Genomic DNA, 71,455 nt, shown 5'->3' with positions numbered 1-71,455 from the left:
CAATGTTCTTCATGCCACCATGACTTTTTAAGGAGGTCACTGCAGAAAGGCATGTTGGGAAAACTCAAAATCCCTATAGTCTGAGCCTGAACAGAAAGACAGGGCTCCTGTGGAATTTGGGGAAGATAATCTTGAATGTGGGGGACTGAAGCTACACTGCATGCTTTCACCAGATTGCTGATGACTGAGCATAAAGTTAGATGACAGCTATTACAGTGATGGATGCAACTGATAGCTAGATAGACAGATTAGATGTTTTGCTTCTGCCTGTTTTTGAGAAGGGTAGTTTGTCTTATTTCTGCCCCCATAACACAGTAAAATATTCCTTTCAAGAAGGTACATTTCTCGCTGGTGTCCCCCAAAGCCATGGTGATGTTTTAGGACATGTTTGATTATACATATTAAAGATGCAGCAGATGTTAAGAAAATGATCAATGGGTATGAGCCACAAAAAACTTTCATCTGGATCTGGATATACTCTGAAAAACAAGAGTCTTCAAATCCAGGGGGTTCGCTCAGACCCATTTCTACCTATAAAAGAGATTTAAAAAAAAAAAAAAAAAAGGCAAACAATGAAACATTTCTTGCGGCCTCCTGAAGTGACTGCAGCTCTTCTTTCCTTTAATATGTCTGAAGAACTTGTGTTAATCACGAAATCCAGCATGCTATGGTATGAATCCAACCTGGAGACAAAGGAGAAAGAAAACGTGTAAATGGACAGAACATACAAGCAGAGTTTTGCCAGGCCATATATAAATATAAGTATATACCTCATTTGTGGAAAACGTCCCATTTATTTAGAACCATGGGCTTCTACAGCCTCATTTTAAAGGTGATTAAGACTAAATAGCGAGTATGGAGGTCTCCTGAGACAAGGCATCAGTAGACAATGATTCCCTTACCTCTCTCTTGATTGGCAGCACAGCACAGAGAGTCTGTGTTTGTTCCCCTCTCTGACCTAGCTGATGGACTGCAGCCTCGTACCACATGTTTTTCAGTGACCTGCACCAGCCCAAGGAATGCCTGCCCAGTACAGGACACATCAGTACGGGTGAGTCAGAGGCCATCAAACAGTCAAGCTCTGTTGTTCCTGCATCGATCATCCAAGACAGAGAGCTGTCTCACCCACACTGTTATTTTTGCTGCCTCCAGCCTTTGTTGCTCCAGATGCAATGCGTCTGGCGGGCTCAAATGTCAGAAATGAATGGGAACAATGGGTAGGACCATCACCACCTCTTCCAGTTGAACCTCATACCTGACCAGCGAAGGCTGAAGAAGAAAGAGAGGGAGCACATAAGTCAGAGACCAAATTGGGGCGGGGTCTCTCCTCCATAGCCTCTTCCAGGTCTTCTTGCTTCCCCTCCATTGCCTTATAATACCACAATGCTCTCAGTCAACCTGGTAGGGCAGGAACAGCCTGTAAGGCTACACCTGGGACTGGAAAAGTTTTGGATTTATGTGTAGGAAGAATGGTGTGTGTTTGGAGCTGAAGGTCCAAGGTTCTAACCCCAGTGGCTGGTGTATGCTGTTTGCAGAGTAATCGTGTCCATTTTCTGCAGTGTTTGCATTTGTTGCAAACGGTTAAGTGTATTGCCCAAGCTCTCACAACATATCAACAGCAGAGATAGGACTAGAACGCACCTACTTTAACTGCCAACCTGTGCCCACACCATGGGCCCATGCTGCCAGCTGTTTAGCTAATCTATCGTCTTACATAGATCTTTTCAGACCACCTACTACCAGAGTACCTAGGTGCCAGGCATGTTTAATTAAGTCCCAGAACACAGACCACACACTGGCTGCCTGTACTTCCAACTATGCAGCAGGCTTGTGCAGAAGCTCTGGACTAGTTGTGTTTAGTGAGAAGAGATGAGAATAGGAATGATCGCGTGAAATCTCTGTGGCGCCAGTTCTGCAACTGAGAGGATGGATTTGACTATATGGGGCTTTACATATTTACAGTGGGTTCACCTCAAGCAAGGGGCAGCATTTAGTTCCAGGCCCAAAAGCAGCCTAGGAACCTGATTGTTTCTTGGAGAGCCCTTGGATTACCGCCTGACCTGCCAGAGGCTGCTTCCTCTTTTCTAACTCATGTAATTACATGGCCCCAAACTCTCAGTCTTTAATGTATTTAGCCTCACACCACCCTGTGCTGTAGGGTGGTGCTGTTACGCCCATTAAGGCAGTGAGACTAGGGTCTTTTCTAGACGGCGAGTTAGTGCCCAATGAACTGGGATGTCATCTACAGCACACTAGCCTGCCACACACTGACTGTCATGTGGCCCTAGAGGTTCCATAGTGTGTGTTGACCTGCTCACTCAACGTGCACTAAGCAACTTAGTGTGCTGTAGATTGACAGTCACGCTTGCCACACGCTAACTCACCCCATCTAGACCCGCCCCAAGTGACTTTTCCAAGGTTACACAGTGAGGCTGTGAGAGAACAGGAACTCGAACCCAGGTCTCCTGCATTCCAGGCTAGTGCCCTAACCACTGACCAGTCCTTCCTCCTCTGTACCTCTCAGTTGTGCTGGCTGGAGCGTTGGGAAGTAGAGACATGGCACGTTGTGGGGCACTAGCCACCTGGAAGGGGAGTGGCGGCCTCACAGAGGTGGCTCTCTCCCTCAGCTGCTACCTGCAATATGGGTAGCTGCCATAGACGAGGTAGGGGGTCGCCCTACACTAGCTAATGTTCCCTTACTGCCCTGCATGGTCACATCACCAGGGTCACATCCTGCCAGGGGTGAAAGTAACTTAAGGGACTTACCGGTATGCTGGGCCCAGGGTCCTGAGAAGCGGAGGAGGGGGTGTCCCTCAGGTGGAAGGGGCGGGCCCTCAGGCAGAGGGGGCGGGCCCTTTAAATCCCCATGTCCTTTAAATCACTGCCACTACCCTAGGGCTCCGGCAGTGACTTAAAGGGCCCGGGGCTTCAGCTTTGGTAGTGCCGGCTGGGTGCCCCGGGCCCTTTAAATCTCTGCCAGAGCCCTGGGGCTCCCACCACTGCCACTACCCCAGGGCACCAGCAGCGGGGCTCTGGCAGCGATTAAAAGGGCCCAGCGCTCCAGCTGCAGTACCAGTGGCCGGGAACCCCGGGACCTTTAAATCACCACTGGAGTCCCATGGGAGCTGTAGCGGTGGCGGCAGTCGGGAGCCCCAGGGCTCTGGCGGTGATTTAAAGGGCCCAGGGAGCCTAGTGCCCTTTGAAATTGCCCACCTGGGGAAGCTGCCCCCTACCGGTACGGCCGGCTGTGTACCAGCTCTTACCAGTATGCCGTACCGGCTTACTTTCACCTGTGCATCCTGCCTATGAATCTGCAAAGAACTGGTGACGTTTAATGCTGGATCTATGATTTTGTTGTTGGTTAAAGGAACGGCTGTCATTAGCATTTGATTCTGGATGTTCTGCTCCAGTCAGTGAAGCAATGAACTACTGGTTGCAGAAACAATAGTTTAGTAGAAAGTAGGGCAGATGCTGGAAGAGAAGCTGCCAGTGATTTGGCTTATTCAGGAGTGTCAAATTGCAGAAAGACACATCTGTTGTGCAAACTCCTTTTATGGCTGGATGTTAATTGTAAGCAGTTTTACAGCAATTCTAAAAGGGCTAGGAAGTTAGTTGTGTACATAATATTAGACAGCAACCTTGATAAAAAATGTTACTTGAGTAGAGAAAACTCTTGTGTTGCCTTTAACGATGAAGAACTGGAACCTCATTGGTCCCCTGGAATCCTGCTTCAGGGCGCAAGAGCCAAGTTGTGTAACAAAGTAAAGGCAGTTTTGCAGCAGTTTTTATTATATTCATGCCCTCATGTGTAATTGTGCTTCTGCACAATCCATTTTCAGTCATTCGGTTCTGCGTGTCCTGGCTGTGAATGATGTGGACAGTGAAGTCAAGTTGGAGCACACAAGCAGTTTTCCATTCCATCGCAGTTACAGATTGTACAATGACACAGGGGGCATTTATATCTGACCCTACTGCTGATGCGCACTTAGGTCAGATTTGCACTTAGGTCAGATTTGCAAAACTGTTAGGCATGAAAATACCTGTGCAAAATGCTTGCCTAAATTTAGACTCACAATCACTGCTACAGTACATGGAAATAAGGTAATGGAGCACATAACTAGCTGTGTTATTCTTCTTAGTAAGGCACTGAGCACTTGCATCTAACACCTACATTATTTTGATTGCAACATTCTGTAGCCCAGCAAGGAGAGCCTGCTATATCCTGGGAAAATCCGCCACATTCTTTTCTGCCCCATGCAGTCCAGAATCCTGACTTTGATCTCTGCAGACGCCCCCACCTTCCTTCCACCACAATGACAGCTTCTCCCCAGACCAGCCATTCTTGCAGCAATGGCATGTCAATTTGCTCACAGAACTTCTGAGAAAATCTGGTCCTGAAGAGTTACTCCTTCACCTCCAAAAGACCATTTTATTGTCCTTCAAAATTGTTTGCTTAACTTTCTCTCAACCTCCCCACCCCTGCCCCTGAATGTTGGAGGCGCTGATAAAATGGGACCTAGCCCTTGCTTGATTGCTCCAAGTAACTTGGATCTGCAACATTTTCACGTGTGTCTGTAAGTCTTGGTTTCTAGCATACGTGCTGGCACTAGGGGTGCTGCCACACACCGTGGTTTGAAGTGGTTTCTATCATATCCAGGGTTTACAATTTGGTTCAATGGCTCTCAGCACCCCCACTCTACAAATTGTTCCAGCACCCCTGCCTAAGTGAAAGAGCCAGAGCTCGGGTGCTGCAGTGTGACCAGTTTCATCATCCGATGGCATAGGAAAGAAAACAACCCCCCCGGGCTTTTCTGCAAACAAGATGGCCCCCATCTACACTAGCAAATCAGCCCAGTGTATTGATGATTGTTACGTGGGGCTGCGTCGGCATCCCAGCTGTTCAGCTCAGCCTGCGGGGTTGGGGTCAAAGTGGGTTATAAAACTGTACTCTCGGCTGCCCCACATGGGCCAACCATGAACATGTTAGACTGCATCCGGGCCAGCCCCTGGTGAACAACCGTTCTGCTACGCACTAGTTTGTCTAGCACAGACAGAGCTGCGTCAGGGAAACTGCAGTCAGCGTTTAGGAGCCTGAACTGAGCGAGCTGAAGGTCAGCTGGTGAGGTTATGGAATGTGTGGTTAGTTAAAGACATTTCCTCTGAACATGGTGTCAGTAGGGGGTCCGAAGCCTGGGGAGACAGCCTTGCCTGGTGCAGCTCCATCCTGCTGGTGGTCCCCTCCCTGCTGCACAAGCAGCCCTTTGAAGGCAGACAGGTTGTGTGACTGAATCCCCTGCACACAGACTGTGGGTTTCACACACGCACCTTTCATAGAGGGGCATTTTTTAAAAGTGGGATTTTTCCAGCCCCCCCTCCCGCCAACAAAGTCAAAACCCTTCTGTCAAAAGCAAGGCTCGGTGGGACGTTTGTGAGAAGGGCCTGTGGTAGGATTCCAGACAGCAGGGGGCATATTGGGGGGGAAGCCAATCAAAGCTTTGATTGGACTCAGATAAATACTCCCAAATTCAGCTGCTTATTCCAACGAGCTGAACCCCTGGAGTCTGCTGAAAAGCCACAGTCTCCAGAGAGATTTCCAGCTTGCCTTCCTTTGGTCCCAGCCAGCCTCAGCATGGGGTTTGGGGGCCTGTAGCCCCCCCCAGGTGGACCCTGCAAGCTCAGGGAGGCATGAACAATGGTAAATAGTAGCGGGAGGAAGGGCCTCGCCAAACTTGAGCTGGGCCTCGTAAAAAAAAATCAATGACGTTTAGTTTTGACTGGGTGCCACTTACATGCAGGGGGCTGGGAGCTACTTGTGTCAAAGCCAAGAAAACCCTAACGGAGTTTTCCTGAGTACGTATGAGCTGCACAGGCATCCGCACAGCATCTACTAAACTCCCAAAGTCCTGTGCCAGCAAAAACTGGGCACAGCCTAAGAATCTGGGATATATTATTGAGGGGCAGGCTATTCTGTGGTTGTTCAAAAGACCCAGTCAGGATTTGGGGGTTGGATAATAATAATACCTAGTTCTTATACAGCAGTTTTGTCCCTTGATTTCAAACTGCTTTACAAATGAGGGCAGTATCAGTATCCCCATTTTGCAGATGGGGAAAGTAAGGTGGTGAAGTGACTTGTCCAAGGTCACCCAGCAGGCCAGTGGTAGAGCTGGCAATAGAATGCAGGTCTCCTGTGTCCTGCTCCAGTGTACTATCCACTAGGCCATATTATCTGCCCGTGGAACTGAATTTTGGTGGTGGTGGTTTTCTCATCTCTTCTGCTCAGCCTCTACCTTACTCAGTTGATAGTGCCCGATCTCTATTCTCCGCCCAGCCTGTGGGGCAAGAAATGCTCTCTCCCTCTCTTGTATATAAACATCGCTTTCCCTTTTGGTGCGAATTCTCCCACACCTCAGCAATCAAGTGCATGTCCCACGGGCTCTGCAGGGCTGTTTTCTGTCAGCGTGGAGTTCAGATGAAAAATCGTGACATTTACTGTGCCAAGAGCTCCTTGCCGGGACTCTTGAAAGAAACCATTTCTGCAGCAAAAAGAAACCTGAGCGCATTCTCCTCCAGCCGCCTTCACACACCATGTTATTATCAGCCTGTCAGACTAGAAAGGGCATTTAGACTAATGTTGCTTTAACAGCTTTGCAAATGGATGGAAGGTTCCTACTGCTGAAGCCTTGCAGCTTTCCCAGGGGCAGGAGAGGACCTGGCCTGTCTCCTCACCCCTCCAGTGGCAAAGAACAGATCCGAGTTGGAGCGATCCCTTCTCCAAAGACCTGGATCAGGCTGCGTTTCAAAAATGCTCTTAAGTGCTGCTGACACGCAGTTAGTGGGCCGAGGAATGAAGTGAAAGAAGTGGCTGAGGCCTGGCTTCAATCCCTACAGGAGCCCGTGGATGCCAGCAAGATAATAAGAGGGGATGTTAAACATTACGGTTTTCACAGGGATATTTATCTGACGCAGACAGAGGCAGCCAGAAATTCGCCAGGCGGGGTGGGGAGCGGGGAGCTCAATTTAGCCTCCATTAAAGTTCTTTTTATTCATTGATGCTTCAGCTAAAGCAACAACTGACTTTCTCTGTGGGGGACAGTTTCCATGCTGGCAACAGGACGCTGCACAGGGCCCCAGGGCATGTAGCCCTCACTTTGGGCTGCACTCAGGGGGCCCCTGCATGAGTGCATGGGACCCTGCACACCCTTTGGTGCTTGGGCTCCTTGAGCACAAACTTGAAGGACTCAGAGAAAATGTCTGCATAGCTACACATGGCATGGCCAGGCAACCCCCAACCCTCCATCAGGTACTGGGCGGGAGAAGGCATGCTGCACCTCCGAAAAGTACGTGTACCCTCCCCTCCCTTCCAATCCAGCCAGGCATTCTGCCTGTCCCTGCACTCCATAGGTAGAAAGCTACTGTTGTTGGGGTAGGACAACTTGATGCACACACGTGCACACACACTGGCATCGGTGGCTCTAGAAGCCCCAATGTGACCCTGTCTCAAGAGATGTCTGCAGAGCACAAGTACAGTGCAGTGCGGGGAACAAGAGTGAGAATACATTATTGGAGACTAGAGGCCAGGCGGTGACATTGCCCCAGCTCAGCACTGTTGTACCCAAGGGCCATTGCAAGTGAACTGGGCTCCAGCAGTCACCCAGCTCTACCACATCACTTGCCGGTGCATCGTCATCATGTGTGTCAGAGCTGGGAAAGAGGCTGACCAGGGCTGCAAGGGAGACTGGAAAGGGATGTTCTTTGGCTAGGACACAGTCTGGTTAGTTTCAATCCACTGGAAAACAAGTACACTGGCCGGAATGGCTCTAGAGCTGCAGATAGGGTGTTGGTGGGGTGGACAGGGATATAAAGATACATGAGCAGCTGGGTATATAGACAGAACATACAGGCAGCAGATCACACAGAGAAACAGGCAGCAAAGGAAAGGGAAAGGAAACAGAGAAGACACAAAAACCCTAGAGATGGGCTCAAGCTGTGAAATTTGGATCCAAATTCCCATAAAGTTCAAGGGGGGCTTGTATCTGGTCTTCTGGGTCCAACCATCTCTAAAAAGATAACTTTGGGGCTGGGGAGATGCAATAGAGAACTGGAAATCAGAGAAACAGAAGAAGGAACCTTTGCAATGAGCCAGATTCAATTGAATTGAACCCAGAAGCTACACTGCAATGTGTCCCACATCCTAGAATGGGGCAGGCAATGGGTCTCGGGCCTGTGAAAATTTGTGAGGTTTCATCCCTAGTCAAGACAAAAGGTCAAAATCTCAGAATAATTTTCAAACCAAAAATCTGGAAAAAAGTATTGGTTTGGATCTACTGAAACACATTATTTCAATTTTGACCAATTTTAATTTCTAAGAAATTATTTTAATTAGCTTAAATTTCTAAACAAAAGGAATTCTGAACTGGAAAACCAGATTTTTTCTTTTTGAAAAAAAAAAAAATCAAATATTTTTTCCTCCAAGTTGAGACATTTGTCAGCTCCCGCCCTCCCTCACAGGAAGTTTGGGTTTTGACAAGTATGCATTTTTCAATGGAAAATATTTTGGTAAAAATTTTCAACTAGCACCAACCCACTCCCCACTTGACATAACGCACCCCTTCTAAAACCCTCTGTTCATGCAGTTCCCTTGTGTCCTCCCATAACAGGGCATAGTAGGGCCCCCTCTGCTCCTGCCTCTGCTCTGCTCCAAAAACCACTCAGAGACCTTCACGCTCAGCAATCACCAGTGCAGTTCATTTACAGTGCACAATTCCACCACCTTCTCACCACATATAGTTGGGGGTTTCAGCCTTGGGGGCATCTCAGTCCCACAGCCAGGAAGGAAGAGCTACCACTCTCCTACCACTCTCTGACTTCCCCCTTGGTTTCCTTTCTCTGAGGCTTTTATGTAGCCCCAGGCTAATTGGGATGGCAGATGTTTCCCCTTTCTGAATCAGGTGCAGGCTTCTCTAACCAGCTCCACTTTACCTCCCTTAATTGGAGCTGGTGTGACAGAGGGCTGGGCAAGAACTGCTGAGCCAGCCCTCTGTCACACACCCCCAACCGCCTTCTGCAGGGGACCCATCAATGGGCACATTGAGTCATGGCCCATGGCTTGTGGAGCGGACAGTCGGAGCAGCACAGAGTCATGTGCAGGGGAGAACAAACTAGCTGCAGGATGGTTTAGCAGCTGGGAGGGATAGTGGCGGGAAGCAGCAGAGGGATGTCCAGGGGTTGTGGTTCATATTGGATGCATATAGTCTATAGAGGTGATTGTGCCCACTCCCAGTATTCCAAGAGGGAAGTGAGATATTGTTTGATTCTGCCGTGCTTGTCATACGCTTGCACATTGAAATCAATGTGACTAGTTATGGGGGGGAGTGTTACTCAGTGTGAATAAGGATGGCAGACTCTGACCCACTTTGATTTATTCCGCTGTGATTTTAGAATCTCATATCCAGCCCTTTTCCCTGTAAATCTTTGCTGTTCTCTCCGCAAGTGACTGAGAGTAGGATCTGATTGCCATTAGCCAGGCAGCAAGTCTGACTTTGGAAGAAGGCGGAGGGGAAGTAAAGTGAAATGGACAGAGGCCAAGAGACTTACATTTAAACGTGTAACAGACAATTTACAAGCCATTGTGTTGGTGTGTGGTGATGAGACAGGGCTGCTTCAAAAGAAGCCAGTTTTAAATGGATCTAGCCCTGAGCCAAAAGCATAAACACTGGGAGGAAGTTTGGCTAAAGTTAAATCATGTTTTATTTAAAAATCTCTCTCCCCCCCATTGTAAGATGGAAACTCTGCATCTGAAAAGTGAAACTAAGATTGGAAACAGTCTGCAGTCATTAAGCATATGCTCACTTCTCTCTCTCCCCCACCCCCCGGCTTCTCAAGTAAAATATCAACTGGCTCCACTGTCAGGGACAGGAAACATTAGTAATAAGTTCATAGATTTACATTTTCCCCAGGGAAATACAGGAATATCAGAGATCAAAAGTTGGAGAAAGGAGTTATTTTTGTACAGAGTGATTTGCAACCAGCATTCATTGGGGGAGCAAATAAATTACAGGACCTTCACTTTGGGGCTTTTAAGTTCTTTTTCTTTAATGCTGCTCCTTTTAACTACTGTAGAGGGTCTGTCAGGACTTACATAGAACAGGAGAGAATTCCCTGTCTGATAAAACAGTCCTGTTCCAAAGTGAACATTGAATGGCAACGGCTCTAATTAGTTGCCATTCACAAATGTCGTGTAACTGATCCCTTTGACATGTCTCCCCTTTAGTAATAGGACTGACAATGAATTAGTAAGTGAGCATTAGGCCTTGTCTATACCAATAGGGCTTTGCCGGTATAGCGAGGCCACGTCTACACTAGGCACACCAGTATAATATACCAGCAAAGCACTCCTAGCGTGGAGGCAGCTATATCAGCAAATCTGCACTTTGTATCGATATAGGTTATGTCTGCACTACAGAGTCTAGGATGTTGGTGCCATTTTGGCATAGCCCCCAGTGTAGACACCGCATACACCAACAGGAGGCATTCTTCTGCCAGCGTCGGATCACCACCTCCCCCATTTTCTATTGGCATAGCTGCGTCTACACTGGGGTTATGCCATCATAGCTATGTCGCCGAGGGGTGTGGTTTTGTCATACCCCTGACCAACAGAGCCAGGCCAGTATACATTTTAAGAGTAGCCCGAGCCATAATGAAAACACCCCCTCACATGAATCAAACTATATTGGTAAAAGCTACACTGCTTTGCCAGTATAGTTGCGTCTACACTAGAGGCTTCTGCTGGCACAGCTGTGTCAGTCAGGGATCACAGCTCTTCACACCTGACTGACATAGCTATGCTGGCAGAAATCTGTAGTGTAGATCTGGCCCTACTGGCGATGCAGCTAAAACCATTTCCCCATGTGAAAGAAGCTACACTGGCAAAAGGGCTTCTTTTGCTGTGTCTATAGCAAAGTTGCTTAGTGGTATGCTTTTTTCCCCACACTCCTACCTGACATAGCTATGCTGGGACGACCAAGCCTTAGCAAGTTGTAAATAACACTGGACCTGGAAAAGTTGGAGCGTATCTACCCACAAAATCATAGAATCATAGAATCTCAGGGTTGGAAGGGACCTCAGGAGGTCATCTAGTCCAACCGCCTGCTCAAAGCAGGACCAAACCCAACTAAATCATCCCAGCCAGGGCTTTGTCAAGCCTGACCTTAAAAACCTCTAAGGAAGGAGATTCCACCACCTCCCTAGGTAACCCATTCCAGTTCTTCACCACCCTACTAGTGAAAAAGTTTTTCCTAATGTCCAACCTAAACCTCCCCCTCTGCAACTTGAGACTCCTTGTTCTGTCATCTTCTACCACTGAGAACAGTCTAGATCCATCCTCTTTGGAACCCCCTTTCAGGTAGTTGAAAGCAGCTATCAAATCCCCCCTCATTCTTCTCTTCTGCAGACTAAACAATCCCAGTTCCCTCAGCCTCTCCTCATAAGTCATGTGCTCCAGCCCCCTAATCATTTTTGTTGCCCTCCGCTGGACTCTCTCCAATTTATCCACATCCTTCTTGTAGTGTGGGGCCCAAAACTGGACACAGTACTCCAAATGAGGCCTCACCAGTGCTGAATAGAGGGGAATGATCACATCCCTCGATCTGCTGGAAATGCCCCTACTTATACAACCCAAAATGCCATTAGCCTTCTTGGCAACAAGGGCACACTGTTGACTCATATTCAGCTTTTCATCCACCGTAACCCCTAGGTCCTTTTCTGCAGAACTGCTGCCCAGCCATTCGGTCCCTAGTCTGTAGCAGTGCATGGGATTCTTCCGTCCTAAGTGCAGGACTCTGCACTTGTCCTTGTTGAACCTCATCATATTTCTTTTGGCCCACTCCTCTAATTTGTCTAGGTTCCTCTGTATCCTATCCCTACCCTCCAGCGTATCAACCACTCCTCCCAGTTTAGTGTCATCTGCAAACTTGCTAAGGGTGCAGTCCACACCATCCTCCAGATCGTTAATGAAGATATTGAATAAAACCGACCCTTGGGGCACTCCACTTGATACCGGCTGCCAACTAGACATGGAACCATTGATCACTACCCGTTGAGCCCGACCATCTAGCCAGTTTTCTATACACCTTACCGTCCATTTATCCAGCCCATACTTCTTTAACGTGCTGGCAAGAATACTGTGGGAGACTGTATCAAAAGCTTTGCTAAAGTCCAGAAATAGCACATCCACTGCTTTCCCCTCATCCACAGAGCCGGTTATCTCATCATAGAAGGCAATTAGGTTAGTCAGGCATGACTTGCCCTTGGTGAATCCATGCTGACTGTTCCTGATCACTTTCCCCTCCTTTAAGTGGTTCAGAATTGATTCCTTGAGGACCTGTTCCATGATTTTTCCAGGGACTGAGGTGAGACTGACTGGCCTGTAGTTCCCTGGATCTTCCTTCTTCCCTTTTTTAAAGATGGGCACTACATTAGCCTTTTTCCAGTCATCCGGGACCTCCCCCGATCGCCATGATTTTTCAAAGATAATGGCCAATGGCTCTGCAATCTCATCAGCCAACTCCTTTATAGTTATAGTTATAGTGCTATAACTAGACCAGTGCAGTTAAAGCAGCACAACTCCCCTTGTCTGGGTATAAAGGTGCTTTTTAGTAGTATAACTATTCCCATAAGATAGAGGACTCTATTATACCACTGTAAGGCACCTTTCTACCAGCCTAACTGCATCTAACTAGGAGTTGTACCACTATAGCTATTTCAGTACAATAAATAAAGCACATCCTGCAATAGCTATACCGCTTTAAAAAGTATGTGTAGACCAGGCTTTAGAGAACGTCCTGCTGGGCAAAATGGGTGTGTGTTTCAATCTTGTTAGTTCAGTCGAGTTAGCTTAACCCAAATGAAAAGCCCCGTTTTAGAGGCTCATCCACACATGGAGCTATTCCAGGCTGACTCCTCTGCTTTACAGTCACACCCTACCTTAACCCGAAACAATTTTAGGCAAACATACGGTAAAATAAATTGCAGCAGCGCTGCTGTAGTGCTTCAGTGTAGACACTACCTGTGCTGATGGGAGGGGTTCTCCTGCTGGTGTATGTAAGCCACCTCCCCGAGAGGTGGTAGCTAGGGCATTGGAAGAATTCTGTCAACCTACAACTGTCTATATGGAGGGGTTAGGTCACCCCGAGCCATGTAGCTATACCAATATAAGTTCCTGGTGTCGACCAGCCCTCAGTCTAGGGGCTTTCCCTGGCCAGCTAACCTGGTTTCAAACAGGTTAGGGCTAGTCTATATCTGAAAATTAATTTGGATTAGGGTAGGGTGTGAATTTAAAGTGCAGTAGCTATTCTGGAATAACTCCATATGTGGAAATGTTTACTCTGGAATAAGAGCATCCACACATGGAGTTAATCAGGAACAGTTAGAGTATAGACAGGCCAAGCCTTCATTCTAACAAGCATTGAAATGGCTTTTTCATCATTTTAAGCTAATTCAAACAAGTTAATATGATTGAAGCACATTCCCTTTTCTATCAGCATAAAAGGCCAGTAAATGACAGGTTAAAATTCTTTCCATTTTAATAATCTGGGGTGACATTTGTCATGCACGGCATGCAAAGGAATTTTGTTCTTTTTAAAGTGTTGTTAACTTGACAGTGACCCTTTAAAGCAGGGACTGAGTGACATTATTTATGTGACAGGCCATCATTTCAGGGAATGCTGCTGGGAGGACAACGAGAGATATAGAGACTGATGGGAAAGAATGGGAAATATCGCCTTTGAACAAGTAACTCCATCAATGTATTGGCTGCAGCTCAACTGAAAAGGAATTTCAGGGAGAGGCAGAGAGCACTAGACAGAGAAACAGACATTGCAGTAGGTACTGCAGTCAGGCCCCATTTGCAGGGAGATGGTTTTAAGTGTTCATGCACATTAAAGCAATGCACATAAGGAATGTTAACCAAACAGCTGAACGTCCCAGGACCCGCTGCCCAGACCCGCGCTGTGTTTTCTGTTACTCTGACCCCCGGCCCAGACCCAGCACTGCATTCTCTGTTACCCTGAAGCTCCAAGAACCAGTGCACAGGGCCGGCATTGCATTCTCTATTAGCCTGAAACAACCTGGGCCAATGGTCAGAGTCAGCCGCACATTCCCTGTTGCTCTGATGTCATTGGTAGCACTTCCCAGACCAGCACTGCATTCTCTATTACTCTCAGTACCATGGAGCTGCTGCTCAGAAGTAAAGCTCCAATCCCTGTTCAGTGCAATGCCAGTGCTGATTTTTGGCACCTGTTTTAGGCTTGTCCTGCAGCCCCAATTTTAAGAACAACCGCAGTTTTGAGGCCCTCTCTGCACAGGATTAATGGTTGTGTGGAACCCGTTAGCAGTAGCGCGCGTTCGGCGTGTTCACAGGAGACCAGTTCTTCTAAGAAAGATGGACTGAGTTCCCTTTTACCCCTCCAAATAATACAGGCAAATGGATCCTCAGGGCCTAGTGCAGCCTAGAATGAAATATCCAGGCCAGTTTGTGATGGCTTGGAGCCAGCTCCAGTTGTGGTAAAGACGCTGGAAACTTTGACCACGCATTTGTCTTGTGTCATCGATTAAACGTGAGCCACTTGCTGGCCGGTCAGGATAATGAATGACGGTTTTAAGTACAACTGGAAAAACAATAAAATACTCTATTAGGATGACACAGCTGTGCACAATGAACATTAAACAACTTCACAGCTAGCAGAGCTGCCGCAGCAACACTTCAACCTGGCGTTTGATCGATTTCTGTTTGGAATACGCCTTGCGAAAGAACTCTCCATCTACCCAAGACAAGAAGGGCTGGGAACCTCTTTCCCTCTCTTAAAAATACATTCCCATAAAAGAATCCCTTAAGGTTCATTAATGTCACAGGCAGAGGAGAAGAAGAGAGTTGGATGGCCTTGAAATCCATGTCGGAAGCACTCCAGAGAAAACTAAATGCTGCTAGGATGAACTACAGGCTCAAGAGGATCAGTCGGGCTGGAATAGTATTTATTTTCCAGTCTATTTTAAACACTGGACTGTTTCAGATAAGAGTTGCCTGGGGTGGCAGACAGGATCGTGGGACTGGTGTGCAGGAACTCGTGCCAGATTCATTTCTGGGGAGTATTTCCTCTCTGCCTTGATAAATCTGACTTGTCTGCTGTACCAGGTTACTTCCTTTGGAGTTCTCGCTCCTTATTATTACTTATTAAAATTGCCTGGCCCTGGAAATAGAACTAGGGCTTCATGCAACATCCTGTGCTAACAATTCATCTTTCTTGTTATCTTGACGCTGACAATTCCCACCAGGGCCAGAGGGGGCGGGTGGAAAAGTGTCTTGAGAAGAAACAGAAATGGTTGTCCTTATTGTGAAGCTGGAGAAACTGAACGTGAAAAGAGAGAGGGGTGGGAGATAAGTCACACACACACACAAAATACCTCATCTCCCCTCCCCCCCAGTAAAAACCAGGAAAGGGAAGAAAATGTGAAGAAATGAGGTCAGCAGCACCAAGGAACAAACATCTTTACTCACCCAGCTGGCATCGTTGGTCTGTGGCTGGCATATGTGCACAAAGGAGGAAGAGAGCCCCCCAGATGACCTGACCTTTGTAAACTCACCCAGTTTGCACAGATCTTATCAAGGAAATCACTCTCAGGTTACATCGCTGTTCAGCTGGGGGCTTTTAACTTCCCGGACTTTGTACAAGGTGATTTCAGACCGCAATCCTGCATATTCCATATGCCCTTCTAAATATGACAGAGCAGATGAGGCCTGTCTCAGGGTCACTGGCCTCAGCTCTTTGAAAGCTAGCAGCATATCTTTTTATGGGAGGAGGAGAGAAAGGCAGTGTTTCACTGACCGGGGGCCATCAGGCTGGGAAAACCTTGCAGAAATCGGGCTGCTGGCAAGTTACGGGCTTACTTCTGAGTGTGTGTTAAAAATAGTAATCATGCTGGGAATTCCATGTCTGATATGCAAAGGAAACGGTTCTCCTTTTCTCCCCATTCTGGCCATGCAGGGTGTAATTTTGTATATTGGGGCACAGTAAACAGAAGTGCTCCAAGCCCTCACGCTGGTTTACCCTCAACTCCTAACCCACTGCCTAGACTGGATCTGTATTTACATGCTACCCCCTCATCTGCTCTATTCAAAACACACGAGGAAAGGTCACTAGCAGTTGCAATGTGCGACTCCCCCAGCCACGGGCTGTTATTGTCAATGCAGTTGGACTTGTATGTAAAAAAAATCCACTTTTACCTAGAACTTCACAGTCACCACCATACCAAATGTCATGAACATGTAGGATTTCATGATGGCATCAGGGAGAGACCTCAGCTCCTCCTGCTCCAAAGGCATAAGTCCCTCTCACTTGAATGAAAGGAGAATCATCTTTAACTCTCAGCAGTACAGGGCCTAGGACACAGTTTCAGCAATTCTGATTTCATCCAGCAGAGGGCAGTGGTGTACATGCACACAAGCCAGATCATTCCTTTAGTTAGAGGTGGGCCAAAAGCAGAACTTACAATCTGAACCCATTTCAGGGTTGGGGTGGGGGTCACATTGAAAAGCCCAGCTCCAAACCCATTACAGTTTTGGGTCCAGGTTGGGACTTTGGAGGGGGGACTATTGTCCAGTTCAAGTCTGACTGAAAACAGCTGATCATGCAAGATTTCCACCCACTCAAGAGACTTTGGTGTTAAATCTGATCCAAACTGTAGCCGCCTTGAATACAAACCCTGAATTTCCACCTGCACCTAATCCAGTTCCAAACAGCCCCTCCCCTCATTGTAACAATCACCTCCATGAGGCCGCTGCTGAAGGATTCGCATGCCAAAACGCCCCTGCGTCCTGAGGGCCCTGGACCACACTAACATAGAGCAATGCTTCCTGTTCATGTACAGACCCACGCTCTGAAGATTGCTCTCCCCTTCCCATGTGGGCTTAATCAGAACGCATCTGCTTCCCATTGCAGCCCTTCAGAACAGGTTTCCTCTTGTAGCCTCCTGCTAGGGTGCTAATTTTATATACACAGGCTGAGTCTCTCTCCAGATCTATTTGTCAATATGTGTAGCATGGTGTATAAAATACATCTGCATCCAGTGCATCAGGGCCACTGAGGGGAGGGGGCTGGAGAGAGGGGTGGCAGGAGAGAAGATAGAGACTGAGAAGGGAAGAGAAAGTGGAGGAGAGAAAAGCAAGAGCGGGAGATACTCTCCTATTTCACACGAAGGGTTTGTAAGAAGCTGGAAGCGCCTCCTGCAGACGGTTTGTCCTGGACCAGGAGCTTGGACAAATGCCAGAGACTATTTTCAGAAACCTTGCTCATGGTAACGCCCAAACCTCAACGTAACACTAACCCGTTATTGATGACAAATTCATTTTAACCAATAATAATCACTGGGGACTTTGCAAGAAGAAGCAACCTCCCTTCCACACAGGCACTGCACTTCATTCCCAGCCCCAGCTGGGCCGTTCAAATAAAAGGTCTTGGCCCAGCTTACAGATGTAGCTAGTGATTTTAGGTGCCCAGTGAAAGACACTATAGGGCGGGGGGGGGCTGATTTGCAGAAAGTGCAGAGACTCTGCAAATCAGGGATCTGAAGTTGTGCTCCCTAAACTGAGAGCTTTGGAAAACTGTCCGTGTGACCATTATTTGTTTCTTTCTAATCATAACATTCCTTTCCAAAGCCAGTCATTGTTACTTATTTGTATTACCGTAACGCCTGGGGGGCCACGCCGGGATCTCCCTCAGCACTTTGAGGCAGCTTTTCTTTAACAAGTATTTTAACAACATTTTTGACCAGTCGGGTCCTTACGACAAATCCACTTGGGCTACATTTGGGGGAGTCCATCTGAAACATTCCTTGGTTGGCAGCAGCAGTCTCCCCAAGTAACAAAGATGCTCCCCTTCCTGCATGCGTCCTAGCCACTTGTCTTCTTAGGCTGTAAGGCCCAAAGCCTTAAAGGTATTTGGGTGCTCAGTGGAGCAGGGACCTAGGCACCCTGCATCATGTGATCCCAACTCTCAGAGCTGTGCTAATACCAGTATAAATTTATAACCATATCAGACTCTGGTGGGGCTTGTATTCCTACCATCTCGCTGTAGCCCCCTTTTTGGTGCTATAGCTAACGTCCTTTTGCCGGCGGGGGGGGGGGGGAGGCTGCTCCACATATCTATGCAAGTGACTTCCATGTGAGTCTGGTATTGGGGCTAATACCTGGCTCTAAGCGTCTAGTGTGCTGGGGTCTATTCCTGCCGCTGCTGTTGACTCACTGTATGACCCTAGACCAGTCGTTTACCTTTTCTGGGCCTCGTGTTTCCCATGTGTACAAGTTAGCAGTGACATCCCCCACAGCAGGGGTGTGAGGCGCCATCTACAAAAGCCCTCTGAGACCCTGTGGGGCATGATGCTCGGGAAGGGCGATGGGTTAGGAGTAGGGTTACTCTCTGCAATACAAATACGGCACTGAAGCACAAGAATATATCAAATGAGAACTGCTAGCAGGATTTTCACCAATAAAACATCACACACACACGCATCTGCTAACCATTCCTGCCCACTTCAAAAGCGAGCTGGAAAGGGGCCATGCACTGCATGGAGTCAGTCAGTCGAGTAGGGGCCATGTCACTCACGGCTAAGCCCTTCTTGGCATTGATAGTAGATATCCCGCTCAGCTCAGGGGCGGCAGAGCTGGGGGATCGGGGCAATGCAGCTAGCGTCCCCACAACAGAAATATTGTAGGGGCTGAACTCTGTTTCCACCCCTGCAATATTTCCTGTGTATTTGGGGAGGATGCAAGGCGGGGCAGCCCAGGCCCCACTTCTCCAGCTCAGCCTCCCAGTGCCGGGGAAAAGGGGCACCTGGAGGTGGGGACTGGCCAGAGAACAGGTGGCTGGGTGGAGCTGCATCTTTTCAGGGTCGGGGAAGGGCTGTTTCTGCTCCAGGGCAGGAACTGCTGCCAGATGTGTAAAAGCAGCAGCCAGGGCAGGGGGCTGGGTAAGTCTGATTTGTCCTGCGTACCCCAAGTTTCACCTCACTTAAAACTACTTGCTTACAAAATCAGACACAAAAATACAAAAGTGACACAGCACACTATGACTGAAAAATTGCTTTCTTTCTCATTGCTACCATATAATTATAAAATAAATCAATTGGAATATAAATATTGTACTTACATTTCAGTGTATGGTATATAGAGCAGTATAAACACGTCACTGGCTGTATGAAATTTTAGTTTGTACTGACTTCACTAGCGTTTTTTATGTAGCCTGTTGTAAAACTAGGCAAGTATCTAGGTGAGTTGAAGGATCCTGTGGAAGACCTCTGTGTATCCCTAGGGGTACACATACCCCTGGCTGAGAACCTCTGCCCTAATGCAGATATACACCAAGCGCAGCACTGCAGACTGTTTCACAGCGTGGTCTGGAAGCACTGCACTCAGGTTACACCAAGGAAAAGTGCATGCTGTGTCAAGAGAGAGCAGAGCTGGGCCTTTCATTAGCAAAGCCAGGCTGCAGGAACAGCTCAGATGAAGCAATAATGCCAAACTGTCGAGGAGATCAGTGTACATCAAGTGCAGGGAAAGCAAATGAGGATCCAACATAAATATCTGTTTCCTTCCTGTTGTAGAAATTGTTCTGCCTGACAAAGATCTCTTCTGTGTGTGTGCTTTCCCAACAGAACAGCCTCAAAGACTCCAACCCAACGCTCCGATACTGCCACCGCCTACACATGCTCTTAGATTTAAACCTGTGAGTAGTGCCACTGAAGTCAGTGGAACTACTGAGATGCTTCAAGTTAAGCATGTGATAAGTATTTGCAGGCTCAGGGTCTAACAGGGCTTTGATGATAATGGCAACAGAGCTGTGCTGTACACCAGCTAGGGGTCTGGACCACAAATATCAACGATGGGCAAGGATGGAAGCATTGATTTATCTGAAGCAAACTCCACCTTCCAATCCAATTTCTTTGCTGCTACCCATTCTCTCTCTGCTGTAAGGGCAATCATCCTATTCCACATCATACTCTGTAAAGCAGTGTCATTGCCAAGGGCAAGGTCATTTAACTCATCTCCACTAGCGCATTTTACACCATCCACAATGTCTTTTGTGGCCTGCTGCTAGTGCAAAAAGTTATGGTGATAACAGGCACCCGTGTCTAACTCCATTCACAATATCAGACACTCACCCGGGCCTGTATCCAAGCTTACTGCACGTCTACTCCCATCATAGAAACTCCTTATTATGTTGATCAGCTTGTCTGGCATCCCATAGCAACTACCAATATTCCAGCAATAGCATTTTTAGTGATCTGTTGAAGAGTGAATACCTGTTCACACCATGACCTACCTGAACAGATCTCACCCTATTCTTTTCATAATATTTCATCCCATCCACACCCTTCTTCATTCTATTCAGCATAATGGTAGTCAAGACTTTGCCCAGGATTTATAGCAGTACAATACCCCTGCAGGTTTTTTGGCAATGCCACAGTGGTACTATCTTTCCAGGCTCGTGGCACTTGTTCTTTCCACTTGTTCAACTGGGATGAAAGCAAATGCAGAGGAAACCAGGATTATGAAAGTAGGAAAATGAATAACAGATGCAAAGTATATGTGGATGGAAAAGAAATCAAACAGGTGGAAGAGTTCAGCTGTCTGGGAAGTGTGATGACATTTGAAGGTGGTTGTGATAAGGGTATGCAGATGAGATTAGGAGGAAAAGCAAACACTACTTTTGGAAGGATGAACAACATCTGGTCAAACAGAGGTCTCCGCACCAAATTAAAGGCCAGATTCTACTCTGTGATTGTACTGAACATTCTACTATATGGAGCGGAGACTTGGCTAATGACAGTGGCTAACTGTAAGAGACTGGAGGCTTCCCATCATAGATGGTTGAGGAAGATACTACACAGTTCATAGAAAGACAAAATAACAAATGGAAGAGTAAGGGAGTGGAAGAGCAGAACATTAGAAAATATCATCAAAGAAAGAAACCTCAGATGGTTGGGACATACACACCATGTGGAAGATGGAAGACAAGCTAAGCAAACACTGAAATGGGAACCTGAAGGAGGAAAGAGAAAGCCAGGAAGGCCAAGGAAGAATTGTCAGAAGACAGTGACAGAGGATATAAAGTGCACTGGCATTATCTGGGAAGAAGTATCACAACTAGCAAGCGTCCATAATCAGTGGAGGATGTTCATAATGCCCGATGTGTCACGGCTAAGCTCTAAGGTAAGGGTAACAGCAACTATCCCAGTGCTCCCCTAAGGGTATGTCTGTACTTAAAGCTGGGGGTGTGATTCTCAGCTTGAGCAGACATACTCACACTAGCTTTGATGGAGCTAGGGCAGTAAAAATAAAGAGTAGCTGTGGCAGTGCAAGCAGCAGGAAGGGCTGGTCGCCTTGAGTATGTAGCTAGCATCTCTGATGGGCATGCACTTGGGGAAGCTAGTCCCTCCCACCATTCACACAGCTGCAGCTACATTAGCACAGGTACTGTATGTCTCCTCAAGCTGGAATTTACACGTTCAGCTCCAAGTGTAGACATACCCTTAGTTTAGGATTGTACAGAATTGGGACTCAAATAGGACAATTTTCATTTCCTTTTCTGGTAAACTGAAAACTGACTGATGAGCTTTTGGAAAAACAAATCAAAAAATGAAAGTGGGGAGTTAAGATCCCGATGGGTCCCATTTTCTTGCACCCCAAATATTTGGGTAGTCAGGAGGATGGTTACAGACGGGCTCTATTTGTGCCTTATCTCTAGGAAACATGTACCTGACAAGTTTGCTGTCTCTTGCATTTGCTAAGTGTACAAACTTCAAGATGCTGTTTGCAGATATAAAAATAACTATGGGAGGGCTGGAAGGGGAAAGAAAGTCTGTTGGTTTGCTTCATAAATTGAATTGGCTCTTGCTTTCGTAATGCATGGGCCAAACCAACTTTAATAAAATCTGGATGGGATTAAAAGACTAATCTGTGTCTTCGCAACCAGGCTGCAAATATTAGCTGGCCAAGAGTTTTCCCCAGACATTGAAGGCTACAAAAAGAGCAGTGAGGGAGATTTCTGTTTTTCCAAAGTACCGGCCTAGCCCTAGGACCCAGACAAACACCTCCCTATCTCCCTCCATGGAGGAGTTGGAGATAAGGAGGTGACTGTGATGTGGTGGGGATAATCCCCTCCCAACAGCAAGAAGCATTGCTGACAGCAGACTATCGTCATAAGAGAATACTTCAGTATGGTTAAGCAAAACCTTGGAACACTTTGATCTGCACTGTGGCTCCTTGAATTAAAACAGATCCAGGCTAGGCAGGGCTGCCTGTTACAGGGTTAGCTGTCGTCTTGCCTGATATCCCAGCTGAGCATGTTAAACAGGACCCCCCCAGCACAAGCAGAGCTATGGGGCTTATTACAATGTTCACTTCACTACCTACTTCCAGACGGGTGCAAGAGAGGACTTCAAAATAATGTAACTAAAAGCATGCCCTTCAGTCAGAATAAACAGTTATGGAAATGAGTCTGAGCTGAAAGGGGGAGAGTTTGGGGGGTTGGATTTCAAACTCCCCAAAGTTGGTTGGGGGGGATTGGATCCAGAGCTTTGACTCAGGCCCATCTTTACACAAAGCTTTGTATAGATCTTTCCATCCGAGGATACCAAAGTGCTTTAGAAACGTTAAATCTCACACAGCAGGAGAGGGGCCAAGGCTAGAATCTTGAACCCAACTCCCCTCTGAACTGTGGCGTCTTTGGACAGGACAGAAGGATTCAGTTTGAATCGCCAGATCTGAATCGCCCCTATGGTTTTGGATCCCAATCTGGAAGGCGACCGTTTTCTGGTTCCAGTTCAGACGGAGCCAGATCATTTGGGGAAAAGTCCTATGGGATGTACCAGAAAATGGGGACCACCATAACTTTTGAATCACCCTGTAGCCTTCTATCCATGGTAGAGGCCTCTGCCTGATGGTTTAGAGAACCCCGGGGAAAGGATCTCCTTCTGCATAATTTCAGTCATTTCTATAGAGCCGTGCTAGTGTCATCCCTGTTGAATGACATAAGATTTTCCTGTAAATCCAGCGGGCAGATCTAGCTGAGGGACTTGTGTCTCCTTGGAACTCCCTCTCCAGTCTGGCAGAGAGCAGATGTGTCATTCAAGGATTATTGCACCTGGGCCTTTTAGTCTGCCTCAGCCAAGCACTTCTCACAGGCATAGGTGCTGGAATGAGGGGTGCTAGTGCTACCACACCCCCTGACTTGAAGAGGTTTCCATTACATAGAGGGTTGACAGTTTGGTTCAATGTCTCTCCGAGCCCCCACTATACACATTGGTTCAGCACCCCTGCATGCTGGTGGTCCTCATGAACTCCACCTAAGTCAGAAAGAAGTTGCCACTGCAGAATTTCACAACGAAGGAAGAGAGAGAGTTAAAACGGTGGGAATCAAATGTGTCTGGTTATTTCTAAGAAGTTGAAGAATGGGATCAAATTCAGAACATAAATGACCAGCTCAGAGGTTACATTTGGCAAGTAAGCAGATCATTACTGATTATTTAATTATTTATTTATTTTGATTTCTCTGGTGCCCGTCCAGAGGTCCAGGCCCCTCACCACAATTAACACACACAGATAATTAAAGCATTACTTTGAACTACTTGAAAATGAGTCAAAGCACTGGGGCCAGAGATCTCTGCCTCTCTATTTCTGGGTATGCTCAGAGTGATGGTAGCACAGGGAGAATTCACCCTTTACATGCTACAGCTGCACTGCTGTAGAGCTGCAGCTGCACCAGTGCAGCGCTTCATTATAGCCACTTACTACAGCTATGAGAGGAGTTCTCCTGGCGACGTAGTCAATCCACATCCCCAAGAGGCGGCAGCTAGATCAGTGGAAGAATTCTTCCATTGACCTAGCTGGGTCAACATAACTTGAATGTAGACCTGGCTTCAGGACTAGACTCCAGTCTATTTCTTTTTTCTTTAAAATTTAACGAGCTTTAGCCTCAAAGATATCCTGTAGCACTGAGTTCCACAGGTTAAAAATGTACTCTAGTTTCTTTTCTCCACTGGAAATCAGCTACCTTTTCAATACTGTTGAATGTACTCAGTTAAAGTGCATACATGTGTGTGAATATAAATACTGCACTGAAGCCTTGAAGTAAAGAGGAGTGAGCTTTCAACATGTTTTCCAGTGAGAAAGTAACCCTCATTGCAGGGAGACTCTGCTCTGGATAGCTTGGAGCCAAGACCGTTTAAACTCCAGGGTGTTTTTTATCAACACAGCCTCAGATTTGAACACTTTGAATGAGAGCATCTTTGTGCGGTGAGCTTGACTTGAATGTTGAATCTGGTCCCTATTTATTTGTCTTCTTTGCTGCTGGATCTTTTTCAGAATAGTTTTCTGCAATTACTTTAACTTTTCCCAGCTCAGATTTGGCCTGAAACTTGTTTTCCAAGAGATAAACTGCAGAGATACCATTTGGCCTGAAGAGAAGTTAATTGGCCAGCAGAACAGATAGTGGGAAGATGAACCTGAAGAGAGAGACATAATTCTCATCATGAAAAAAAAACCAGGGGCCATGGAAATAGACAGATGCAAATAGAGATCTTGCCAGAAAGGCTGTGAATTTAGGAATAGGCTGACAGCCTTGGGCAAACTTCCTCAACAATGTCCTCTGCCAGCATGCCTCAGTCCTGACCTGGGGGCAAGCAGGGAGTTCAGTCTCTATAGCACATTCAGTGCTTGGCCTCTCTGTTGAGCCCATCAGCCGGTGCCAATTGCAAGTGGGTTTTGTGATGTGGACACTTGTCCATGGGGCACTGCACGGGAGCCACCCGAACAATTATACATTGGCCAACAGCAGACCACAGACAATGATAACTTTTGGTCACTACTGAGCTGTGTTTGAAGCAGTGGAGTCAGCTCCTACCTTGCCCCCTCTCTTGTGGGGGTTTGTGTTTCGGGGCTTGGGTGGGGCTCATTGACACTAATTTCACACAGCCCACCCCCACCCCCCCGTCTGCTGCCAGTGCTGATGCTCAGGGTCATAGTCACTCTCCGAGTTACAGCTTCGCAGATTGTAAACACCCAGTCAAAGGGAAGGAAGGTCGGTGTCGCTGCAGTAGTTATCTCTGCGCTGCATCCTAACCGAAACGCCAGCAGAGGAGGCCAAGATTCTCTCAGCCAGATGCTGCCAAAGCCAAACGCCTGGTACTTGGCTCAGTGCACTTGACCTGAAATGTACATTTCCAGCCACATCATTCCAGTGGCACTGATTCACTGGCCCGATGTCAGATAAATTCTTGGGGTTATATTGGACTCGGCTCTGACTCATGAGGCCAGACTCGGAGCATTTTAAAGCAAGCCCTTTTTCATCTGGGAAACGTTGTCTGTTCTGCTGCCTGGTCTCTCCCCCCTCCCCATGGGAACTTCCAAAGCCCGGTCTGTGCACTAATCTTTCCCAACATCATTATTGAAATTCCCTGCTAAAATAACCTTTCCCTTCCACTGTCTTAAAATTCCACAGCATGAAATCTGCCTTTCAGGCTCCTGACTGGCATCCGGCACTGAGAACACATCCAGCCCCAGCTTTGCGCAGTGCAGGAGTTCTTCTATAGGATATGGCCCAGGCTGGCCAAAGGCCTTGTTTTGTTGGCATATGGAAATCATCTCTGGGATTCTTCTGACAATCACAGCTACAGGCTGTAGCCTTGTCTTCCTCCTCCTCCAGCTCAGTTAACAAATAACTGGATTTGCCTGTCCTGTTACTTCCTCTCCTTCTGATGTGCCTCAGCTTTTGTCGCCATTAAGCTACTGCTGTGAGGTTGTAAGGTGACTACACTACAGGTCCAGCTCAAAGCACTTTTTATATCGGGTATTCTTTCAGCACTAAACTCCCATCTTGCATGTGACTGGCTACCATGGGGCTCAGGCTGCCATGTCCTGTGAGGAGGGCTGGCTCCAGGCACCAGCAAACCAAGCAGGTGCTTGGGGCAGCACATTTTCAGGGGCGACATTCCAGCCAGCCTTTTTTTTTTTTTTTTTTTGCACTTGTGGCGGCAAAAGCCTAGAGCCGGCCCTGGCGGCAGCAGCGTGTCCTGCATGGGGGGCGCCCTGGGGCCGCTGCGGTTCACGTTGGGGAGCAGCGCCTGCACCTTATGGCCAGGCGGGCTCCGAGCTCAGGACACTCGGGCTGGGGGACACCCCACAGGGTGCACGGAGCCGCCTGCAGGTGCCACAGGGTGGCCACCCCCCAGTGCCACAGCTGGGGCTTGGCGAAGCGGCCCGAGCCGCCCAGGGACTGTGGCAGGGCGGCCAGGAGCAGCAGCAGCAGTGGGGCCATAGTGGGGACTGGTGCTCAGGGTGCTGCTGTGTGGGGCCCGCGTCCTGATCTCCGGGGCTCCGCTCCCTCTGGGGCTGCCCTGCTCCAGCTCCTCAGCCCTCTGCTGGGCGGTCCCCTGGCTCTGCCATCCCGGGTCCTGGCCGGTCCTGGAGGCGGGAGCCCCGGCTGGACTGACCCTGGGCTGAAGCATGGCCCGGGAGCCCCACTGCTTATCCCGACTCTGCCAGCATCGGACCGGCTGGAGGCGAGGGGGGAACTGGGTGGAGTCAGCACTAGTGGGGGGAAGCCCAGGGCTGGGGCAGCAGGGGGTGAGGGTGGGGTGGGGAGAGCCCAGGGGTGGGGGCAGCTGGGGGGGTGCGGGTGAGATGGGGGGAAGAGCCCAGAGTTTGGGCAGCAGGGGTGCGGGTGGGGAGAGCCCAGGGTTGGGGCAGCAGGGGTGCAGGTGGGGTGGGGAGAGCCCAGGGTTGGGGGCGGCAGCGGGTGCGGGTGGGGGGGAGAGCCCAGGGTTGGGGGCAGCAGGGGGTGCGGGTGAGGTGGGGAGAGCCCAGGGGTTGGGGCAGAACGGGGTGCGGGTGGGGTGGGGGGAGAGCCCAGGGCTGGGGTGGCAGGAGGTGCGGGTGGGGAAGGAGGGAGAGCCCAGTGCTGGGGTGGCAGGAGGTGCGGGTGAGGTGGGGAGAGCCCAGGGGTTGGGGCAGCAGGGGTGCAGGTGGGGTGGGGGGAGAGCCCAGGGGTTGGGGCAGCAGGGGGTGCGGGTGGGGTGGGGGGAGAGCCCAGGGGTTGGGATAGCAGGGGGTGCAGGTGGGGTGGGGAGAGAGCCCAGGGCTGGGGAAGCAGGAGGGTGCGGGGGGAGCCCAGGGCTGGGATGGGGGGCAGCCAAACATTTTTTTTGCTTGGGCGGCAAAAACCTAGAGCCGGCCCTGCCTGTGAGAGCTGGGAAGAGCTGCCATTGGAGGCGCTAAGTGGAGCCATGAATGAGCCCATCAATCATCCCAACTGAATTGGAAGCAAGTGTTTATTCTAGCCCCAAGGCCTATTTATATCATCCCCTGTATCTTTCCTTAGGAGCCAAGAGTGGGGAAAAACAAAACAAACAAAACAAAACAAAACAAAACAAAGCAACCTGGGGCCTATCCAGCATGTGAGGAAACTAAACCTGAACTCCCTTCCCTGGCCTACAAACACCTCACCCCTGGACATGCTGTACACACCTTCCCACCCCCGCCCACTGACATACTGCACCCATGTTCCCACCCCCGCCCACTGACATTCTGCACCCACCTTCCCACCCCCGCCCCCTGACATGCTGTACACACCTTCCCCCTGACATACTGCACCCATGTTCCCACCCCCACCCCCTGACATGCTGCACCCACGTTCCCACCCCCACCACTGACATGCCGCACCCATGTTCCCACCCCCCCGACATGCTCTACCCATGTTCCCACCCCCGCCCCCGACAAGCTTTACACGTTGCCACAGACATGTAGCAGAGCCATGAATAATTATAGCTAAATTATAGTGTATAGCATAAGGCATGTGATCCTCTCCTTAACCTGCTCTATGTGTGTATGAATGTGTGCATGAATATGTGTATGTCCATGTGTGTGAGCATGTTTATATGTGTGTGTGTGTGCGCATCTCAGCTCCTATCAGCCCCTCTCCAAATCTCTGTTAGGCATGGTCTACACTAGAAAATTAAGCTGGCTTATCTACGTCGCTCAGAGATGTGAAAATCCTCACCCCTGAATGGTATAAGTAAGCTGACCTAGCCACCAGTGTAGACAGCACTAGGTCGACAGAAGAATTCTTCTGTCGACCTAGCTCCACCTCTTGGCAAGGTTAATTATGCCAATGGGAGAACCCCTCCCATCAGCGTAGGTAGTGTCTACACTGAAGCGCCACATGTGCAGTTGTGCTGCTGTAGCATATAAAGTGTGGACAAACCCTTACTCTTTGGATGGAATGCTGTTGCTTTTGGAGCACTCAGGGAAAAACTTTCTCCATTTGCTTCCCTGCATTTATACCCTCCCACATGCTCTCCACCTTCCATTATTTATGGGACAGCTATTTCCTTTTGTGGAGAGGTAGCCAGTATTGTGCAACTCCACTATTTACTTGAATAAAAACAGCGTATTGTGGGGTTTGGGGTTTTTTTTAAAGCACATAAGAGAACAGATTCCTGCTGCGTTCACATGGGTTTTCATGGCAGTAAAACGATGGAATGGAAGCCTCAGAGTGCAAATGCGTTGAATCCCTCAGGTGCCTACAGAATTGGAGCTTCAAGGTGATTCCAGTAAATTACAGCATCTTAAAGGGACATCTACAGGCAGATATGGCTCCAAAGCTAAACTTCATTAACAATACCATGAATGAACAAATACACAATTTTACAAATCATTTCATAAATGACACGTTTGGATTTAAGCCTCTGGCCTCACTGGGCAGCATTTGCAACCCAAGCACTGTAGCATAGAGCTAGTGCATTGGAGCCAGAAAACGGAACCAAAAACTGGAAACAAACAGGAAACTGACTAAGTTAGATTCACTCTCCCAGTTATGAATGAAAGACCAAAGGTGAATAAACATTGCGTGTAACAAAATCTACATTTGCTTTTCTTTTTAAAACATTCACTTCATTGTGGGTAATCAAAGGTGTTACATGGAGAGAAATTTGGAGAAAATATTTGATTCTTAACCTGACACCTGACATTGTCCTTTTAACCAGTTGCAGCTATAGCTAGCTAACACCTAACACACATACAGCCCCTTCATCTTTGCTAAGCATTCATTTCCTTGGCAACTTAGAAAATGCCAGTGATCACAGGGTTAAATCTGACTCACATACAGACATTTCATCAGTTACATTGATGCAGCTTTCTCCCCACCTCCCAAGCCCATCACTCCCAAGCAGCCACAGAGGCAGGGTGAGGGGAACAAACACCCAAGCTTTGCCCTCTTTCATCAGGAAGCAGGTGTTAATGGACAGGACTCATTGGCTGGCTCTTCTTTTACTTAGCCACATCCAGGGACGTGAATGGATACTGGGCTCTGCCAGCTGTGGCCAGATCCTGTAAACTCACTGGGGCCACTCGTGTGTGAAGTCACTCGTGTGTTAGCAGGATCAAGGCCTAGGTCTGTTGCTGATTCAAGTCTCTCGGGGCCAGAATTTCAAATGCATTTAGGTGCCTACAGATGCAGAGAGGTGCCGTGTGGTATTTTCAAAATCACTAAGGCTATGTCTACACTGCAGTAAAACACCTGTGGCTGCTGACTGCGGCTCACAGGGCTCTGGCTGCAGGGCTGTAACATTTCAGTGTAGATGCTTGGGCTGGAGCCTGGGCTCTGGGACCCTCCTCCTCGCAGGAGTCGGCTGACGTAGGTCAGCCACGTGTGTTTTCTTGCAGTGTAGACGTATCCTCTGAGTCCAGATCCTCAAAGGGATTTAGGTGTCAATTGCCCTTTTGAGGAGCTGAGAGCTAGGTGCGTTTGACAATCACACCAGGCAGGTGCCTATCAGCAGCATCTCTAAGCTCCTTAATACCTTTACAAATTGTTGATTTTTCAAGCAAATACTGGCCTAGAATTACACCCAAGCCCTGGCTTCTAGGAAGAAGAGGCATACGTTTATTCCTGTAAAGTCACTTTTTATTGAGCATTTGGGTGACATTGATAGAAGCAGTAGCAGCTATAATAAAGCTGCATAATTGTTCCCATCCTAACTCCTTCGTTCTTTTCAGACACTCCAAACTTTCTGAAACCTTCACCTTTTGGCCTGAAACATTTTGTTCTTCGTCTGAGTTAAGTTTGAGCAGTGGATCTTTTACTATTCTTGGCATGAGGGTGCAAAACCAACAGTTTTCCTCTTTTTAAAAAAATTGTTACTGCATTGTTTTTAAGGCGATATTTTAGCTGACCAGTATTGTCAATCAAATGAAATGCCCATCTGTGTGAAATTTCCCACCATCCTTCCCAGCCTGTGACTCATGTGTTTCTGGATTCTGGAAAGGGAGTGGTTTTCTCATCACGTTTCTAAGAAACTCCATTGTATTTTAGCATTTGTTCCTCTAAGGGTGCGGGGGAGGGGAAGGAAATGAATTATTCCCTCCCTCCAGCTTCACTGGGCCAGTTTAACCATCCCATGCACAGTGAAGTAGCTTGTTGGAATAGAGAATGCTGGATGCTTTCAAACATCTGGAGAACTTCCCAGGAAAATGTATCATCTCAAACCATAATCTCATCAGCACTCACACACCAAGTAGGATCAAGCTGAATCAGTATGTGGCAAAAAGGCCTCTAAGGGAAACCCAGGTGCTGCAAGGAGTAGCATAGTCATTTCAGCTCTTGTCTGAGTCACTGCTGAACCAATGCCCCCGCATGATGCTAAGCAGCGATGGGTTGCTAGAGGCGAGTCAGTAGAAATCAGGCTTTTCACGAGTCAGTACTGAAGCAGTGTCCATAGGGGCACTGTGCTAATGGTGAAATTCAGGTGCAATATAAAACCAAACTCCTAACCACTTAGGTTATTAAATATTCTGTGGCACACTTTGTAAAAATAAGGATGTTGACCATGGTATCCTGGATAATTCCAGTATGGCCTTATCTACACTAGACTTTTTGGAAATCTCCCTTCATCACATTACCTCTGTGCAGCTCCACTGGAGGTAGCCAATGGTGGAAGTGGTCACATGGATACATTCCATTTTACTAGCACTTTACATTCACTTTGCACAGATGTCAATGATGACACAAGGGCAAAAACGCCAGGAGCAAGGGAGTGGAGAATCAGGTCCTTTGTGTGTGACCTATGTCCTGCTGAAAGAGGAGGTGGGGAAAGTGGCACACAGTAATATTGATTCTTTGCAGATTGAAAAAATAGAAAAGCAGGATACAACTCCTAATGTGGAACGATTTTCTTTTACTTTCTAACTTGGAGAATCACCACACTGGGTGCATGATTAGGACCCAAAGATTTCCATTCTACATCTGTCACGAGGGCTCAAACTGGAATGCACCAACCTTCCTTAAGATAAAGAAGATGGACCCAAGCTTTGCCTGGCCAAAGGCCACAGTGCCAACTATCCACAAGATACAGTATGGAGCAGATTCCAATCAGCCTGCTCTTTAATATGAAAGCATGGCCTGTGGAGATTACAGGGACTGGCATGCAATGCTCCGTCTTGATCTGAGCTGCTGGTTACACTGCTTAGAACCTTCAGTCTTCACTGGGCACAGCGGGATTGAAGATCTCCATGGGCTGGGCTGCATGTGTCTCACGGGTTGCACTGTAACTATCTCTGAATCAAAGCAACTAGCTTTTATTTGTAGATACATAATCATCTCAATTCATTTCCTGTCTGTCTGATCTAATCAACTAGTCAACAAGTTCCCCTTGTTAAATATTCACCATTTGAGCCCTGCTGCCTATAACTATGACATTACTTCTTGACAAACACTGGTTTCCTGCACGCAGTGCTAATGCTGCTTCCTATCTATGTTTTAATTTCCACCTACATTTACTTTCACAGAACGATGTGTGCTTACCTTTACGACCTCTGCGTCACCTTTGAACACTGAAAAGCTGTGTGGCCCTGTTTGGAAGCTTACAGATCATGCCGTGTGAACGTACAATGCATCCAAGCAGTTTTTTTGCGTATTAAGTCCTGTTTCTTGAGAGAAGTTGTGTGTGGGAAACTCAAACTTCCTGCCATAGAGTAGCACTCAGAGTATGAGTGTGCTGGACAGGAAATTTTACATAGCACGGAGATATCTCTGGGATCAAATGCATGTTTTAGCTCAATGGAACAATAATGGGCTCATCTGTCTTGCCCCTTCTAGGCACAGATAGAAAGAACAGGAAGCAGAAGAGAACTTACAGTCCATTCGTGTTGAAAATTTGACTAGCAATAGAAATGACCCTCATCACATCATTGCAGCGATGGGCATTCCTAGAAAGTTCATGCCTTGGAGCATGTATTTTTACTGTTGCTTCCCCCCACCCTTAGCCAAGTCTATTAGGTGGTGTGGCCAAAACTGTGGTTGCCTAAAGTTAGACTCCTAAATCCAAGGTCTATTCTGGAATTGTCCAAGGTATCATGGTCAACACCCTTCTTCTTACAAAGTGTGCCACAGAATAGGGCTAAATAAGTGGCCTGACGTTTTAGGCCATTGGGAGCTGCAGGTGTTCAATTCCTCTGAAAATGAGACCCGTTAGTTGCCTGACTTTATGCATCTGAGTTTGAATATGGCTGCCGATGTTTATAGTATTAGTGTGATGAGGCATTTTTTCATTGAAATCTAGGGCCTTCTCAAGGTTTGACCTGGGATGGATTCTGAAACTAGTTTATTATCTGGTTAGAGAGACAAGGTGGGTGAGGTAATATCTTTTACTGGACCAACTTCTGTTGGTGAGAGAGACAAGCTATCAAGCCACATGGAGTTCTTCTTCGGGGCTGGAAGACCTTGTCGCTCCTCTAATATCTTGGGACTGCCATGGCTACAAATACATGACATATTTTCTAATTAGGCAGCTTCAATAGATAAATAAATAACTTCTGCCTCTCCAATAAAGCAGGGAAAGGTGAGCAATGTCTATAGCCCCTCTTTAGAAAGTGGATTATTGCCACTGAATAGAAACTATCTCTTTAATGAAGTGCTATTACCAACAGGCTAATTGAGTAATGACATAATGCAGACCCTTGAAGCTCTTTATAACAGGCTACCACTATCCTGCTACACACCACTGCTTCCTTGCCATGCCCCATTGTGCCTCCAGCATATTGTCAACAAGTGAGACTAATGTTCAACACCATGGTCTTTATTGAAGCAACAGACAAAGTGTCGCCAGCATAACCCTGCGTGGAAAATCCAGAGGTGGAAGGGAACCCATATTAATTAGCTCGGGAGACGCCAATCTCCTCACATGTGAAATGTGAGCCTTTTTATTGAGAAAAGTAAAACAGGACTCACATTGCTTTCAGTGAGCCCAGTAAAACAGAAGGTGATCCATAAATATGTATGTTATGCTGGATTTAAAATACTTAAATGATTTTCTAGGCAGATCTCCAATAAGTTACAGCACAACATTGCTATTGTAAAACCATAGTCTGACCCCAGTGAAACTTGTACTTATTACTGTATGGAGGATAAAAACTTTGTAAGGCTATATCATTATTTCTCAGAAGCAGCAGCTATCATATCCCAGTAGTTTTGTTTTAAATGGACTGTCATTAACAGGGCACAGAATAAAGTTTCCAGGACTCTTGTGGGGCTATTTCTGCAGCTGACTTTGGTGGCCAGTCCTTTAAATTTCAGTAGATTTACACATCTGTTTGTTGGCCAGTGCATCATCTGCAAAGGTTCACCGATCAGCAAAACACAAAGAGTTCCTAACATATCATGTGCAAACTAAAGGCAACCAGAGGAACAGCCTGAACAATGGACAGATGCAGCAGTGACTGCCCTGAGAATCACTCGGACCATTTGAGAATGAAACATAAGAAATGGACAGTTAATACCTAACAATATTGTGCTTGTTCTTTTCTCTGCAGTCGTTTAAAATCTGCATGCACCGCAAACTCAAGGACTCCCCCCACTCCTCATGCTAGTAACTGTCCTTTAAAACAACACTTGTAAAGAGATTAAATAAATAGTTTGAAGATTTGACTGTCCTAGAGGGATGTTGCTCCAACTAGGCTCATCTACTTAAACAGGCAGCAGAGGACCAAGCACAGCCCAGGGACAATGAGATGGGGATGACTTTTCTTTGTTATTTACTCCAGTAATGAAGATTTAATGCCTGATTTTTATACAAGCAAGGGATGTAATTGTGTACTTAATCCACACATGCGGATGTCATGGCTTCACACTCATATGGATTCATCATGGTCATTTGTGCCTGCAGTTACCCGATTTGCACATGCAATCATGATAACTGTGCGTGCAGATCAGGCAGCCTCTTTCCATGCCCAATCACACACTGCCCATCCTGGGTGGAGTACAAGGCACAGCAGAGATCAGGAACTGCCAAGGCTGACTTTAAATGAGACCAAGAGTACAATCATATAGGTGTGGGATTTGTTTAGTGGGATGGAGGGTGAGTGAGTGGAGCAGGGTGAAATTTTCTATTAAAGAGGGGCAAAGCCTGCTCCAAAACCAAAGAATAATTTCAAACATTGAAATAAAAAATGAATGCATCTGTTTAATGAATCCATCCCATTCTCTTTTATTTAATCTTTCATCCCCTTTTCTCTCACATTCTCGTTTCTCCTGTACTCTCTATATTTGTGAAGTTCTTTGTTTCAGTGTAAAGAATTGCACCCCACAACCCGAGAGCAATCCAATATTACCTCTTTATCATCTAATTAAAGATTAATTTAGGATTATTGTTAGTTTCAATAGCACCGAGCCAGAGAAACAACAGCTACACCTGCAGCTTGTTTGTGAACTTGACTCCTTATGGCCAACCGTTAATGGATGAAGTCTCTTGCCATAGACGTATGTTGACATGTAAGCTATGTTTAAAGCTAAACTAGTCTCTGCACCTGCTGCCCTGCTCAAAGAGCAGGGAATAGGTGCACAAATCTTTCAAACCTTCCAATAATCACCAGGTGTAGGAGAGGGGAAATCTTCAGGCTAATTTCTCTGTTGCACACTGTTTAAAGACCATTTGGCTTGTTTTGCAAAACCCATGTTGTTCCATGCTCCAAAGCATAAACATTGGCCTAGAGATCCATTTCATTGACGGGTCTTTGATGGGCTCTTGCCCTGGTTCTGCTTGGGGTTTTTTTCAGCTTTTTCTCGATAAGGTAAGAGCCACTGGGAGAATTAGGCAAATACACTTTGGATTTTGAGTCAAGTCAAAGTTTATGCTGCCTTCTTTACACAGCAGGTTTGGAAGCCATGGGCCAGATCCTCAGGTGGTGTAAATCATCATGGTTCCACTGAAGTGAATGGAGTTACACTGAGTTATACCAGCTGAGGATCTGGCCCACTGTTTTTCTTCTTTGTTTTTCTATTCCTTGGGAATGTATTGCTGGGGAAAGGGGCGGGGTGAAAAAAAGCCGGAGGCCTGAAATCCTCTTCTATACGCAGAGCAAGCACAACACAACCAGCAGCAGAGCAACCCCTCTCTCCCCCACTGCCCTGCCAGTGCAGCTCAAGCTTGACAATAGAAGCATCACCTTAAGAGTGAGTGGCCCGGATGACAATCCTGCCAAGGACCCATAACTCCATGAAGTCCCGTAGGGATCTCCCACTGGTGCAGGGGGAAGACTCAGGCTCCAGGGCCATGCCTCGTCTGACGGCCTCATGTGAGTGGGACAGAAGCAGCAAGGAAGTGCAGACAGGATGGGGCAGGAGCAGAGGATTAGCAGTGGGTGGGGGAAATTGCCAGGCACCCATCCTCACTGCAGGAAATTCCCGCTGCCGCTGGGAACACGGGACTGGAAGCTTCTTCAAAAATGCCCTCCCATCTCTCAGCCTGCTCCTGCATTGCATCCTGCACTCCCCTTGGGATCTGGCATGGGAGATCCTGCAGGGTCCTCGGGAGTAAACAAACATACGAGAGGCAGCCTCAGCTCCCAGGGAGGCACAGACAGCAGCAACAGTGACTTTTCCCAACCAGCTGCAGTAAGTAGCCAGAGACACTAGATATATACACTAAGGGTCAGAGACACTGGGATTGTTGGGGAGGTGGGCAGAGCCACAGATTTTGTGACGGTGGCATGAGTCAGGGTGGACAATGTGCAGGGGCGGGGTGTGGGAGGAGGATCCACAGTAAATTTGTGCTTGGCATCCATTCATTTGAAGGTTGTTGGGGCCCTGTTGCGAGCTGAGTTCAATCCCTAGCGGCTGTTCAATCCTTGGCGGATGGTTAGATTGCCAGAAGGGGGTCGGGAGCAATCGTTGCTGATGAAGCTGGTGTGGTGAATGCTTATAGCTGCTGTGCTGTGCTGTGCTAAACTGAGCCTGGGTACTTTTCAAGCTCTCTTTTCTTCCTACCTCTCAGACCTTGACAGGTGAAAGTGTTACAGCTAATCTCGGCCCCTCTGCCCGCTAAGTCCCGTTAGTGTCTGTGCATGAGGAGAGAAAATGCACCGGGCTTCAAAACTGCGGCAAAATGACATGCATAAACTTTTCTAATGGGCTGTAATTCAAATGCAGTCCTGGCTGCTAGTCCATGGGGAGACCTCCACCAGGAGCCCTGAAGCTCAGCTGAGCATGAAAGCAGCTTGCTACATTTCCTGACTCCTTGGGTTCAAATACAGTCCAGTTCTTCTCCTGTTTTTTTTTTTTTTTTTGTCTCTAAATCTCCCATTAAGAAGAAGAAATTCTCTTCACTGTGTGTTAGACACACAGCATGTAGCAGGCCCTTAGCTTTCGCATAGCACAACAATGCACCCAAATGCCCTCACTGTGCTACTCGGCAATCTGCTTTTTGAGCCTCCTCTAAAATCAGAACACAGGGATTTAATGAAATAAATGGAAAGTGGGAGGGGAGGAATTGCATTCGCAAAATGGCCATGGAGCAATATCCATTATGATCCTCAGATTCTGAACCATGCAAATAAAGTTGAACTTGGTGAAACATTTCCATTACATGAACCCATTCATCAAGCTCCATTTTAAAACTAGTTATGTTGTCTGCCCCTACTCCTCCAGAGCCTCACTGCTGTGATGCTTAGAAACCTTCTAATTTCCAGCCTAAATTTATTACCAGCCAATTGATGCCCATTTGTTCTTGTGCCAACATTGTCCTATAGTTTAAATAGTCAGTCCTTGTTGTAACTCTCATCTTTCCTTTCACACCTCTTGTCCCATTCTTTCCTGTCAGCCCTGGGCGAAGTTGAATTTAGGGCCCAGTTCTGCCCACTTTCTCACATACCTTATGGGAAGTAGTTTGATTATATGGAGAATAGTCACAGTACACTGTGGGTGCAGAATCATGGGAGTTTTGGAGTTTGACACCAATTCCCAGAATTCCACTGGCTTCCGCCTGGCTTCCATTATATATCCCACAATATACAAGAGAAATCCAGCATGCACATAGCCCAGCAGTGGAGCAAAGGAACATGGGATACCCCCCCAGAATGCCATGTGCTTACTTTGCAAAATGTCGCTGTCCTGTGGACACAATTACAAGGATTGAAACTATTTAAATGGCTGTCCATATGTACACTTTTGCTGTGGCTTATTTACTGCATGCCTGCCAATGCTCTTCAACTCAGTGTGTAACCCCCTCCTCACATGTAGACAAGGCCATATCCTGTTCAGCTGATCTATGCACAAAAAGTGCCCCCAATTTAATGAAACTGATTTAGAAACAGGGAGCAGAATAGAGCCTTTTGATTGTAAGATCCTCGAGGCAGGGATCTTTTCCCCACATGCCTTTGTAAAGTGCTTAGCCCATATTGGGTTGGTGACATACAAATAATATTAGTGATAATAACATGGTGGGGTTTTTAAACTATTTATTTATTTAGGAAGTTTTAACAAGTTTAGAAATCCTCACCATGCAAATATCAGAAACAATCATTACAATGGTTAACTTTTGTATAAAGAGCCATTATACATTAATAGCGGGATCAGATCTTTCTATTTAACAGGTTGTTACCGTATTGCAAAGTGAGCATCATTACAACTATAACATGTCATTTCTAGTGATTTTATTAAGTTCAGTGAGCAAGATCTCAATATACACATATTTAATAGATTAGGCATGTATATTAGACACAACAAGGTGCTTTTAAAAATACCACATCCTAATCAGCCCCATTAGACACAGAAAGGACTTTAGGTTGATGGCAGGCCAAATGCTGAGGCCCTGGCTCACTTTTTATTTGGGCAAAGCGCCCAGTGAAGATAATGGGTTCTGCCTGAGTAAAAACTGGGTCAGGGCCTCAGGGTCCGGCCCTTTATTGTGCAGAAATCCCAAATTCTGCTCCCAGGTCTGCCAAGGAAACTTGAACACTTCACCCCCATGACCTGAATGACCAGAGCAGACAGGGGAAGGAGTGGGAAGAGGGTTTATTCATTGGGAGTTTTGCTTGAATAAGGTTGAATAAAAATGGAGTGAGGACCGCGAGGACTCTGCCAACCAGTCAGTGTTGCAAGAAGCAGGGGTGGGGTGGGGTGGGATGGGGTTGAGGGGAAGGATACTTCTACAGGCAACTTTCTTTTGAAGTAAAGTGAAATCCTAAAGCTTTTGTTTTGCTTGAAACTCTCCCATCTCTGACCCGGTATGGGGCAGTGTAATTTAGAGTAGCTTGGGGCACCAGAAGCTCCAAAGCTGTTCCTGGTTGGGGCAGTTTAGCACATCCTTCTCTTGGGCTGCTGGTAAAGACACGGATACATTAGCTGGCCCTGCTTTCAAATCAACCTTAATTCACCCAGCGGGGGGTGAAGACCTACAGAAAGAAAAGGCACTTCTTGGTTTGCCTAAAAGCAGGGAGGACGAATGTGCTTGTTTGAAAGGTCCTTCAGAGTGAGTGGAAATTAAAACTGGGAGTTCAAACATTTACTCTGTCAGTGTAACACAAAACAAAACACTTCCAGCCCAAAGAGAATGTCAGTGCAGAGCCAACAAACCCTGCTCACTGGGGTTCACGATCTTCAACAATTGCAGCCCCTTGTGATACCTGGAGTTACGTTGATTGAATCACAGCTTTTATTAGCACTGACAATATAATCTTTTGCAGATGGTCACACAAGGTGGTCACCAAATGGCTCCTCCTGTTAATCACAGGTCTCCTGCCCTCCTCAGAAACTACAGTCCTTCCTACCTGGGTAAAACACATGCGCTCAAGAGACAAGCTTTACACTGTTTATTTCTGGAAATTAAAAAAAAAAAAAAAAAGCAAGCCCATACTTCAGCATGAACCTCCGCCTTAGTCATCAAGTCTGCACTTTACAGAGCCAGTTAGCGAGTCAGGGATGACTCCCTGGCTTATGATGTGCTGCGTGACTGCAGAATTCTTTCAGAATGGGCATCACTTTCTGAAGGTGTGTTATGCCATTAGAGCTAACATGGAGGTATTGTTTTGTAAAAGATAAACAAGAAAACCTGAATAATTAAAATAATGCCTACCAGTTTTCATCAGTAGATCTCAAAGACTTTGCAAAAGAGGTAAGAGTTTGTCTACACCAGAACGCTCAGGAAAGTGAATCCAAATTAATTAAAAGTGTGAATTTAAAGTGGATTAGTTAAACTACATTAACACACTGTGGGAACTCTTATTCAGAATTGCGGTGGCCTTAATTCAGTTTAGTTTAATTCACTTCCTTAATTAACTTCAGAATTAAACAAGAGTGTCCACCCAGAGATTTAATGCAGTTTAACTAATCCACTTTAAAAATTCATTTGGATTAATTTTCCTGAGTGTATGTGTAGACAAGCCTTAAATATCGTTATCCTCATTTTACAGATGAGGAAACTGAGGCAGAAAGAAGTGAAATGACTTGCCTGAGGTCACCTCATGGGCCAGTGGTAGCAATGGGAATAGAACCCATGTTTCCTGAGAATCAGTCCAATGCTTTATCCGCTATATAACCCTACCTCCCACTTAAAAGTGATTTCTTAACATCACTGGCTCAATCTAGGTTTTCACCAGTTTGTGACACAATAGAAATAATAACTTTATAACATCTCCAAAGTCTTATTTGCGGTTCAAAACATGTTTTTAAAATAGTGAGGCAGATCCAGGGCTCTGGCTGAGCTGTGATCAGCACAGATTCCAAGGGAGTGAGGGGAGGTGGTTCTAAGCCACTTCCCTGATCCTGAGATAGACCAAGAGCCATTTCAGACCCAGGCATAATTTAAAATAGCCTTAAGCTATGTCTACACTAGCACGTTGGTCAGCAAAACTTTTGTCAGTCAGGGATGTGAAAAAACACACCCCGATCAACATACGTTTCACCCACAAAAGCACCTGTGTGGACAGCACTATGTTGGCAGGAGCGTGTCTCCCACCAACATAGCTACCACCGCTCTTTAGGGGTGGTTTAATTATGCAGGTGGGAGAGCTCTCTCCTGCTGGCATAGAGCAGCTACACAGGAGACCTTACAGCGGTGCAGCTCCAGCAGTACAGCTCTGCCACTGTAAGGTCTGTAGTGTAAACACAGCCTTAGAGGCTGCTCTAAATTACACCAACAATAACTGGCCATGAAGTGCAAGGTGCTTTGGCCACATCCTGCCCCATCCTCTACCCCAGGATATAGTTATAACATGGGCAAGGCCAATGATCTGGCCTGTCGTGTTTCCAAGTAGTTTGGGTTTCTTGTTTCTGCTGTTTTCAAACTATATTTATCCTTCCCCAATCCCTTAATTCTAAAAGCCCTGCATCCCAAACCTCATCCATCCAAAGACTGGAATGTAGCTGAGTAGGCCACAAGTTAGCCCAAGAATTGCAGAAGATAAGGTTTTTCACATCATATGGAACAAACCCTTTTTGGTCTGTTTTACGCATATTAATATAATCCCCTTGAAGCCAATGGCACAGGCAGGACTTAGCCTCAATGGATGTAAATGCAAGGAAAAACCATCAGTCCCAAACAAAGAACTAGATAAGTTCATGGAGAACAGGTCCATCAACGGCTATTAGCCAGGATGGGCAGCAGTGGTGTCCCTAGCCTCTGCTTGCCAGAAGCTGAGATTGGGTGATAGGGGATGGATCACTTAGAATCATAGATAATTAGGGTTGGAAGGGACCTCAGGAGATCATCTAGTCCAACCCCCTGCTCAAAGCAGGACCAATCCCCAACTGGCCCCCTCAAGGATTGAACTCACAACCCTGGGTTTAGCAGGCCAATGCTCAAACCACTGAGGACTTGATTACCTGTTCTGTTCATTCCCTCTGGGGCACATGGCATTAGCCACTGTCGGCAGACAGGACACTGGGCTGGATGGACCTTTGGTCTGACCCATTGTGGCCATTCTTATCTTCTTAACAAAATGGAACAGGATTGCTAGGTGCTTGGCCAGCATCTTTAACTCTGTTTGACAGTACGTGCAATGTGAACCAGTGGGGGGATTCTTCATTCACATAACTACACAAAAATGTTTGGTTTGGGCCCTATGCCAGCCTTGCCCTACACCCTGAGCTATGGCAAGCATGGACCAAAGACAGGTATGGCCCTTAATATTTAGTTAAACACCCACACAAAGTCAGAACACTAAACAAAATTATAACTGAATAGTCTTGTACCAAAGAACTGAAAAATAAAACACTCAGCTGTTACCTTGTACCTTCCAATCAAGGCTCTCAGAGCACATATAACACACACTCCTTCTACATATAAAAAGCATGTCTATAAATATTTGTTCCCTGAATGCCCAGACCTAACTTCTGTCTCCTTTCCTAGTCCTTACGGTGGTCCCTTCTAGACATTTTCCCCTTTTTAACAATTTAGTTACTACTGTGAATCCAGGATTTTATAGCTAAAAAGCGGAAAGTAATTAGTGAAATGCTCTCTCTGTCTCTCTTTTTAATTTCACTGGGTTTGGGTTTTTTAATTTCATTTGTTTCCTGTTGGGAAAAGGGGGGGGGGAAAATAATCCAACAAAACCCCAACTTCCTCCCTTGCTCAATAATAAAGATTGTAACGAGCCAGGCTCAGATGGGAAAGTTGGTTTATGCTGGGTGAGCACTTAATTAAAGAATGACTGCGCAGCAGATCTGTTCCATTTTACAACCACGCATCTTCCTGTTTTATAAAAATGCCTTTTGAAACCCAAAGGAAATTATGCAGTAAGTGTTTGACTGGAAGCTGCTGAATTGATTTTATCCATTTCCAATAATTTAAAGCGGTGAAATGGAGACACGTAATGCTGGGAGTGGAACATCTCTCTTTTGCTTCTGATTTAAAAACCATCTCTCAGAGATCATGAAAACCGGGTGAGTGGGGAAAAATGGGACAGCAATGAAAAATTTAGCCTGTAGGAAAGCCAATCTGTAAAATATAGGTTTACATCCTCCAGCCAATTAACTGACAATTCTGGCACGCTTTAAGCATCCAAAATTCTCATAGTCTGCAATGAGTGTTTTGGGTGTGCAAGGATTGGGCCCCTAAAATGGCTCCATTAATGGAAATAGCACCAAGGCAAATCAGAGTTACCAATTAACTCCACTCTGCCATGAGACAGTATTTCAAGCTCAGTAAAGGAAAAGGGAAAGAAATGATTTACTAATAATTTATAATTCTGTTTTGCCTTCCAACCAAGGGTCTCAAAGAAACCATTTTGCAAACATTACATGAACCAAGTTCCATCTCAGGGGTAAGGGGCATTATTATCCCTTTTATAGATGGAGGAAGTTGGACATGCTTTCTCTCCACTAGCAATGCTTGGGATCTCTCGCTGTGGTGCAGCCCCACCAGTGAACATGGTGGTGGGAGCACTAGTGTTGACAAGTCTTAGGCATTTCCCACACTAGGTTGTCTCAGACTACTCCAAAATATGGCTTGTCTGCACATGGAGCTAATCAGGAAATAGTGGTCATGCTTTAAATTCACATTCAACCTCAATCCAAATCAACTTTCAAGTGTAAACAAGCCATAAATTGTGATGTTTAAGACTGCAGCGGCAGCCAGATCACCTGCACCCCAGACTGTGCTTGTCAGAGGGTCATCCACCCCTTTTCAATGCTACAAAGGGTACAGATTTAGGCTGATGTCAGGAGGAACTTTCTCATTGTGACATTGGCTAAGATCCTTGAACAGTGTCGCAAGGGAAGTGATTGGGATATTTCTGGGAAAAGAGCACTAGAAAATAACCTGTGAGAACATTCTTGCATTGTTTGGTGGATGGGAGATGACCTAATAGGTCTTTTCCATGTCTGCTGTCTCTGACTCAACTGAAAAGAGAAAAGGGTGAGCTGCGTCTGTGATTAAGACATATCATGAACCACTTTTTAATTTTACTTTAACAAAGGCTCTTTGCAGCTGCACCACAAATTTTATTTAAAAAAACATCTCCATGATTACAGCCACCTACTACCCCTTTTCATGGGCATTCAGGACATATTACTACTACCGGCGCTATGGTCAGATTACCATTGCCATTTACCTTCAGCTACATAGGCTCATAAGAGTTTTCAGGAATTTAAAGTGTTGTCATCAGTTTTTGAGCCAGACAGTGAGTACCCCTTCTTCACATTAGTGAGCCATTATTAACACAAAATCTGATAAGGAGTCTACGCATATGAGTGAGTCATAGTCTGGTCCCTTGAAACTGCAACAAAAATATATACAAGTGTGCAGTCGCTGTTTAAATTAAAAAAAAAAAAAGTAGCCACAAGACCATATTATAAATTAACCATTTTATTGAATATCAATAAACTGTATATAATTATATAAAAAGTTTCATCAGTACAAAATTGTGGCACAAAAATATAAATACCAGTGTACCTTTGAAATGTAAACATACTCTGTTATGATTGTGTGAAAACAATGTACAAAGAAAGATGCATTCACTAGGCACCTGTCAATAACCATAAATAGCTCTTTTGGCACACACCTGTCAATGGCCAGTGCTTTGCACAAGCCACCATTGTATCATCTGACAAGTGCCTGCTATTAGTCACAGTTCTCTTGAAAAGCAGTTGTTAAGAGTCATATTAACAGGTGCTTGAGTGCATAGCTGCTCTGTAAACAGGATTCTTGTTTGAAATGGCTACCAATGCCTTTTATGGACATTGTTAATCTTGTAGGCATTGCAAATTGTCATTGTGCTGGGGGAGAAGCAGCTGCTTGAGAACTAATGTGATACTGTATTATTGCATAGTTACACCTTCTGCAGGCGGCATATACACAATCAAGGAGAAGAAGGGGTTTATGTTTAACACTTCGCTTTTGTCCTTCATTAAAAAAATAAAACAAAAACTACACACACAACTGTGATATATATTTCAGACCAGCTGTATGTCATGATTCAGGGCGCAATCCTGCAAGGTGCTGAGTAACTTCAGCAACTAACAGGCACCTGTTTAGTCTATAGCAACACTCAGATTGATATCAATAAGCCTGATCCTGCATCCACTGAATTTAGCTGGAGTGGAGGGAAACTCTTCTTCATGCCTTCATTTTATATAAGGCACAGTCAATCATAGTAGAGGGTCTGATCCTGTGGTGACAGAAGTCGATTAGAGTTTCACCATTGACTTCAATGGAAGAAGGATCAGACCTTTAAATTGCGCCAGAGGTATGAAGATGAAGAACATGGTAAAAATATCATTTAAGGCCCAAAGCAGCTGGATATACAGGGCTTCATAGACACTGAAATGGCAATATGAAGGAAACTACCTCCTATAGAAACTAGTAACAATACATGTATTTGCATGTCAGAGTCCTTGGGGTTTAGAACCTTTAGCGAGTTCCAGAGCAGCCCGTTTCTTCATGTTTGTGAAGTAGTGACATTCGGGAGAAAGTCCGGGAGCAGGTTTTGCATTGATACTTCTTTACATCTGAATGAGTCTGCAGGTGGGCTCGGAGATTAGAGCGGTCAGCAAAGGCCCTATTGCAGTGTGTACAGGAAAAAGGCTTTTCACCTATAAAACAAAGAGAAGCATTCACAATTAAATAGTGCATCAACACATGGAGAATATCAAAGAGTGAGCCATTCAATAGGCAAAGTTTGTTAAAAACTCTTTGAAAAGAAGTGCTCAGTATTATTGAGATTTTAAAGGACATTTATAAATCTCTCTGTATAAATGCATGTACATTGGTATGTGTGTGATCCACTTTGACAAAATGCTACACTTAGGAATTCAGTAGTAAAGAGAGCATTCCCAAACAGTTACACGAAGTTGTATGAAAATTAAAGCCAGGGAAAGGTAAAAACCCCACGATTTCACCAAGTAATTAAGGACACAAATATTTCATGGGAAGGTTTGGTGTCGTTGAACCTGACTGCATACTAAGTATTATTAATTGTGTCACAGCAGGCAGTGTTTTAAAGCAGAGGCCTCTGGAACTGGAGTATAGCTATTTCCTTTTCTGTTCATCCACCTCCCAGTGTTGAAAAGCAGGGTGAATTCCTGGCAGAAAGGCTGGAGAAAGAAATGTGCCTGCTCAATTTAGAAAGCACAATTAAGTCTTTCTAGTTTCCTTCAAACATCATCTTTAGTACTTTAAGAGGGTGTGAAATCAGCGCCAAGTAACAATTAAACTATCCCTGTGGCAAGCACAAAGGATGCTGAGGGAGATGCATTGTAAATGTGATACTTTTTGGATTAAAAGCTTCAACAGCCTGGCAGCTGCAAGTCTGTTGCTTTGCCTGGGGCATTACAGTAACAGGTGCACGATGCTAACAGCATTGCTACATTAAAGCACCTGCCTACACAGACCATGAGCCTTCAGTGTCCCCCACTCCCTGCTCAATAGTACCATTAGCCAAACAATGAAAACCAATGAGGTTTGAAATGATGCTTTTGTGTTGGAACTAAGCTTATCCTCCTTGATTCATGAGGGATTCATATGCCTGGGGAATTAAAGGGATGCTGGGTAACAGGCCAGTGTTCATATCAAGGTGGTCAAGTTCCCCGCAGCGTCCACAACCCTGACACTAGACAGAAGGAAAGGCTGCAGATTATAATGTGAACTTTACTCCAGGAGCTAAAAAAGCATGGGGGAAGGGGCGGGGGGAGAAGGAGCAGGAGCGGTCTTGCATAGGTAAGCAGGTTAGATGTTGAACAAAAGGGTGAGAACACACCCAAACCACAGAACTGTCACTGACAGTGCATCTCTGCTCAAGCTTTCAGCATTAATTCTCTGCGCTCTTTAGAACACCTGGGGCCAGATCCTCAAGGGTGCAAAATGAACAGAATGGAGTTGTCCTGATTTTACACCCAATACGAATCTGCCCTGTGATTTTAGCAGAAAGGTATTTAAAGGGCATTTTACAGAGAGAGGTCCCAGGGTTTGGGAAGCCCTTATCTCCCCCCAGATAAGATACAAAACTGTTGCTTCGCTTCAGGCTGCAGGCCTGGGGGTTGAGGCAGGAGCAGGCGGAGATAAGGGAGAAACTCCAGAGTCAGCGGTTACCTGTGTGGGTTCTGATGTGGCCCTGCAGGAGCCAGGGCCTGGAGAAAGCCTTGCCGCAGATTTTACACACGCAGGGCAGGGTATGGCTTCGGATGTGCATCTTGAGAGCCCCCAGGCTCACGTACTCCTTCTCACAGTACTTGCAGCTAAAAGATTTCCTGGTCTGGGAATCACAGTGCAATTGTTTGTGCTTGGAAAGGCCCGCAAAGGTGGAGTAGGACTTGTTGCATTGACTACACTGGAATTTCTCCGCCTCGGTGGCAGAAGAGGCCGGGCTGGGCGGGTCAGAGGTCTTGCCTTCATCCTCCTCGCTGGACAGGGAGGTCAGGTCTAGGGGCTTGGACTCTGGGCTGGGGGAAGCGGCGCATGTCTTGTATTCCGTCTCCGAGGTGAAGAAGTTGGAGAGCAGCCCCGTGTCCCACACAAGCGGGGGGTAGTAGGCCCCCGGGCTCAGGACCTCCGGCTGGGGGATGAGGGATAGGGGGCACTTCTCATACAGAAAGGGCGACACGATCACTGGAAAGAAGCAGAGCCGGCGGCGGTTAGCCAGTCCCAGGATAGGCAGCCACATGCAGAGCGCAAGGCTGGGGAGGGGCCTGATCCCGGGACCGCTGACTGAACTCGGTGGGGTGGGGGCAGAATCGGGCCCCAGCAGCGCGAACCGCGCAGGGAAAGCGCACAGCGGGGTCCCTCCGCTCCCGCGGCTGCCGTGGGGGCCCAGAGCTCCTGGCCGGGCCACGCTCCGACCGCAGGTGCGGTACGCAGCGCGGGGCGCTACTCTGCAGCGCGGCCCTACGGGCGGATCAGCGGGGGCGGCGTCTCTAACCCGGGGCGCAGGCTGGGCCATGGGTACCCGTGACTCAGGCTGCGAGGCAGGTGCGCTGCCCGTGCACCGCGCCCAGCCAGCCCTCCCGGCGCCAGCACATGGGCAGCCGCCACATGCTGGGCTCCCTCCGGGAGACCCCTGCGTGGACAACGCAGCCCCAGGCCGGTACCCGGCAGGCCGCGCCCCTGGCTCCGCTCACACCCGCGGTGTTCGCACGTGGGTGGCGCCCTGGACGCAACACGCGCAGTTTCCCGTGCCCGGGGTGCACCAGCCTGGTGAAGTCACGGTGCGGACAGTGCCGTTTTCCAGCCCCGGACCCGGTCCCCGGCGCCTCCCTGCAGCTCCTGTCCCCGTGCCCAGCTCCCTACGCCTCCCTGCAGCTCCTGCCCAGCTCCCATTCCAACTCCAGCCCCCGTGCCCAGCTTCCCACGCCTCCCTGCAGCTCCTGCCCCCGTGCCCAACCCCCAGCAGCTCCCGCGCCCCCAGCAGCTCCCGCCCCTGTGTCCAGCTCCCAGCGCCTCCCGTGCCCAGCTCCTTACGCCTCCCTGTAATTCCTGCCCCCGTGCCCAGCAGCTCCAGCGCCCCCTCCATCCCCGTGCCCAGCCCCCCTGCAGCCCCCGTGGCGGGGACACTTACCGGTCTGACTCTCCAACTCGCTGTAGTTGGGTTTCTTGCTGGCCGAGAAATGCTTCTTCACCAGAAAGGAGCGCGGCATCTTGCGGCCAGGCGCGTCTCCACTCGCTCGCTCTCCCCAGCTACCCGGGCCTTCAAGGGACGCTGGCCCAAAAATCCTCCACCCCTGCGGGCCAGTCCCCCGGCTGCCGCAACCAACCTCAGCAGCCCACCAGCGCGCGGCTGCTAATATGGGCCCGGGAGGGGGCGAGACGGACACGCCCCTTGTCACTTGGCAGCCAATGGCCGGCGGCGGGGAGGGTCTCCGCCGTCCTGGGGTCCAGTGGGTGCAGCGTGTTCTCGCCCAGCCCCGGAGCCCCAGCACGGCCAGAGCTCCCGGAGCCCCAGGGCGCTGGGCCAGGACGAGGTGAGGCTTCCGCACAGAGACCTGGCCAGCCCCTCGCTGCATGCACTGCAGCCTGCGCGGGCAAACCCATCCCGCTGACCGGCTGCACCGCGTCCCATGCTCCGGGGCTGGCAAGACCCCCCCCCCCCACACACACACACGTGTGGGGCACAGAGAAGAGCAACGAGGTCCCCCGAGTTACCGGTCAGAGGCGCCTTGGCAAAGCACTAAGTGGGAGACGCACAAAGTCAGGCTGACGGTGCCCAAGGAGGCTCCTTTCTCTTGCTGTCAATTCCGCCCTTTAGCACAGATATTCTCCGGTTTCAAGCAATACACAGACGCTCTCCGCCTCTGATCCCTGTGCTGGCGAGGGACACAGTCCAAGCGCTGCCATGGACAGACTTTGGGGGAGTTTCAGTCCAGACCGCATTGGAACATCACAGTTGGCTCTTCCCTCCACCAGAAGCAGAACCAAATCCCAGGCCCAGCCCCTACAGCTGGGACCTCTCTCACAGAAAGCACCCAGTGAGGTCCAGCTTTCGCAGATTGCTGCGAAAGAAGGGGTTTCTCTGGGGACACTTGCGCAAGCTAATATGCTTGTGCTCAGGCCCAGCTGGGTGTTTAGGTCTCCAAAGCAGCACATGTCTTTAAAGAGCTGCTACAGAGGGAGGCATTAGCACAGATTTCAAGACAACTCCTGTCTCTTTGGTGAACTTTGCTTCCTCTCCCAGGCTGCAAGTTCACACGTGTCAGCCAGATGCCACCTGCGCCCTCCGCATTCCAGGGACAGCAGGTGCGGGCCGGGGAAGCCCTGGGCAAGGGGGTGGGGGTAAAGAGGGCTCAGCCCCAGGATAATTTGGGCTGTTGGTACAGATGTCTGTGAGGAGGCCTGGAAGCAAGCTAGGGAGCTGCTAGATTGGTATCTGCACATCATCAAGCATGGGGGGGAAAGTGGGACAGTCAAGACACCAAAAAACGAGCTAGACTAAAAGGGACTAAAATGGGAGTTTACAGGGTGATAGAAATTAAAGTGAAAAGCCATCAGCAAAGAACCTCCTCTCACACATCTTCTATTTCATTGCTCCAGACAACGTTCTGTGCGCCAGGCCCAGGTTAGAACAAGAGCAGACGCCTTGAATTGATTCGATTTTAATTATTGACCTAATTCATAACGCTATTTGCTGAATGTTTCTTTTTTCAAACAAATGCACCACCACGTGGAACAGAGGCTCCCCCGGCTCTTTCCAGATTGGGTCAGCATCGCCCTCTGCAGGCATTTAAGGAAAACTGTATTCAGATCCGAATAAATCGGGATTTATTCTCCTTGCTACTGGAGGAGACAAGTTTCATGATGAGCTGCTATTTTGAAAGGGTTCAAATTCAAAAGGGTTTAAAAATCGGGATGTGGGGAGGGGAGAGGGATAACCAATAACAGGGAGGAGATGTTACACAGTTTACACTGTAAAAGCAGCAAAGAATCCTGTGGCACCTTATAGACTAACAGACGTTTTGGAGCATGAGCTTTCCTGGGTGCATCCGCCTTGCATCTGACGAAGTGGGTATTCACCCACAAAGCTCATGCTCCAAAACGTCTGTTAGTCTATAAGGTGCCACAGGATTCTTTGCTGCTTTTACAGATCCAGACTAACACGGCTACCCCTCTGATACAGTTTACATTGCAATCATTTTTTTTTAATGCCCCAAGGGCCAAACCCATATATCAACGGGACAGCCCTGAATTTAAGAGACCCGCTCCTCTCTGATTAAACAGTTTCCTATTAAACTAAACCGATTCAAGCAAGCGTTAAACCCATTGAAGTGTGTCGACATGGTCATCTACATTTGGCGTTTACACTGGTTTAACTAGACTGATTTTAAGGGATATGGCTAAACCGGTGCAATTTTTCTAGCATACACATGACTTGACGACTAATAACTTCAGCCAAATGGTAGGGAGATAGAAAACCCCCAGTGCTTAGACAACTCTGGGACTGCGCTGCTGGACAGGACAACGCCCCTAGCCACGTTCTACTCTTCGTTTATTAGACTGCTGCATTTAATAATTTCTTGCGTGGTTTTGAATAGAGGGAGATAAAATGAAAATTTGCAAAGCGGATTATTTTAAAAAAAATCTAGAATAAAATTAGATGCACAAATCATGTTGCTATTATTACCGTAATGATTCACTACTCTTATGGCTGTAGCTGGGAACGCCTTAAAATATGGACAGGAGAAGCAGGGTCCCTCCTCAACCAAACTGACCGCTGTTCCATTGCTTTAAAAAATACGTGTGTATCCGCAGGCACAACAAAAGCGCGCTAAATTGCAGTTCTAACTCAGAACAAACTCCCCCCAAACCCCCCCCCTTTAAAAGCAGGGTGGAGACTCCCACTGACGTTTCCCATTGATTTCAATGGGATTTGGATCGGGCCCAGATCACTGCCCTTTCAAGTTGGTAACTCCTATTGTGCTGGGAGTGAGTCAAAATTGACACAATTAGGAAAAGTTAAAGGAGGTGGAGACAGTTCCATAGGGTCATAAAGTGAGGTGCTATTGACAGAAGGGGAGGTTTGAAGAGCTCAAGTCAGTTATAAAACTGTTAACATGATCCAAGGAGGAATTTCTAATAGGTGAGTGATTTAGAAAAGTGGCTGCACGTTGTTTCCCGGGGGGAAATGTAGTTTGTATAAAACGTATCAAGTTTTTTGTCCCGGGAAATCTAAAAATCAAAATACTACAGACAGTTGGCAAGGTGATCTGACTGGATTAAAGCTAAACACACGAGTGTGAGGATATGCTAGAGGGTGTCAGACACACAGACCAGCATTGCCTGAAGCCAGAGATACAGGTCATCTACTTAAAATCTAAGGAAAACTCCTTTGTAAAGAAAATCATTTCAGAAATCAAGTTAGGCATAATGTAATTGTGTACCTTTAATTATATTAGCCACGTGTAATCTTGTCAACCCCGTGCTCCTCTAGCCAGCAGAGGAATTGGAAAACGGAATTGCAGCTCAAATGTGCCACTGGGGGCGGGGGGGGGGAGAGAGACACCCCCCCAAACGCTCTACCATGTAGTTTTACTAAAATTCACCCTTTCTTGGAAATAAAGAATCTCTTTAATGGATCTAGGCAGGTGACTGACTCAACACCCCCATCAGCGCACACTTTTCTCCTACGTTTAAATACCGACCCACTTCCCCCGAGTTCAGATCCTATCCTCCTGGCTCTCCCCCCCCGAATTCCCAGATGCAAATACCCATGAAGGCAGGAAAATTCTGACCCCTGCTCAGGTGCACCTCTATTGAATTTCAAAGGCATCTCCATTTCACGAGACACGAATCCTGCTTGAGGCAGGCAGCACTGACTATAAGAGGCAGTTCTTAACAGGGATCAGTTTAGTAGGCATAGATGTGTCCTCAGAGTCATGAAGTATTTTAGTTGAAGAAAAACTTGAAAAGTGAGTTTAAAGCAGAAAACAGCTAGTAAATCCTGCCGATTGCTCCTGATGAATACATTATTTCTAGCTGGCTGTCTAGCTAAGGTATTAGGGGCCTGATAAAAACCAACCAAAACAAAAACCTGTTGAAGTCAATTGGCGTCTCTCCATGGACTGTAACGATTGATTCAATCAGTGTCTCTAGCCGCCAGATTCAGCTGGCGCTGAAGTCAGCAGAGAGGTTCTCATTGACAGCAATGGTGAATGGAATACGTGCTGGGCCAACATTCAGTGTTTCAGCATTTCTCCCTAATGAGGAATCCTCTAGCCAGCAAAAGGAAAACCTGAGCCACACAGCGGCTGAAATGGACGGACAAGATTCCCTTGCTCTGGACTGTACGCGCAGGGGGTCGATTAGGTTGAGATCCAACCCAAACCCGGCCCATGCTGTCCTAATCAGCCCAGAACCGACTAGCGGTGCAGCTAAAACAGTCAGCCACGCAATAGTTAGTAGTGTAGACAGGTTACCCCGAGGCCAGTTGTAGGTAGTAGCCCTGCCTAGGAGTGCCTCCTGCCATTTTTTGTCGGGTTTAATTTTACGATTGAAATGTCCCTGCTGTTGTTTTAAGTTTCTCCCCTTTTTCGTGTACCTGTGAAAAGACTCCCACAAGCAACGGAAGGAACTACTCCAACAGGGAAACCTGTGAAACTGACCGAGGGAAAACGCTGTCAAATGCGCTACCCACAAAACCAGAGGAAGCGATTTCTCCCGCTCCCCGAGGTTGTTCCTTTGCAAGAAGGGTGAGTGTGACTTGTCACAGCAGTAGGCAAAGACTTTCCAGACAGGCAGGTGTTAAATTTGATGGTGTCCCTCCAACGCCCCACGGAGAAGAACTGGGGCAGTTCACACCTCTGGCAGGGCTATTGTCTCACTCTGGCTGCAGGCTCCAACCCGGCACCGCTTCGGGGCGCGTTTGGAAAGGGAGCTTTGCAACCCGCAGAGTTGGGAATATTCTATACAGGAAAAGTTCAGACCCCCGGTATTTCCCATCTGTAATGAACAAAGCCCTGGAGCGTTCCTGGCTTCCAAACGTGCTCACCTTGGCTGCTGTCGGCAAGTTGAAAGATGGACCTAGGTGAGCTGTAGCAGCGGGCAGTCCTTACCCAGGCACCCCGAGGTGGCGATGAGACGCACCGGTTTGGCTTGGGCTTCGTGCTTTCCTGGCGGCTAATTAGAATCAGCGACCAACCACTGGGGCTGTTCAGAATACACAGCTCTTTAATGTGAGCCGTTTCCTAGTGTCTCAAAATCGATTGGGGTCCCTCTTTCCCGCCCCCATATACAAGCGTGGTCAATTACACCCCCCACCCATGCCATGATTATTTGAATAATTCACCACTGGAGCTTTAATGCAAGTGGATACTGACTTACAGTTGGGGGGTAATGGACATACCGCAGATGTTTCAGCTTGCCACTAGACATGGGTTATTGGGAGGGTGGCAAACATGGCAAGCTTGCCGAAGGAGAGTGAGAATAGCCCAGGTTTCCTGGCACTATAGGGAATAATTAATTTTCACTTTAAAGGGCTCAGCCAAAGTTTTTGCTCCTGCCTCACACTGATCCTCTCTCCCCTCTCAAATTAGTTACATTTCCCCTTTGCTGTGAAACTTGACAGCACAGGTCCAGCCATCTGCTATAAAAGTCTTGAGTTCCTGTTGGTTCTAACAGAGCTGTTGGCTTTAGTCTTGTAATGGCTGAGGAAGGAAGGGGAAAGAACACGATGGGAATCCGTTAACGGCACAGTAGATAATTTCTCTTCTGCATCCTGCACTAGCCTTTTGCTGTTCTACAGACCTTGCATTCTGCTAGGATGCAGGCCAAAGCCTACCAGCAGAGCAGCAGCAGTCACTCCTTTCATTCAGGTTTGTTGACTTCAGCTGGAGGAGTGGTTTGCCATTGGGCACATGGGTAATGGTTTGGGCCCTCCACAAACAAAAGGAGACAGTGAAAAATGTTGGGCTAAATTCATCCCTGGACTGACTGTCCTGAAGTCAAATAGCTTTTGGATAGAATGATCATTGAAGGTCTGCTAGGATTCTGCAGTGTAAATGCAAGTCACCCAGGCAAGGTCCACTACCTTGCCTGATGGTGTGTGGAAATCAAAGAGGTGCAAAGACTATCCTTGGGTGCATCATTTGTGTTGATTTTCTGTTGCTAGGTCCACCTTCAGCCTGTCTATAGTTGCTCCCTGGTTGCCCTAATAGCCTCTAGGGCTCAGGGTTTGCCCATCGCTTGCTTGTTGCATCTATTGAGTGGGTCATGCTAATCACCTGCCCTTTTGTGGGGGACTTTGTTACCGGTACCCACTTAAGTGGTTTCCTTTTAAGAAGTGAGCAGCTTCTTCTCCATCAGTCATGCTAGTCACGTTAATAAAGCACAGGGAGAAATCCAGCATTAGCCAGAGGATGAGCTAGATTATCTATTTAGGATTTTCTCATTTTTAAGTTCTCTGCTCAACAGGAGGCCATTTAAAAATTCCTGTTGTATTTTAACTGTAAAAGCAAAACTCTTACAGTTACTTCCATGTGCTGAGGGGGCCAGAGCTGTAAGTGGAACTTTCCTGTAACAAAAAGCAAGGTCTAATACTTCACTGAGGCAACCTTCATGTAAGACTGATCAACTCTTTATTTAGATGCATGATTTGACCCAGCTTTGCAACTCCATGGGACTGGTACTGTTATAACGAATGTTGGAGCACGATTCTAAGGAATACTCTAAAGAAGGGGGTTTGATGATAGCTGACAGAGAAGAGGCCCACAAGACAGGCTGTCTGCAATGTGTACATGGCTTCAGTTCACATTGGTCAAAATAGATAGGGCACCTAGTTTCTCTAAAATGCAAGGACTCCCTCTGCTGTTTAGAGGCCATTATAGCTTCTTTGTGATGTGATTTTTCCATGTAATAGAAAAGGGCATTATGAAAAAGGAATTTATGGGCCAGCACTCAAAAACATGGGGATTTAACCATGAAATTATAATTAGTGTTAATTGGAGCCATGGGGCTAAATCTCCAGCTGTGACCACCTCAAGAAAGCAAAAAGTTGTTCTTTCTTCTCCCCCCCACCCAAAAAGATCCCAGTAACAGTCATAAAATTAGTATGAAAAAGTGGTGGGTGTAGGGTATAATCAGCTGCAAAGTATTGAACATCTGAATACATTGTGTGATCTGTGACTGATCATGATCCACACAGCCAGCATGCCAGGCAGAGAGCCAACAAGAGATGCTGAGGAGAGGGTTGTGTACTTAACCCTCTCTGAGTTCAGCGCTTAAATCCCAGCTATAGGGCGGCACCCCTATCTCTGCTAGTGATTCATGAATTGTGGAAAGATTGGCCTTAACATGCAGGCACCCAACCGCCTGTTAGAGACCTCCCATATAACCTTTAGCCCACTGGTTAGGGTACTCATCCAGGATGTGGGAGACTTCCCCCTCTCCTGTTTAAGTCCCTGCCCTGCCTGATGAGAAGGGGATCGAACTGGGCTTTGACACCTCTCAAGTGAATGCCCTACCCTGTATAGAATCATTCCAACTTTCTCTGGCTCAAAGAATATTCAATTACTTAATTTAAGTGGAACAACTAAAGTGAGATGAAGAAGCCCCACCTCAGAATATTCCCTAGCCTCATCTGAGATGGGGCAGATTCTTGTTCAAACCGTGTGTGTGTGTGTGTGTTAGAGAGAGAGAGAGAAAATCAGGGTCTCCCACATCCTGGGTGAGTACCCTACACACTAAGCTAATAGTTAAAGGGATATCCTCCTCTGCCTTCCCTCCTGCCCCCAGGGTGTTTGAGCTCTGCATGTGAATTTGCATCAATTGTGTAGGCAGTCTCTGAACATGCGCTGTGGAGTGGCACTGCCCACACATTAGGCACCTGAATGCCTGTCTTCCCCAGTTTATGAATCACCACAGGACTTAGGGGCCCAAGCCCAGGCCTCTACTGCGAGGCAGCAGTGCACATGTTCTGAGGCAGAAACAAGCACCAAGGGATCTTTTACTGCTGGCACAGGATCATCACTTTGTCACTTCTTTCACTCACTTCTGCTTCCTCTTTCTGCTCCCTCTGGGGCATAGTAACCTACAGCAGGTAATTCAAAAAGTTTGAAAGGTCTTAAAAAAGGTTTTGTTTTTTTAGCAATTTCTACCATTGCAGATGGACAAATGGCTGGATCTCCTTCCTTGCAGTTTCCCTTCCTTCCTTTTCACAGCTGTGCAGGTTTCCAGCACTGCACTAGCTCCATCAGATAGCCTCCATATATGTCAGCTCAGGCCTTTGTCTGGGGAGGGAGGAAGGAGGGAGGATTTCAGATCAACTTAACTCAAGTAGCTATTCACCTAGTGACCTAGAGACTTTTACGATGAGATTACTAACAGGAAGGATAACAGGAAGGAGGAGGAAGAGGCTAGCAGATTAGCCAGAACTTCAATTCTTACCTACAACCTACCACAACTATAACTATAAGATTGTGACCATGATGTCTGTGCTGTCTGGGTCTCACTTCTCTGTCTGCTGTGATAAAAGACAACTGGCACCAGACTCTTCAGACTATTCAGCTGCACTCAGAGAAAAAAGCAGAAAAAGACTTTTTTTGATTTGCTTTTAGGGAGCACTCCCCCTCCCCAGGGGGTCTCAGAGCCTAGGCTCCATCCCCACCCCAACCCACACCACACACTACCCATTAGCCCCAGAGGCCCCAGAGCCCCTGAACCCCCCAAGTCTGCTGACCTGGAGCAGCCACTAGTCTTTTAGTGCAGTGGAGACACACCTGCTGAGCCTCAGCTTCCCAGGTGTGGATAAATATATTGAAGATTGTGAGGCACTCAAATACTGCAATGATAGGGGCTAAATGAGTACCTTAGATAGTCAGAGGCCTAGCGCTTTTGTAAGTCAGGAGAAATTAGAATCCAGGATACATTTCATTAGTATTGTAGATCACAGGCATCCTTCACATAGAAAGTTGTTTGAGATTTTTAGTGCATCATCAGTGGGATTCATTGTAATGAAGAAAAGCTGACTGTGTGTCACCCTTCATCACTAACTGATAAGGTGGAGGTTGAGTAAATCTATCAGATAAAAAAAAAAAAAAAAAAAAACACAAACCCAACTGCTTAACTGCTTCTCTCTGCTCTATCTCTCTGAGAGTAGAGAGAAATGCCATCCATCTCACTCCTAGAAACTGGGACTTTATAGTTCCAAATAGGACAGATTAGATTAACACCAACAAGGAGCATGTTGGATGTGCTATGGCCTCAAGGGTGGCTGCTGACAATGAGTTGAAAGATGCTCTGGCAGAGTACTTCACACACATTCAGAAATCACAAAACTATTTGTTGTTGGCTATCTTTAATTTAATACTTCTTCTTGCTGGCTGAATGAACAAAACGAGGCATCCTTGCCTTGTGCCTAAACTTTAAATTTTAAAAAAAAAAAATTTTATAGTAATTTGTGCCACAAGGAGACTCTCTTTTTTTTTTTGTGATACAGAACTACTCTGGCTGCTACGCTGGATGAATGAGTTTATCAAATCAAACACAACCTCACTGTAAACTGAGCATATAGGGATTAGGTACTTTGAGTAATTAAGTACTGATAAAAACACAATCTGTATTTTCTCTGTTTATCTGCTAAAGGAGCAGGCATGGGTATTTTAAAGACACTTTGCTATAGTTCTTAAATACTTGTAAAGAACTGAAGTTTGAGTTGTGTACACCATATTTCACATTACAACTCAACTTGTGACATTAAGTATTGATTACAGTTTGAGTTACCATATCATACATGCCTGTAAATCCTGCTATTATAAGGTTAACAGGTGCCGAGGCATTGTTCAGTTTTCCTATTTATCTGCTGAAATGCCAAACTAGAAAAGAATTGGTCATCTATTTTTCCATGAGCACAGCCAAATCATTTCTTGCTCTGAACTTCTCACCTGTCCTTAATTTGAAACCCACATCCAACCCCTTTAACAATAAATTGACAGTCTGATTGGATGTAGAATATCCTGTCAACCAAAAGTTGCTACTGTTAATGTGAGCAATTAAACTGAATTAGACTTCGGAGTCCATCTCACTGAAAGAGGGGAGGAGGACACAAAGTTCACACTTTAGCCTATCTAGCTCTAGACTCAAGACAAAGGCATTCACGTTATCCTTTACAGCCAGATGAGCTACAAACTAGGAATGCTCAAATGCTACAGACTAAGATAAAGATCCCTGGGAAGGCCCTCCTACACCAACTAGGCCTGGTTTACCCTAGAAAACTTAGCACACACCTTTAGTAACAAGTGCAGCTGCACCAGTGTTTGTTTTGGGGTTTTCTGACCTGTACTACTTTGTGGTGCATCATTGGTAGCAGTGACTTCGGCACCAACAAATACAACAGCATGCAAGTGTAGCATGAAGCGGCCATTTTCACACAAAGCCTCAAGTACAAGTGCTAAGAGCTAATGTACACCAAACAAAACCCAATCAGATAAGAGTTACTGCCAGCTCAGTCTGAATCATGCTTATCTGAACTGGTTTTAAAAACCAGTCTGGTCTACACTTGCATTTAAAACCAGCACAGCTGCTGCCAATGTTAAAAACCTACACAAAATATCTCTGCATAGGCTGAGCTGTAGTCTCTTGTGTTTGCATCCATCCAATTTTATTGGACCCAGTGATGTGTTATGGAGCCAGCCACAGCTTTCCTTCAGGGAGAAGCTGTGAGAATAATATGGAACCATGGGGGAAGTTACAAAAGTTTACATAAAGATAACATTTTATAAATTATATGAAATTTATTTATACCTTGTCTTCAAAAGCCAGAACAAGACAATTTAATTGCTTAGATGCTTTCTGAAACATTTTATCGGAATTACATGGAAGTGCACTTAAATACTAGCAGAAATCTGGAATCAGTCAGTGTATTACAAGACTTTGGGTTCTAGCCAGAACCTAGAAATTCTATAATTCAATATTAGGAGCTTCCACCAAAAGTGTTGAGAGATGTTAACATCTCTGCCAAGCAGAGTATCAAAAATACATAGTAGTTTATATTTTCATAGCACTGTATGAAACTCTTTTCAAAAATTCAACACACAAGTCAAGCAGATTACTGATCTGTTCCAAATTAGCAAAGTTATATTAAAAACAAACGTTCAATTTAAAAATGGTTTAAACTTAGCTTGCCCAGCCTGTGTGGATGAGGCCAAATGTCAAACAAACCATTTTAGCTGGAAGTCTTTAAACCATTACTTAGAACAGTTCAAAAAAGTGAGTTAAACACCCAGTAGAGATGGGAGGCTTAGCTGATGGGACCCCAGTAATTTGAAGCTTCTAAGTGCTAACTTATCAATTAAAAAAAAAAAAGTTAAACCAAAACAAAAAGCATTTTCTAGAAAGGTAATATCAACTGCTGGCCATTAATGGAATTAATAGTAAGCCACTTGGACATAAACCACCACATGTCTGAAGTCTACTGTCACCAATACATGGTCTCAAAGTTACAGCCAGTTGACAAAGACTCTAAAGATGATTAAACTATACATAATTATAGAAAAATAATTCCCTGGGGTATGCATCAACAAAACATACTCTGGGCCCTAGTTTTCAGAATTGCATGTTCTGAATTGCAGAAGCATTTAGGTGCCTCATTTGTGCAAGTAATTATAACTGTGTGCTGAAGTTAGGTATGCAAATCCAATCAATTCTGAAAGCACAGACCCTGGTGCAGTTTTACTTCAGTTTCAGACAATGAAGTTTTTAGTGCAATAGTTACCATTAGACATAACAAAAATCAGCATTAGTCTTCTTTCATATCAGATTGAAGCTCACCCCCAGACATGAAGTAATGAAGTTTTTGGCTCCATGTGCATGGGGAAGAGCTGGAGTGTTACACTTGACCTATCAGGAGAAGGGACATCATAAATCATGTGAGTCACTGCATATGAAATAGTAATTACAGACACTATGATCTGCATGTTACAGTCACATTTTAAATGGAATGCACCGTACCTTTGTGTGTCATATATTTGAGTTGTGAGGCTTTCCACCAGTCTGCCACAAAACTATACCTGTATCTACACATTACATGAAGACCATATTCTAAGTACAGCTTCACCTGTTTAAAAGCACATCTTTCAGAAGACACCTGAAAATCTAATTTAAATGAAGCTCAGGTGTTCAAACCCGTGTTAGAATTTGTAAAGCATACAGAGAGTGGGTATAAGCCCTGCATATTATTAATCCAATTTGTTACTTCAGGTTGTCCTGAAGAACAGGACAACTGAAAATGTATAGGAACATTTTATAGTTAAAATAAAAAAAAAAAAAAAAAAAGGCAGAGGTAAAAGTTAAGTGTTTTGCTTTTGAATTCCTCTGACAGTGAAAGGCTGCATTTAATGCTTAATGGTTCAAACTATAGAAAATCAATGCCGAAGACATAAAAAAATAAAATGTCAAGACAGCACATAAGACTGATTAATATTAGACGTAACACAAAGAAAAATACATCCTGTGGATTTTTTTTTTTAAATAGTAAGAACTATCTTTTTAATACAGACTTTTACTTTCTAGGCTAGAAATTTGTCACCAGAATACAGTTATTTATAATTTATGCTAGTATGTAACATGCAGCTGCTGAACTAAATAAATATGGTGAATCAGTTTCTTATGCTGGTGCACAGAATTGTTAGCGTATAATTTAAAGACTCATTATTTAGTCAATGTATTGTGTATTAGTAATATTTTATTACTTATTACAATGTATTACTTATAGCCTTTAGGCTGACTACCAGCATTATAAACCCCGTTAAAGAAAGCATAGTCCATGGTTGTATTAGGTAATCTTAAAATTCAAACCAAATTTCTGACAGTTGCATCCAAAACCAGAGTTTCCATTCACCAAAAATGGCTTCCAATGCTCAATCAACATTTAGGAAGTATATATTGCCAAGTGGTTTTTTTAAACTCGTCTTCAAACAGTCAATTTAGGCCATTCCTTCTTGAAGCTTTATAGTGTTTATGGGATCTGAAGAAATCAGAGAGGAACATAGAGAGCAGAAGGATACAAGGGACGAGGGAAGGAAAATGAGCAGGCAGCAGTAATGTGGAGACAACTGGCTAAACTTAAGCTATGTATCTACACTACAGAGCCTTTACCAGCATAGCCCGCTAGTGGAGATGCAGTGCACATCAACAAAGTTTTTCTGCCAGTATAGGACCACCACCACCACGTCTATGCCAAGAGAAGCACTCTTATGTCAACATGGCAGCATCTACACTGGGAGTATTGTTGACATAACTATGTCTGTCAGGAGTGTGGGTTTCTCCACACCTCTAACCAACATAGCTACACCAGTACAAGTTTTAAGCACAGACCAGGCCCGGCCTGGTCTACATTAAAAAGTTAGGTCAATTCAGCTATGTCGCTCAGGGGTGTGAAAAAATCCACACCTCCAAGTGATTTAGTTAAGCTGACCTAACCCATAGTATAGACAACGCTAGGTTGATGGAAGAACTCTTCTGTTGACCTAGCAACTGCCTCTCCAAGAGGTGGATTACCTACACGGACAGGAGAACCCCTCCTGTTGGCATTGGCAGCATCTTCACTGAAGTGCTACAACAGCACAACTATGCCGCTGTAGTGTTTCAAGTGTAGTCAAGCCTTTGGATTGAAGGAAGCAAGAGAACTACCCTCAAGTGGATGAGCAGCAGCAAAGAGACCACTAACATAGACAAGACCCACAGTAATGTATGGAGAGATCAGGTACTGGAGCCAAGAAACTGCAATTCTTCAAAAATCTTCCATATTTATTTTCAGATGTGTGGGATCATCTTGGGATGAGAAGGGACAGGTGTCAGGGATGCTGTGTATTTTCACCTAATGGAAGGTTGGTATCATACAGTTTATCTCCCACTTAGTTCACTGATCCCTCAAGGAACGTAGTAAAACCTGTGCCATCATGTCATCTTCATCAGCATCATAATCCTAAAGACAAAAGAAGCAGTGTGCATTAGAAACTCGACTTCATAATAATTGAATAAGGATACTAATGAGAACAAACATTCAGAAAGTGAAGGTACTTAAAAATCCATAAACGCCCACACACAAGCTACCTAACACAATTTGTCTACCTCAAACAATAAAGTGAGTTGCCCCTGTCAGGACTGCATCAAGATGGAACAGATTTCACAGAAACAGTTGAAAAAAACTAAGTTTTAATACAATTAAAAAAAATATTGTAACAGTTGCCATTTTGCTATAGCCCAAGATTAAGAAATATCCTAAAACAGCTATTAGTGGCATTTCTACCTTCAAAAACCTAATCCAAGCCACAACAGATATTACAGGAGCAATAGATTTTAACAGTATGCACTCATTACATACCACAAAAGTATCATAGGAAAACTGATGTCGCCGCTGAAGATGTTCCATGAAGTTAGCACTCCTGTAATTTGGATCTCCCCACGGCATCGAGGCACAAATTGGGCAAACCTTAGAGAAAAAGCCATGAAAACAAATTTTACCCGAATACTGAATTATATTTATATTTGAGTTCATGGGGAATGTCCTCAGAACCAAAGACTTCTTTGGAGACCATTCTTATTACAACAGTCCTTGGAATCTAGATTTGCCTCTTGAAATCCACTTCCCTCCCTGGCAAAATATCTGATTTAAAAAACAGAACTGTAAAAGAAATGAAAGGAAAAAAAATGATTTTATAGGCTTATGGTGATTACAAACACAACCACGACCTCTTCATAAGACACTCATATGTCACAGGAAACAAATTCAGAACATTTTGCCAAATTAGACTAGAATATTTGGTTCCTCACTGAATTCTTTTGATTCAGATTTTTCTGAATTTAACTGCTAATTTTGAGCTACCTCTGTGTACTGACAGTTAGAATACTGAATAAAGTTCCTTGAGTATTTCATCCTCCCTGTCTTTCAAGAATAAAAAAAAATATTTCCTCCCCCCATCATGCTTTTGCAGAAGATACATGTCTGCATGGAAAAAGAGAATATTTCTTTCTAAACCAAGACACTTGAGGCAATTCCTGAAGATACCAGAGCCACCCTTGGGACAAAGGAAAGAGCTATTAATTCTTAGAGGTGAATTTCTGTAAGTTTTGCAGCTTCTGTTCTACTTCCTGCCACACCTGCAGATAGAGTTTTCATCAATTACGAGACATTTTTATCATCACAGATTAGTGATCTACTCTTTTACTGAGGATGTAGGGAATGGTTTAGAGAGGATCCAATACTAAAACTTCATTCTACATGAGCCATTTTGAATAGCCTGCTGGGGCAGGCAGTTTAAGATTACATTTTTTTTAAAAACTAAGTTTTTACAAGTATAGGAATGTGTTAATACTTGTTAATTCTAAGACACCTTAATGTCTTTATGAAAGTTTGTCTGTCCCGGGGCTTCCTCCCCACAACCCGCCACCTCAAAAAAAAGTGTGTTTTTGACATTATCTAAATTGGTATTTTATTCCAGATGTTTGTTTTATTAAATTACTACGTTATTTTAATTTTGAGGCTGTAATACTTAGAAAAAAATTAAAATATGAAAGAATGGCTTAAAGTGGATGCACCAGAGACCATGTCAGACCCAAGTTCAGATTTTTAACAGTTAGGCCCCAATCCTGCAAACACATATGCATGTACTTAATTTTATTTGCATGAGTAGTCCCACTGGCGTCAACAGAAGTACCCAAATGCTTAAAGTTAAGCATGTGCTTGTGTGAGGGCCCCGATTCCGTAGTTTCCCAGAGATTACCAATTTCCTCATCAAAACTGTTGTACTGAGTTTGATACTGTAAATATTACCACTTGTTTTGCATCCATGCTGTGGTATTTTTTGCAATGTTCAACTAGTCCTTCCTGATCAAAGTTTTTCTCACTGCAGTAAGGACAAGGAAAGGTAAAACGATTTGGAACATTCCTGTTTAAAAAAAAAATAAAAATTTTTTTACATCATAGAAAGGTGAATTAAAATCCAGAGAGTCTCTGGCTATTCAACATCACTTGACAGAGGATATTTCAAATACAAACTACTCGGAAGTTAAACCCTTAGTGTACAGTATACAAGCAAACTGAATTAGTTACCAGTTACTTTAGTTATTAGTTACTTTATTAGTTGCCAGATGACATCTTAAAACAGCACAATTCTTAATACAATTAACATTTATACAGCGCTTATTCTTCAGCATCTACAAAAATTAGCTCTAAGTATAGATACACACTATTCTTCAAGTTGCTTTCATTATAATTTTGCAGCACTTTAATAAAGCACACAATTAAGTGCTAGATATGCTACAGTGCAGATTAATAGAGCAGCACAGTCATTTCCTTACCTCCCTTACCTAGGACCTGATCCTGCTTGGGAAATTTAAATCAATGGAGCAGCATGCCTGTGCACTCAACTGCAGGATTAGGGCCTCGTTAACATCAGTATCAGAGGATTAATGTAAATATTGTGCAAAATAAGTGAAGAGCTAATATTGTTTTGCTTTCAGTCTCACTTGCTGGCACAGAGGTGCAATGCACTAGAATGTTTAAAACCAAACAAAAAAAGAAAACTTTTCCAAGTTAATTAAAACCAGTACTGTCCAAAACCTTAGTTTTGGACAACAGTTACCCAGCAGCACCCCTCTAACCAATCTGAAAAAGGAATGTTTCAAGAGGCATAGTCACCTGGTGTTACGAGGTGGTTCTTTAGTTACAGCTTTAACGCCTTCCATTATATAATTCTGGTATTTTGAACAAGAAGCTGCATGACTACGCATCTTTGAGAGGTACATCTAGGTAAGCAACAGAGAGACACACAGTTAACAGGCAAGGTTATTTTCAATTAAAAATTCAAAAAAAGGATTGCAAATAAACAGTGGAATCTAGAAACAATCTGCTAAAGAAGCTTCATGTTCAGATCAGACTGAAGTAGCGAACGCTAAATGTTTTGGCACATGGGACAGAATAGAATAGAGAGCTATAAAATAGAAGCTAGGTTAGTGAAGCTATAACACTCTTCTGTTAATGACACAATGCATTATATTGCGCAGGACAGCTGATTCCTTGTTTACCTGACCATTGTAATTCTTATTTTATATTCCCTTTAGATGCAGAAAACTACTATATCTGTTTTGTACTGAGTCAGTTTTCTAGATCTTCCCTTCACTATTCCCTGCAACAACAGGATCAAGTGGCAGTAGTAGGCTACTGTCAGATGATATACTCTAAAATCTACCCCATTGAGTATTATGCCAGGGACACATTAAGAGTGCCAAGGAAATGCAGGCCAAAGGTTCTTTCCTAAACAGAATTTAGTAATCAAAGTCCAGCTAGCTATGTTGTTCTGGTTAACATTTACCCAGGTTAAACCACTAGCATCTTTATTAATTCTAAAAAGAAAATGGTTTTAAGTGTGGTCTTGACACCAGTGAGACATACCAAGCGCTGCATCATCAAGTGAAGATCAAAGATATTTAAACATTAGTTATGAAGGGTGGGATCCACAAAGGTGTTTAGGCACCAAAGTCCCAGTTTTGGTTCTACTGCAATACATAAAACTACAAATCTCTGTAAGCACCTACATTTTTCAGAATGGAAGTTCCCTCAGCACCTATGTTTCTGCTTGTGGGCACGCACACTGCTGCCTCTCTCTGGGTGTCTGGACACCCATCTCCCACCAAAGCCCCAGAGGGGCCCACAAATAAGGGGAAGACAGGCATTCGGCAGTAGTAATGCTGCTGCCCACCTGCCGGATAGCTTTTAGCCTAGTGGCTAAAGCACTTGCCTGGCATGTGGGAAACCCAGGTTTAATCCCCCATCTCTGCCAGAGGGGAAGAAAGGATTGAACAGTGGTCCCCACAACTCTTAGGAGGACACTCTAACCACTGAGTTATGTGGTATTCTGATGTAGGGCTCCCTCAATCTCTCCTGTCAAAGTTGCTCTGCTATTGATAAATAATGAGTGATTGGAGAAGGGGGACTGGACCTAGGATTTCCTAACTCACAGCTGGATGCCTTCACCACCAGGCTAGAGAGTAGTTCCCATTCTCTCTTTATGTCCAACAATTGCTTAAATATTTATAGACAGCAGAAGAGTCACTGGGCCAGAGAGAGAGAGAGAGAATGGGAATGACTGTAGTTCAGTAGGACGCTAATCTAACATCCCGGCACAAAAATGAAACCAACCAGAAACAAAAGTGAAACTCATTGGGCTGTTACACTTTCTTAAGCTACATTAAATACAAAAAGCAAACAGCATAAAAATGAGAAACTAAAAAAACAAAAACAAACATTTTATTTAATCGGGAGGGGACTTTTAGTAGCCATAGATAGAAAAAGTACATTTAACATGACAATGTCCCTTAAATAGTTTTAAATGCTTAATCTGATTCACCTTGAGGAAATTAACTTAATATTTAGATGTAGGACTATATTCACTGTAGAAATTTCACTCTTTGTGCATATAACAAAGTAAAAAAAGTTCATTAGTGTTTCTTATTATTTATAGCATCTATCACCTGGTGTTAGGGTTGCCAATCCTGCAGGATTGTCCTGGAGTCTCCAGGAATTAAAGATTAATCTTTAATAAAGACTATGTCATGTGATGAAACTTCCAGGCATATGTCCAAACAAAACTGGCAATCCTACCTGGTGTCCAATAATTCCTAAACCGCATTGTTCACATGAAGTACTAGTAACTCCACTGAGAAAGAAATACTACTCCCCTACCATTAGAAATAAAATGTATTTAAGTATTTTTCCATACACAGAATCTTCTTGTGAATGTCACATCTATAGAAAAGATTACCCGTAGACAGTTTTGTCTTAAATAACTACCCCAAACTTAGTGAATAAAATTCTGCTATACCTTTCTTTAGTAGAAAAGTTTCATTAAGAAACCAATCTGTCCATCCCTTAAGACAGTTTTCACTTTGTACTGTATTTGCAGAACAGAATTTACCCCTGCTGAAGTGCATGTAGCTCAGTAGCCTATTGCATCTTCTGCTTCATGTTAACTGTATATTTCTACTTGAAACCCACGTCCTAATGAAAAAAAACGCAGGCAGGGGAAAGGGAAACCTCCTAATGTTACCCTACACGCAGTCCACGTGGATTATTTATCACAATTAAAGTTCAGCTTTCTAGGGAATAAACAATCAGATGTGCAAATATTGTATTTCCATGTTAGCGGTTTGCCTAGTTCAGCCATGTATGTACTTCCTTTTTTTTTGTGCTTTCATACTTTTTTATCGCAGCCATCACAAGTGGTTTCTGTCATTTCAATTTGCTGTTCCAGGTCCACAGCTCTACTGCCAGGAGACAGGGTACTGCGGCAGACTCCACAAACTGGTTCAATAGGCTTCAGACATTCCTGCAGGCATGGAGTGCAAAAGCTAATATGGGAGAAATATGATTTGTAAAAATGCATGTTATAGAACATGTTTGCACTGTTCTAATTAAAATACTCCCAGACCTACCCTACAGGAAATAGAAATCACAAGCGACAACATCCACTGACAAATAGCAACCTGTTGATATGCTAAGGGATAGTCAAGTCACTGTAAATCTAGTCAATTTAAAAGCAGTTTCAAGTCATGTCCCTGTCCCTGAATGCTCTTGCCAATTTGTGGTTTATGCCACATTTTCCTCTTTTCAAAGTTTCTCTTCACTGTTTCAAACACAAAAACCGAAACAAACCAATGATGACATAGTGGAGCTGACTAAACAAAGCGCTATCAAAACACAAAGTAAACAAATTGAAAAAATATTCTTTTGATCGTTCAATTATAGTAATCTGAAACGCAACTTGTAAAAATGGCCCAACTATTCCCCTTAGTTGCATGCAGAGAAAGAAGGGTCTCAGATACCTCTGCAAAGCTCTTTTCTTCAGACCCCAGAACTCCAAGGGGATGTACATTGTTCCGTCCCCATAAAACTTACAGTACGTTTCAGCTAAGAAAATGTCATGTTAGAAAACATTAACTAGAACATTTTAACTGACAGTTGTGACCACAACTTTGCCCTTAGTGTAGAAAAGGAAAACTGCATTTAAAGGTATGTAAGAAGATTGTGGCTAATCTTAGGCTGGTTTAACCTGAGGGCATATTTCCTCTCAGAGGCTGTCTCCTGTGAATTTTACTGGAAGGGAGGGCATCTTGTCCCAGCACAGACAGAACTGTAATTAAGTTTCACTTTAGTCACAGCCAATCAGAGATCTTGTTTCTGCCTACCCTACCCATCCTGTCAGTATCCCACCATAGTCCTTCTATCCTTAGCTCATATCACCCACATTTTATTTAATATGGGGGGTAGCCATGTTAGTCTGTATTCACAAAAACAACAAGGAGTCCGGTGGCACTTTGAAGACTAACAGATTGATTTGGGCATAAGCGTTCGTGGGTAAAAAAACCTCACTTCCCTTTCCATAAAAGACTTAACACCACTTCACAGCAGATTAGTCCACATACCCGAAAAGAGAAAGGCCGAACTCCTTCCTTAATCCATTCAACACTTCCCCTTCGCCAGTGCACACTGCCTACAACCAAACTGCTTCGGTTTCTATTCCCCCCAGGTTTCGTTTCCAAGAATCTGCCCGCCGGTTCTCCACCCTTTCCCAGCCTTCGGAATTCCCCGCGCTCGCTGCTGCCCATTTGGCCCGTCGGATTTTCTGCCAGCTGCTCGAAAGCGATCCCGCTAAGGGCCCAATCTCTCAATCCTTACTCAGGCAAAGCTCCCCCTCAGCTACATGACCGGCGGCTTTGGGCCCCGCTGGCCCGTCGGGGTTAACAGGCTCCGGGGGAGGAGGGGGGGGGTTTAAAGCCCAAGGAAAGCTCTTCGCAGGGATCTTACAGCACTAACAGGCCCATTTCTCCGGCAGGGCTCAGACCCCCTCCCCCGGGCTGCGGAGCTTAGGGGGCACAGGCTCCCTCCTAACCCCCTCCCGAAGCCGCTCCGTGCCCGCGCCTAGGCCCCACTTACTCTGCGCCCCCGCTCCCCGTGGAGCTCCCCGCCACTGCCCACCCCCTGCCATGACGGCGCCCCCCGCTGGCTGCCAGAGCCTCCTCCGGCCCCGCACCCGGCCATCCCCGGGGGTCCGCTCACACATGGCCGCAGGGGGCCCGCACCGGGCTCTCAAACACCTCCAAGCAGACGGGGCAGGTGAAGCGGGACAGCGGGTCCTGAAGCGCCGATCCCTCCGGGTACCGGGAGCTGCTCTGCACCCCCGCCATCTTCCACCAGCCAGCCGGCCGCCCCCCACTGCACTTCCGCAAAGCAGCCCCGGCGCCGCGACGGCGGCCCAAAGGGGCCGGCCCTCCGCCACGCCCACCCGAGTCGGCAACGGGCGGCGGCCTAACCCGCACGCGCAAGACAGCAGCTGTTTCGAGCCACGCCCCGTCGCCGCCAGGCCACGCCCCAGGGCGGGCCCAGTTTCTTCAGCTCCACCCACACCCAGCCACGCGCTTTTGTGCCCAGGGCTGAGCTGGGCGTGGCGAGAGCGGGGCAGGGCGTGGGTAGGCTGGAGAAGGACTGGCGGGGGCGGGGGCAGCCAGCGAGGACGCTGCGGGCAAGGGGAGCAGCCAGGGGTCACAGCTGGGCAGGAGGTGACTCCAGTAAAGGAACATCTGGTTGTGGGCAGGGAAGGAGCCAGGCGTGGGCACAGGCACAGGCACACAAGGGTGTGCCCGGGGCAGCGGAGCACAGCCAGGGGCGGCTCCAGACCCCAGCACGCCAAGCGTGTGCTTGGGGCGGCACGCCGCGGGGGGCGCTCTGTCGGTCCCGGGAGGGCGGCAGGCGGCTCTGGTGGACCTCCCACAGACGTGCCTGCGGATGCTCCACCGGAGCTGCGGGACCAGCGGACCCTCCGCAGGCACGTCCGCAGGACCAGCGACCGACAGAGCGCCCCCCGCGGCGTGTCGCCGTGCTTGGGGCAGCGAAATGGCTAGAGCCACCCCTGAGCACAGCCAGGCAATAGAGAAAAGGGATGCAACATGGCATAGATGCAACCAGCCATTGGTAGATTAGCTAAAATTTCCTCTCTCTTTCCCTCTATGGGTATGTGGCGTGACATGGGCCTTTGACTGCCACCTTCCACCACAGATGTGGCTGCATTTCACTGATTCTCTATGTGTACAGCTCATTGTTCACTCAGCACGTGTGGGGTACCCCTTCCCCCGCCCTGTGTCTGTCTGGTCTATTTGAATTGTAAACTCCTCAGGGCAGGGACCATCCATTACTCTGTGTTTGTACAGTGCCTTTTACAATGGGGCCCCATTCTTGGTTGACCTTTAAATACTTTTGTAATAAACATGAGTAATAATACTAATTGATAAGTAGGATTCAGGTACTATATAGATGTAAGATTATTATAATTAGCATGAGAACACATCTTTCACTTCTACTGAAACAGCCTGGACTAGAAATGTGTAATTGATACATAGGAGATAGACCCTGAAGATGGTTAGAGACTGGGGTTGCACATATCTAAGGAAAGAGTGGGGGGAAACAGTGCTGAAGAATAAGGAGCGTTGGTTGAGATACTTCAGATTATGACTGGTTAAGTGACAAGAGCTCAGCTCCATCTCTTCACGCCATCCCATAATATGGAGAGGTCAACAGGTGTCAATATACTGGGGGGGCATGTAAATTTAAAACAATACTTTCTCCCCCATATTGACTAGTTAGCCTGGACAATCCACTGCATCCGGAGATCAAAGGCTGAAACCAAATCTTAACTTTAAAACAGGATAGAAAATATGGCCAGAAACATTCATAGTAATGCTAAAATAGGAATGCCAAATCTCATGCCTCATGGCTTAAATACTTTACCACAGGGCATACTTTGTCATGCCATATACAATATTGAACAATTAAGTGTGTTATTGGCAGGTTTCATCTTCCCCTGAAATGGCAGGTATTGGCCACTATTTGGTGACAGGTCACCTTATGATTTACGATTTGATCTTGTAAATCCTTGTTCACTGTGCAACAGGGAACATAAGGCTGCTGCACTGCAGTTAAGTGTGAGCGGAAGCTATGTGTGGATGCAAGTACTAAGCACTGGGGGCCATTGAAAGCCCAGTGAAGTCAGTGAAAGGATTCCTATTGACTTGAATGGGCTTTGGATCAGGCCCACAGTGTAGCCCTGTGGAATGAGCAAATAATAAGCGTAAAGCCCCTTGTGTGTCTACTCCATTGCAACAGTGCAGGGTTAAAAAAAAGCAATGCCAAGGGAAGAACGGCCATGTCTGAAGAAAGGTGGTCTTAAATAGTATCTTTATCACTCCAATTAAATACTTAGTTATATGATCGTTGAGCCTTAATTTTGCTATTAGTCGGGAGTTACTTGTCAGCGATGCAGAAGCACTGCCATTGTAACACCATCAGTGGTGGGCAGGAGCAAACCAGGGACTTCAGTACATGAGCTTCTATTGCATGAGCTAAAAGCCAACTGGCTGTTAGCTAAGGCTGTAGAGCAAACTCATTAATCTCTCTCACTCTGTCTCTAAGTGGTCTTGGTGCCACTAGATGAGACAGAACACCACACCCAGGACGTGAATGGTTTATACCAGTGGTTCTCAAACTAGGGCCGCCGCTTGTTTAAGGAAAGCCCCTGGCGGGCCGGGCTGGTTTGTTTAGCTGCTGCATCCACAGGTTTGGCTGATCGCAGCTCCCACTGGCCATGGTTCGCCGTGGTTCGCCGCTCCTGGCCAATGGGGG

General features: G+C 46.1%; 2 protein-coding genes across 3 annotated transcripts; both read right to left on the bottom strand.

Moving 5' to 3' along the window:
* Nucleotides 1-44,225: 44,225 nt before the first annotated feature.
* On the bottom strand, nucleotides 44,226-48,079 carry SNAI1 (snail family transcriptional repressor 1). The gene is made up of 3 exons (XM_039499453.1): nucleotides 47,861-48,079; nucleotides 46,399-46,914; nucleotides 44,226-44,903 (listed from the first exon to the last, which is right to left on the bottom strand). Exons 1-3 carry the CDS (start codon nucleotides 47,937-47,939, stop codon nucleotides 44,722-44,724), a joined length of 777 nt encoding a protein of 258 aa, XP_039355387.1. The 5' UTR covers nucleotides 47,940-48,079; the 3' UTR covers nucleotides 44,226-44,721.
* Nucleotides 48,080-61,509: 13,430 nt separating this feature from the next.
* RNF114 (ring finger protein 114) lies at nucleotides 61,510-69,109 on the bottom strand. Of its 2 annotated transcripts, none has more exons than XM_039499285.1 (6): nucleotides 68,840-69,109; nucleotides 66,981-67,131; nucleotides 64,424-64,530; nucleotides 63,557-63,671; nucleotides 62,108-62,215; nucleotides 61,510-61,708 (listed from the first exon to the last, which is right to left on the bottom strand). In XM_039499285.1, exons 1-6 carry the CDS (start codon nucleotides 68,965-68,967, stop codon nucleotides 61,643-61,645), a joined length of 675 nt encoding a protein of 224 aa, XP_039355219.1. In that variant the 5' UTR covers nucleotides 68,968-69,109; the 3' UTR covers nucleotides 61,510-61,642. The 2 variants fall into 2 exon arrangements, with proteins under 2 accessions (XP_039355219.1, XP_039355220.1); XM_039499286.1 differs by lacking the exon at nucleotides 68,840-69,109 and adding an exon at nucleotides 67,606-67,670.
* Nucleotides 69,110-71,455: the final 2,346 nt, after the last annotated feature.

Source organism: Mauremys reevesii, linkage group 13, assembly GCF_016161935.1.
Source record: "Mauremys reevesii isolate NIE-2019 linkage group 13, ASM1616193v1, whole genome shotgun sequence".
NCBI classification, from domain to species: Eukaryota; Metazoa; Chordata; order Testudines; family Geoemydidae; genus Mauremys; species Mauremys reevesii.
This window is presented reverse-complemented; position numbering and strand designations above follow the sequence as displayed.

What these genes read in the sequence shown, in the direction of transcription:
- SNAI1 (XM_039499453.1), bottom strand. Translation starts at nt 47,939, where the DNA reads ATGCCGCGCTCCTTTCTGGTGAAGAAGCATTTCTCGGCCAGCAAGAAA. An exon ending in CGAGTTGGAGAGTCAGACCG is followed by an intron (nt 46,915 to 47,860) that starts GTAAGTGTCCCC and finishes GCTTCTTTCCAG; the next exon opens with TGATCGTGTCGCCCTTTCTG. An exon ending in CCACATCAGAACCCACACAG is followed by an intron (nt 44,904 to 46,398) that starts GTAACCGCTGAC and finishes TTTGTTTTATAG; the next exon opens with GTGAAAAGCCTTTTTCCTGT.
- RNF114 (XM_039499285.1), bottom strand. Translation starts at nt 68,967, where the DNA reads ATGGCGGGGGTGCAGAGCAGCTCCCGGTACCCGGAGGGATCGGCGCTT. An exon ending in CGGGCCCCCTGCGGCCATGT is followed by an intron (nt 67,132 to 68,839) that starts GTGAGCGGACCC and finishes CTCCCATATTAG; the next exon opens with CTTTTGCACTCCATGCCTGC. An exon ending in GAACCACCTCGTAACACCAG is followed by an intron (nt 63,672 to 64,423) that starts GTGACTATGCCT and finishes TTTTTTAAACAG; the next exon opens with GAATGTTCCAAATCGTTTTA.